The sequence below is a fragment of the Phragmites australis genome, chromosome 2, assembly GCF_958298935.1.
Source record: "Phragmites australis chromosome 2, lpPhrAust1.1, whole genome shotgun sequence".
Classification (NCBI taxonomy): domain Eukaryota; kingdom Viridiplantae; phylum Streptophyta; class Magnoliopsida; order Poales; family Poaceae; genus Phragmites; species Phragmites australis.
The window spans coordinates 26,662,193-26,733,440 of NC_084922.1; the positions used below are offsets into that span (position 1 = coordinate 26,662,193).

At 44.0% G+C, this 71,248-nt stretch overlaps 5 protein-coding genes and 1 pseudogene across 7 annotated transcripts; 4 read left to right on the plus strand and 2 right to left on the minus strand.

The window, feature by feature from the left end:
- The first annotated feature begins 2,425 nt into the window (after positions 1-2,425).
- LOC133905992 (flavonoid 3'-monooxygenase CYP75B3) lies at positions 2,426-4,414 on the plus strand. The gene is made up of 2 exons (XM_062347807.1): positions 2,426-3,399; positions 3,519-4,414. The coding sequence occupies exons 1-2, from the start codon at positions 2,503-2,505 to the stop codon at positions 4,161-4,163; spliced, it is 1,542 nt and encodes a 513-aa protein (XP_062203791.1). The 5' UTR covers positions 2,426-2,502; the 3' UTR covers positions 4,164-4,414.
- Positions 4,415-31,480: 27,066 nt separating this feature from the next.
- Positions 31,481-37,225, plus strand: LOC133906011 (aldehyde dehydrogenase family 2 member C4-like). The gene is made up of 7 exons (XM_062347820.1): positions 31,481-31,754; positions 35,056-35,198; positions 35,409-36,056; positions 36,146-36,283; positions 36,380-36,517; positions 36,632-36,693; positions 36,802-37,225. Exons 1-7 carry the CDS (start codon positions 31,649-31,651, stop codon positions 37,073-37,075), a joined length of 1,509 nt encoding a protein of 502 aa, XP_062203804.1. The 5' UTR covers positions 31,481-31,648; the 3' UTR covers positions 37,076-37,225.
- Positions 37,226-45,291: 8,066 nt separating this feature from the next.
- LOC133906021 (aldehyde dehydrogenase family 2 member C4-like) lies at positions 45,292-49,899 on the plus strand. Its single transcript, XM_062347824.1, has 8 exons — positions 45,292-45,463; positions 47,267-47,409; positions 47,788-48,171; positions 48,247-48,336; positions 48,419-48,592; positions 48,706-48,981; positions 49,083-49,144; positions 49,246-49,899. The coding sequence occupies exons 1-8, from the start codon at positions 45,349-45,351 to the stop codon at positions 49,517-49,519; spliced, it is 1,518 nt and encodes a 505-aa protein (XP_062203808.1). The 5' UTR covers positions 45,292-45,348; the 3' UTR covers positions 49,520-49,899.
- Positions 49,900-59,372: 9,473 nt separating this feature from the next.
- LOC133909966 (uncharacterized) lies at positions 59,373-60,741 on the minus strand. 3 transcript variants are annotated; one of them, XM_062352492.1, is made up of 3 exons: positions 60,171-60,741; positions 59,893-59,951; positions 59,373-59,818 (listed from the first exon to the last, which is right to left on the minus strand). In XM_062352492.1, the coding sequence occupies exons 1-3, from the start codon at positions 60,480-60,482 to the stop codon at positions 59,707-59,709; spliced, it is 483 nt and encodes a 160-aa protein (XP_062208476.1). In that variant the 5' UTR covers positions 60,483-60,741; the 3' UTR covers positions 59,373-59,706. The 3 variants fall into 3 exon arrangements, with proteins under 3 accessions (XP_062208476.1, XP_062208478.1, XP_062208477.1); XM_062352494.1 differs by lacking the exon at positions 59,893-59,951 and having other exon boundaries at positions 60,171-60,737; XM_062352493.1 differs by having other exon boundaries at positions 59,373-59,951; positions 60,171-60,737.
- Positions 60,742-64,154: 3,413 nt separating this feature from the next.
- On the plus strand, positions 64,155-64,868 carry LOC133904520 (transcription repressor OFP14-like). Its single transcript, XM_062346019.1, has one exon. It carries the CDS (start codon positions 64,155-64,157, stop codon positions 64,866-64,868), a length of 714 nt encoding a protein of 237 aa, XP_062202003.1.
- A 238-nt stretch (positions 64,869-65,106) lies between these two features.
- Positions 65,107-71,248, minus strand: part of LOC133906031 (regulator of telomere elongation helicase 1 homolog) — a 9,639-nt pseudogene continuing 3,497 nt past the window's right edge.

Sequence of the window (71,248 nt, forward strand, 5' to 3'; positions counted from 1 at the left end):
CACCTCCCGTACTTCGCCTATAACACTGGCTTTCTAGAGGGGGTGCGCCACCACCCATACATTGCCTCCATCACCGTCTACCATGGATGTAGCCTCCGTCGCGTTATCTTTACACAAATGTACTATGAGAGAACTGTTTTTATTCCCTCACAAATCGGTGACCATCTTGGTACTCCCCCATAGCATTGCTACGAACAGCCAATTTTAAACGATACGTTCCACTCCACCCTTTTGTCCAGGTACGCGTTATTCTCCCTCCTCTGAAATTATACATGAGCATTTTATGTATGTAAATCTCTTTCTTGCTATGCTATATTTTTTTTATTTATTCGGATTGTTATATTATGAATTGATTCCACATGTATGAAATACATATGCAGTTGTTAGTATTATATATATAGGAAAAGATCCAAATTAGTCTCCTAAATTATTCATAGTGTCCGGATAACTTCTGAACTTTAAAATCGTTTATTTAACCTCTCAAACTTTAAATACTGGATCACATAATCTCCTAGAGTGGTTTGTAACAACGGTTTTCATAACGCATCTACCACGTCACCTGCTTTTGCCATGTGGCTACCAAGTCATCTCTCGCGTTTTGGAACCGAGTTAGAGAGGATGATGGGAGGGAGAGAGAGGCCAGCAGGAGGGAGAAAAAGGCAGAGAGAGACCGACTGGAAGGAGAAGAGGCAGAAAGAGGCTGATTGGAGGGAGAGAGGCCGATAAAAGAGGGGTGAGTAAGAAAAATATAATATATGAGTCTGCTTACCATGTGTACACTATCATATCAATAAAAATGACATCGTGGGCAGCCATGTAAGTGAAATCACCACTATGTCAGCAAAACCACCTAACAAAATATTTTAGAAGATTATATGATTCGGTATTTAAAGTTTAGAGGGTTAAATAAATAATTTTAAAGTTCGTTGTTATCCAGATATTAAGAATAGTTTAGAGGAGTAATTTATATTTTTTTCCGTATATGTATATATAAATGGTTGGCTCACGGAGTGATGTGCCACGAAACACCGACCGAAGCCGCGCATCCCAGCAACCCACGCGCCAACACGAGTTTATATATCATGCTACCGTAACTGATCCGAGGACGACGATCATCGTTTCTTGGCACATCACTCCGTGAGCCAACAACGCTGCGGTGCAGGGAGTAGCTGGAACGTGCGGCCTGACGGCTTTCGGTGAGTAGCTGGAACGTGCGGCCTGACGGCTTTCGGTGCAGGGAGTAGCTGGAACGTGCGGCCTGATCTGGTGCCGTCGAGGTGGCGCCGCCACAACGAGCGGTGTATATTTTGGGCATTTAGCTATGCCGTAATAATACGTTTTTTTTTATAAAACAGCAACAATCCCTTATTTACAGGTATTCTTCATGATACCTATTGGTTCAGATTTTATTGATGGTTATAGAAACAAAAGAAAATATATGAATTTGAAGGTAATGGCTATATAGCTTTTTGTTAAGAATGGTTGAATGTTTAAAGTTATGTGTCAGATAATGTTACGTAACTTCTCTAGTTTTTTTTCTCTCTTTTTTACTTCCCTATCAACAGTAAGTTGTGATGATATAATAATACAGCAAGGATTGTACACATATTATGATACAAAAGGCTAGATCTTTATCTTTTTCTCAAAAAAAGCTAGAACGTGTGGCCAGCGGACTCTGCAAAATTTTATTCATATATGATCCCATCGTTGGATTTTTGTAGCCAAAAATTAAGTGTTTTTAGTTGGAGGGAGAATGGATAGAATATGGTCATCCATTTTTATGAGATGTTTGGGTGAACGATGGATGACTTAAGAAATATTCTGCACAGATGTTGCATAGAGTGGGTGGTTTTTTTAGCTGTAGGAGGCTATCCACCTTATCTGATCATGATCATTAGTAAAATAATTTGTGAAAATTAGCATAGTTTATTACTAATTCAATTTATTGCTGTGAGATTCTAAGTTGATAAGTGTTAGTGTGTGGATTAATGTACTATTGTATGCCGATTGGAGTATAATTAGTGATAATTAACATACTTTGTTGTTAATTAGTAATTACTACGGCAGTAGCAGCATTGATAAGTGTTAGTACATGTTGATTAATGTATGACTAACTACTATTATTTAAAATTAAGAGATATAATTTAGTTTATTGTTCTTATCCTATCTGTGCTCATCCCTCTAATTAAATACAAAATTAAATTATTCTATTCACCTAACCAGTCAAACTTGCCGCTTCTCCCATTCTGGTCTCTGCAACACAAAACAGGCCCAGAAAAGTAAAATAGCAGTGTCCTAAAAAAAACAGTATCCCAGCTGACTATATTTTTTTTAGATCGTCCCAGTTGATTCCCAATGTAAAGGGTAGTAGTAGGTAGGAACGGCAGCTTGTTTGGTGAAGCACGCCAAGAGTTTATATTAACCGCCCCCTCCCTAACTGCTCTTCAGTCCAGGCACACGCTTGCCAATGTGCCTCCCCGTGGTGCACCACACAAACGAACCATGGACGTGCCGCTCCCGGTGCTGCTCGGCTCCTTGGCCATGTCCGTAGCGGTGTGGTTCCTTCTATTCCGGCGCGGCGGGGGCGCTGCGGGGAAGCGGCCGCTGCCGCCCGGGCCGCGGGGCTGGCCGGTGCTGGGCAACCTGCCGCAGCTCGGCGCCAAGCCGCACCACACCACGTGCGCGCTGGCGCGGGAGTACGGCCCACTGTTCCGGCTCCGGTTCGGCAGCGCCGAGGTGGTGGTGGCCGCGTCGGCGGGCGTGGCGGCCCAGTTCCTGCGCGCCCACGACGCCAACTTCAGCAACCGCCCGCCCAACTCCGGCGCCGAGCATGTGGCATACAACTACCAGGACCTCGTGTTCGCGCCCTACGGTGCGCGGTGGCGCGCGCTGCGGAAGCTGTGCGCGCTCCACCTCTTCTCCGCCAAGGCGATCGACGACCTCCGCGCCGTCCGGGAGGGCGAGGTCGCACTCATGGTGAGGGAGCTCGCGCGGCGAGGCGCGCCGTCGGTGGCGCTGGGCCAGGTGGCCAACGTCTGCGCGACCAACACGCTGGCCCGGGCCACGGTCGGCCGGCGGGTGTTCGCGGTGGACGGTGGCGAGGGCGCACGGGAGTTCAAGGAGATGGTGGTCGAGCTGATGCAGCTTGCCGGCGTCTTCAACGTCGGGGACTTCGTGCCGGCGCTCGCGTGGCTCGACCCGCAGGGCGTGGTCGGCAAGATGAAGCGGCTGCACCGCCGGTACGACGACATGATGAACGGGATCATCAGGGAGAGGAAGGCCACCGAGGAAGGCAAGGACCTGCTCAGCGTGCTGCTCGCGAGGATGCGGGAGCAGCAGCCGCTGACGGAGGGCGAGGACAGCAGGATCACCGAGACTGACATCAAGGCTCTTCTCCTCGTGAGTTCCCGTCCACTCTCGAGTCTCGATTCCTTTTCTTTTTCTAGACCGTGGTCCACTGGCATCCAACTGGCCCGTTCTGTTTATCTTGTTTCATGTTCTGTTTTGGATTGTGGCAGAACCTGTTCACGGCCGGGACGGACACGACATCCAGCACGGTGGAGTGGGCGCTGGCCGAGCTGATCCGGCACCCGGACGTCCTCAAGAAGGCCCAGCAGGAGCTCGATGCCGTCGTTGGCCGTGACCGTCTGGTCTCCGAGACGGACCTCCCGCGCCTCACCTACCTGACGGCGGTCATCAAAGAAACGTTCCGGCTGCACCCGTCGACGCCCCTCTCCCTGCCCCGCGTCGCCGGGGAGGAGTGCGAGGTGAACGGCTTCCGCATCCCGCGTGGCACCACGCTGCTGGTGAACGTGTGGGCGATCGCCCGCGACCCGGCCGCGTGGCCCGAGCCGCTGGAGTTCAGGCCCGCCCGGTTCCTCCCCGGCGTGCCGCACGCGGCCGTGGACGTGAAGGGCAGCGACTTCGAGCTGATACCGTTCGGCGCGGGTCGGAGGATCTGCGCGGGCCTCAGCTGGGGCCTGCGGATGGTGACGCTGATGACGGCCACGCTGGTGCACGCGCTCGACTGGGACCTGGCCGACGGCGTCACCGCGGACAAGCTGGACATGGAAGAGGCCTACGGGCTGACGCTGCAGCGCGCCGTGCCGCTCATGGTTCGGCCGGTGCCCAGGCTGCTGCCGTCTGCATATGGAGTCGAGTAGAAATGGAATTTCGTCGCTGTCGGTATCGTCAAATCTGAGAGTACGCTTGGTGGATGTGCTCATGATCCAACTCTCTTTCGTGTAATAAAGCGTTGCCTTCTCTTCAAGGAATTAAAATGGCTTTGTCAACATAAGCAGCACAAGAAAACTGCAGAGTGGCATTTCTTCGTCTTGTTGTGCATACGCGTTTTATATGTTTGTTTTTGTAAAATGCATCTTAATTCAAACATGACAACTTTTGTGTCAAGACACTGGTCCTGTGGCCTGCAAGGAACACCAGAAGCCATACCGTATTGTTGTTGTTGTACAGTCTACAGGAAGTACTAAAGAAATAATACGTACTGTGTCGACTAGTTGAAAAACAGAAAGCTGATTATGCACTCCTGTACGAAGGAAATAATATTGTATTAATACTTTTTAACCCTGATAACACTTATCAATTGCAAGTATGCAAATTGATTGTGTTGGGATGATTTTGATCGCAACAAAGTGAATAATAGGCTTGTGATAGTAAGTGTAATAACTGTTTCTCTCCTGTTATTACATCAATGGGGTTTGGGTATTTATAGCCATACCTCAACCACTCTAATCATTGTTACATTTGTGCCTCTTATCTACAGAAACATTCCCTTTAATACCAAGGAATATCTTAGGATATTCCTAGGGTATTACTGTCATTGTATATTTCCATTGCGCTGTATATCTAAATTCGACACGTGTCCAAAAGGGATTGGGTCTCCCTTCGGGGCTACTAGCGGATTCCCTTTGGTTGTCTTCTCGCCGGACTCTTGCTAACCCATAGATTTCTCTTGAGGAAGGCCTTCGTTCTCTTGCCGAAGGCCCTTGCGTCGCACCCCTTCATCCTTAGGGCTTCGTTGCACCCTTCGTCCTTTGGGCTTCGCTGCATCCCTTCGTACTTCAGTCCTCACATCAAGGCTTCGCCTCTCGGGCTTCGATACCACTTTTGCTCTTCTGTATTCCTTGCTTCCTTATTCCCCTTCGGGATCACCACTTGCATCCTCAAATCTCTAGTCCTTTATTGTACGTCCTTCGGCATAATCCCTACAGATCGTAGGGAAAATATCTCTATCTTGACATTAGTCTCGTTACTTTGTCTTTGGGGTTGACTGATATGGCCAAAGTCAACGGGCGGGGGGGCCAACGTGATACCACTCCCCTAACAGTGGTCCTTTCGCGGTTTTGGTCTTGACTTTGGGGGACCGAAGCCGAGAATCTTTAGACAGTGGGGTGATACCCTTCTCCCAGTCCCCCCTTTGGCTAGTCGAAGTCAACCCCCGAAAGCAACAAAATTAACTCGTGATTCGAAAGAAAAAAGATATATTCATTAATCCAGAATATACCCCTTCGATTATCATATGGTGGTAACAAAATACATCCATCGCATGATAAGACTACCTTCGCGGTTATCACTAAGTGGCACAAAACATGGCCTATACAAAATAGCTATTCACGACTTCTATACTAAGCCACCGTCATGATGTGCGGGGTGAGCTACTCAAGGCTTGGCATGAACCAAGTGCCTTGTGCCCACTGAGATATTGCAGGAATACTCTTGACGATGGTTGGAGCATTCATTGTGATGTCCCATCGCCACATGTAGTACTCAAGACCACCATGGTGGTCGTGCCAGTTGAGGAAGTGGATGCAGTCCTTGTGAAGGTCTGTGAAGTCTTTATCTCCTAGGCGCACATAACATGTGTCGTCCCAACTCTGCATGATGATTTTTCCATGAAGGTCAAAGGCTTGGTGCCAGCCCACGTGCGCTGCAAAGTTGTAGTGCTTATTGAGAAGTATATAGTGATCCGCGAAGCTGGATGGTGCTCGCGGAGGCTGGACCCATCGGGTGTTCTCTGGAGGCGGAACCCACAACTTATCATCGTGAAGGAGTAGCACGTGGCCCAAAGCTTGGATGACGTGTGCGTCTTCTCTTGCTTTGGGCCATACCTTCGCCCAGAAATCTTTTGTTGGTTTGGAGACCCAGCCATCTGTATTGCCCACGCGTCACACGATGCCTCCATGAAGCATTCCCCTAACTTGAGGTAACAGTTGCGGTATGCGTAGATGGAAATGAAGGTGTTTGCATCAGTTCTTGCCTTCAGGTGCACGAAGAAACCCTTCGAGGGTTTGCTTTGAGCCCATTCTGGGAGAAGCGGTAGTGCGAGGGTCTCCCCGGCCAATGGTTTTGCAATCACAGCTGCAAAGTTATCACGACGGTCAAATCCTATGAGGTAGCTTGTCTCAAAGGTTGTGACCCTCGATCTACCTCCTGCAAACGCTGACACGTGCATGCTAAAAAGTTTTTCCTCTATCAGCAAATAGAAGAAGACTTCGCTGGCTTCGTGGACCTAGTCTCTCTTGAGGATCCACGGGGCAAACTAGAATGCTCTTCATGGCGGACATTGTTGCGCCACTATGTGCATGCCGCTCTAAAGGATGCAAAGTCCCTCAGCTGGTCAAATCAATCGATGATACTTCAGAGGGTAGGCCACAAATGTCCCGTCCAATCCATGGCTGGCTTCGTTGAGACTTGAGCTGGGTGAATGCCGTTAAATAAGGAGTGGAAAGGAGAACCGAGTGAGTTGTGATCTCTTGTAAGTGTTATGATGGAATTATGGCGGTAGTTTCGTATTTATAGTTGGCAAGTTAAGCCAGTTTTTAGAGGGTGAACAGTCTCATGTCCCTTGGAGTTAAGCAATGATGTTTGCAATTTCCGATGAAATGTTAGGAGTCATAGTACCTCTCTTGGCCACATATCACTCCCATGTCTCGCAATCTTTGTTGCCCAAATGTGTTGCGGACGTTACGGGTACTGTGTGTCAGGACACATGTCACCCTACTATTCACCCTACGTGCGACAATGTACTCCAGGTTGTTCGGTCGTGCAGTTTGGGTGCAGTGTAAATATAAATGGGTGACCCCCCTCTTGCAGTAATTTATTCCCCACTCTCTTTGTTAGTTTTTTACTCCTGTCACACCCCTTGCCTTTGCCAATTTCTTCAGGCTGCTCTCAACCCTTCAGGTAGCCAGCCCTTTGTTCTTTCTTGTTTTTTTTTTCCCTTTCTTCCCTTCGGCAAATGACAAAGTCCATCTTCAACGTGCAAGTGACTAGGCCCCTTTGACACTGTACTTCTGGGTTAGTCGGTGCACAGACGAACAGATCGGGTGTCTGGTGGATAAGTGCTAGATTCGCCAAACTAGTGATGCATGGGTGCCTTCTCCCGAGGAGTCAACCCTACAGCCACGCAAGGATGAAGTCATGGTCTTTTTCGAATGCTTTGTAGCCAGCCTTCGCTTCCCATGGATAGCTATGGTGGCTGGTGTCTTGGATCGATATAAACTGGAGATTCAGTAGCCAACGCCGAACACCATCATCTGTCTTTCTGCCTTTGCGTGGGCCTGACAGTCCCAAGGTCAACAACCTAGCTCTTTAGCATTCGCTTACCTCCACTACACGCATTGTCAGCCAAAGAAGGTGTAGGTGAACGAGGAGGAGTGTGTTGCCTCGTATGGCAGCGTATCCTTTGTTCCCCTTAGGGGGTTGAGGTGCCTGTTATGGTCAACGGAACCAATGTGGTAATGATTGGACCAAATTTTGGTTCTTCCATTCCTAAAGGATTGAAGATGTCCTCCAACTCCAAGGAAATTCTTTTTTCGAAGGAGGCCGGTGGTGGAGTTCACAACCATCGTCAAGGCAAGGGTCTAGGCCATCGCCACGATTTCAAAACATTTCGAATTCCGCAATCTCATGAGAAATACTGCATGGCTGGTGTTAGGCCACTCTCCTTTGGTTGAAAGTTTAACGAACCACCTATGGAGTCCTAGGATGAGCTTCCATTTTTCAAGAATCTTGAAGGAGTGGCGGGTAGGCACGGGTATCCCCTTTGATATAGCCATCGGTGAATTGTTTGGAGTGTGCATTTTCTTTGTTTCAGGGAGCACCAAGGAGGTTGAAGTGGACTTGGAGGTGCTGCTCGAACCATATACAGCTCAAGCATGACAAATTAGTCGCGAAGGTGAAGGGTCCATGGCTTAATCTCGTGTTATGGATGCTCGTAGCCTTATCTATGGGCCCCGTTTCCACCTCCAGAAACTATACGATGGCGGAAAAAGACGGAGTTGGTTGCCGATGACTCCTCAACTCTGTTGTTTCTTTGAGGGTTCCCTGTTGTGGCTCAGGGGTTTTGAACGAGCCAAGCCCTAAGAAGCGGCGAGCTACCCAACCACCGAAGGCCACGACAAAAGTCGTGGCACACTGATGAAACCTGGCAATGGTGGTGATGCAGCGGTCAGCTCATCCGTTCTGAAGGCCATGATGACCTCTCTAATTGCTGCAACTCCTCTCACCATTTTACCTCCTGCACATGGAGGCACCCAGCGACTCGAAATGCGCTTCAAGTGTTCGACTCAGACTCGAAGGGTGACAAGGCCGATGCTGGAGAAGGCTCACCTCTTGCTACACCCCCAGGGATTCTATAAGACCCCGATCTTGGGTTCCCCTGTACCTCCTATATTATTTTCTGGATCAAGTAGCTGATATACACAGAATTCAACAGAATGATATCAAATACATACTTTGAATAAAATAATTACCTAAAAAGAGAAAACGATGATCTCGTGGACTAGGATACATGGTAGACCAATCAGACAAAAGATCCTACAGCGGAACAACCAAATGCCACATACAACCTGGGTGTGTACGTGAAGGGATTGGTGACATTCTAAGAGGGGGGGTGAATTAGGACACTTAAAACTAATCAGTTTCAAAAACTTCACAAGATAAACCTATATCAATTTATATCTAAATGTGCTATAGGTTCATCTAATGTGTCTACTCTATTGTTCAAAAGTTTGCAACCTATAGCTAAACCTAGAAAATTACTCTATAAAGGTAAACATGCAAGGATAGATTGCAAGAAGTAAATGCGAAAATGTAAAGATGGTAGAGAGAGTAAACTCAGCACAAGACATTTTTATCCCATGGTGTCGATGGTATAAACACCACCCCGAGTCCATGTTTGAGTAGCCACCTAGACTATAGCTTCCGGACGACACCTGGTCACGACCCTTGAACCACCTAGCCTCAAGTAGGTTGAGCCACCAAGCCAATGAGGCAAGACCTCACCACAAGCCTCTTTTCTAGTCACTTATCGCAGTCTTCACTTCAGAGCTTGAGTCAACAAGGCAAGGGTCTCTGCGTCCCCATACAAGAGTTTTGCCGCTGCTCCACACCAAGTTAGAGGGTCAACAAGCTTGAGCCATTAAGGCCCAAGGTGCCGGTGAGTCACCAAGACTCTAAGGTGCCAGGGTACCACTTGCTACAAGCTAGGATCACTCTTTGGTCCCCTCTCTAAGTAGCAACACCTAGACACAGCTCTCTTTAGGCCTATTAGCACTAATCATCACTCTCTAATCATGTGCTTAATTGCCTTAGATGATCACTTTAAGTACTTTGGTGATTTGAATGTCTTCTCAAGTATATGTGAGCTTCTCTGGACTCCAACACCTTCAAATGATCGAGCGGAGGGCTATTTATAGCATCAACCCCGCGGACTAGCTGTTGGCCCAACGATCACATTTCGTTGTACTCACCAGATGGACCGACATGTGCAACATTACAATCGTCGAAATATCCAGTGTGTACTCTCTATGAACTAGCCATTAGAACTCCACTTTCTTTCTTGTGAACGCCAGAAGATCCCACATAATGTCCTCTTTGAACGCTGGAACATCCGGCGTGCATACGATGTGAACCGAGCCATTTGTAGCCTCTCTGGAAAAAAATGGTCCGACATGTTCATGAACGAAGGAACATCCGACGTGTATTAGACTTCGCTACAGACTTTTTGTGAACTCTGGAGTATTTTTTATTGTGAACGTTGGAGTATTTTTGTGAACCCCGGAGCTTTTTCTTTGTGAGCGCTGAAATATCCAGCGTGTAAATTTTGTATTTTGGGCATAACTTTTCGCTCTGGACTTTGATTTTGATGAACTTAGACTCTATGGAAAGCTTGTGAAGAGATCTACAAGATTTTATAGAAATCCATCCCATTTGATCACATAAAAATTCATGGGAAAAGTTCAATTCATTCGTCTCATTGTCCTGGCATCGGGTGACTTCTCTTTTGTTGCATCAATGATAACTTTTCGCTCCGAACTCGAATTTTGATAAACTTGGACTCTATGGGAAGCTTGTGAAGAGATCTACAAGATTGTACAGAAATATATCCCATTTGATCACATAAAAATTCATGGGACAAGTCTAATTCATTCCTCTCATTGTCCTGGCTTCGGGTGATTTCTCTTTTGTTGCATCCATGAGACCTACTAAAGCATATACTTGACAAATATGTTAGTCACATTGAATACGTTGTCATTAATCACCAAAATCACATATATGACCTAATAGGACCATGTTCGCTACAGTACGTGACCTTAGACTTCTTCTCTTAACTTCATATGGGTCAAGGTTGATCTCCATCTCAACAATTTGAAAGCAGCAAGACTGAGTACGGAAGGTACCTAACAAGTCCTAACACTACTTCAAGAGGTTAAGTAGATGCATAAGGTAGGTAACCAAGGATAAAACCATAGGGCTATAGTTTGGGCAGAAAGCCAGTTTAATGTGAATTAAGGTGTAACACTTAGTTTAAACCAATTGATCACATGATAGGTTTGATTGATAAGAGTTGTTGACCCTGGGGGAAAGCTATCTATTCCCCTGCAGTTCCCATCTTTTAGCTGGTTGATACCTAGTTCAACCAGTTTCAATGGCATACAACCAGTTTTCTCCAAAACACGGGCATATTACCCAATCACACATCAAGCGGTACACACACCACAAAACTAACCACTGCGAATTTGTAACTTTACATGTCCATGACTGCAGATATGGATATTTGAATATATTTATACTCTGCAGAGGTTGTACATCGTACCTACACAATATGCTCAGCCTCCAACCGTTGCAAGCGGAGGAGCGAATAATATCAAGATCCCGTACCCATCAACATGTTTCCACACGATCCACTTGGTCTAGAGCATTGGATTAATCACAGCTCAAGTCTGGCCATTGCAATGTCTTGCTCTTGTACTATGCACAATAACGAATCTTTTCCTGAGTTTCCATTGCACCCCTACCTCCAAGGTGGGTACTGAGCTCAACTAATGGGGTGTGAGATCAAGTCATGTCCATAAGATTACGCAAGGTTGCATGAGATAGCTTAGCACAACAGCTCAATGATTCAGTCCTTACACAATCGGGGCAAGCATCTTCATATCAACAATCCTCCCCTGAGGACTTGCATATCAGGAAGCATCCTTCCCAAAGGAATACCCACAAGAGATAGCCTCTAACCTTTCAAAGGACTACCCCACTCGCCCCCGCCAAAGCGGTTTTCAAGGTTTTCTTAACATTGCACCATTTTTCACCACACACACCATCAATCACCTCGACACATTTCACTCATTTGCAAAGTAAGTGATCATAATAATAAATGATTGAGTACTCTCCGAGGAGAGAGCAAGCGTCTCTGAAGAGAGCAAAGTAATTTGCCCTAAGCATACTATTTGACAAGGTTTCATCCAACATCATTATATAAGGTGTTGGGAGCATTCTAGTCTTACTATTTGAATATTGCGAGTAGTGATTGTAGTATGGCTCAGTAAATGGGTTATAACTAATACCAGTATTTAAAGAGAAACTATTGTATAGCATGCATGTGTAACTATCAGGTTTTAGTTTGTCATTTTATTATATTGCAAACATGGGATCAACATGATCAAGGAGTTAGGACTTTCCTTAACGAAGGTAAAATCTCACTTGGTCTTGTTGTTTGAGTCTCTTGGATTCTTCATCATCGGGTCTCGCCTTTACTTTCTTTCTCATATCTTTGCTTGGATTCTTGGCTTTGAACCTACGCAGATTAACGACGAAAAACACACAATAATTAAGCAAAGGAACACCAGAACAAAACCAAAGGAACACCAAAGCGAAAGAACGACTGAGGAAAACAATGAAAGCTAACCTAGTGGGAAGACGATCATCAACTCTTAGCTATTGGAAACTGACGTATGAAGTCTAGCGGGGTTATCTAGTGAATCCAGGTCAAGTTGTTAACCTATTATTGTATCAAATTTTATGTAACACCCTGATTTTTAGAATTTATAACTTTTTAAAATTTTCCAAGATTATTGAATAGTTTCACCAGTAGAATAGGTTTAAAACCTATTTTCTTAATTAATCAATCAATATAGGTTATTATTTTGTGTGTGTTGCATGCTGAGTTTTGTTAGGAGCTATGTAAATGCATTAGAGTTCTTATTCTCTTTCTTTATCTTTGGTGTTTCGAGTAAAAATGGTTTCAAAAAGGTTTTTGTAAAACTTAATAGTGAATAAGTTAAGGATCTTAGTGGTTGGAATTCAAAATTCTTGAATTCATCGTCTATTCAATCATTAATTATATCTAATCCTTCTCTAGTTCAATTCAAATTTCTCTGCAAAAGTTTCTTTTCTAAACCCTAGATATACCTAAAGTGTCTTTGAGCTCAATATTGCTCAAGTCCAAACTCTTAGCCCAGTCTTCTAGAAGGTCCAACAAAAAGGATCCACAAAATCTGTAAATATTATTGGAGTCCTAGATATCCTCTTTTTCCCACGCGGTTTCAGAGTTCAAGACGGTCTCAAATGCAAATCTTAACAATACCAAAGTTGTACATCTCGTCGAGAGATTCAATTTGAACCTATGGAAGTCCTCTTTTGAATAATGGAGCTAGGAGTTATGGCCCCCCGAAATCAGTGCTACGCAGATAAGTCTGAGTTCAAAAAGTTTATCTTCTGGTGCATTTTTGAAAATCAAAGATGTAGATCTTTTTAGTATTATAATTTAGAGTAAAAACGTCCAATTTGGAGTCTGGATGGTAAAGATATCATCCTCGGAATAGAGAGTTGCGAAAAAAGAAACCGTAACCGACTCAAACTTGAACCCGAGTCGTGTTCGTCTTGGACTCCACCTCAACCAGCCACCGCTAGCCCTATAAATAGGAGTTACATGCCCTTTACTACCCCTTATCCATGCCTCAAGCCCTAGACACCACTGCTTCCCTATCCGTGCGCCGCCGTTCACCGGAGCCGCTGCCGCCGCCCGTAATGCGCCACATCGTCGTCTCCACGAATCCTCCTTCCTTGACCATCGAAGCAAGGTGAGGACCCCTTCTTCTCCTCCCTTACTATTGTTTCACCATCATACTAAGTCCCTAGCCAAGCCCCAACCGATCGTAGGACAGCCACGCCATTGCCGATTGGCATCGATGTTCCTAGCCGACCATAGGTCTAATCACCATACCCTTTGTCCAGATCGGCTATTAGAGCACCGACTCCCCTGGGAACACGATCACCGTGCCCGCTACCCCAGTCTGAACATGTTCTGCATGCGTACCAGATTTGCATTTGTGTTCCCTATCAATCCAGAAGCTGTATGCATGTGCCATCAGTGTCACGACGTGTCCCATAGAGTCTTCTACTTGACCCAAGGATTCCTTCACCGTTTGAGGAGCGACACGACCGAAACATGGTTGCCCACCGTATCATGTCACAGCCATCACCCGTCTTATCTCTTTTGATCGTTCTTCCTCTCAGGGGATAATCTACCCAAACCCATGCTATAGCATTGTGTTTCCGGGAAATATGAACGTTTCTATTCAGACGGTTCCTCAAAACTCATACCCAATATATAGGAACGCGAGCGTCTTTGTTGCTACATATGTTCGCAGTTACCACTAAACCTAGTAGCAGTCATCTCTGTTTTGATGCTACCTTGAATGACCCCTTCCAAAACCGATCATGCCTTTGAGTTAGCCTTTCTACATTTTACACCAGTATCCCTCATTTCGTTGAAATGTCATCAAAACCCAATGTCAATGTTAGTGGCCACGCCCGATCGATGTCTTCAACAAAACCGGAGCCACTGCCGCTATGCAGACTTACTGGTAGTATCCATAACCTAGAAGCGTAACCCCGGTCATTTGATCATGGGTGGTCGATACTGTACCTCAGCGTACCTTTTCTTTAATCCAAGTCGATGCTCACATAACATGTCAAGTCAGCACCACATCATCCTCCTAAGTCTAGTCAGCCCTATACATCTAAAACCATGCATAATGACGTTATCAAGCTTGGCACAATGATTGCACAATAAACTCTTTTCCCATAGGAGGATAACTAGTATTTCCTTTTCAGCCTAATCCACCCATTCTCTTTCACCTTAACTCCGATTTAGATGATTCTTGCATCTAAATGTTTCTAAAATCATACCTATCCAATCATATTGTTTTTAAAGTGTTTCGATGATATTTGGTATGTTGTTCTTAGTGTTTGCTTTGTGTTGTTTGTCGGTAGTTTCTGTGATTAGTCGATAGCGTTCCGGAATAGTTCAAGGGACTTCAAGACCAAGGTTTCATCAACACTGAGCAACGTTAGGTAAAAGGCAAGTGTCCTTGATCATCTTGAACCTCTATTTTAAATGTTTTGTTTTACAAAATTACATGCAAAGTCTGTCAACTTGATAGATAGTCACATATGTTAGGGTTTACATAGTTCTTCCTTTACATTCCTTGAAGCCTAAGTGATAGTTGATATAAGTCTCTTGGGTAGATTTGCTTAGCCATGCTTTTGGGATGTTGGGAAGTATCATATACATGTTTAATGGACATATGCAATGGTGATGATGAACTTGTTTTAGTAATATGGAACCCTAGGACTTGGGAAAGGAGTTGGTTTGATAATGGTGGTTTATATGATGGTCTTGTGGATACGTTCCAAGAAAAGACGTTAGGTTTTGTTGGTTATTTTTCCGTTGGGTAGTCTTTGCCCGAGTGACACATATAAGGACCGGTTCGTGGAGAGACAACCTAAGAAATACTATACCAAACACGAGGCCGATATGAGTACAGCTTAGCATATCAATTAGACACATGGCTCATATTCGTTGGAGTACCAGGACCTAATTGATGGACCATGCTTCGTAGTGATTCTCCTGGCGGCACACCACTGGAGTGTGTTAAGTGTGTTGCAAACACGGCAACATGGATATCACAACTCATGGCTAAAAGTTGGATAACCTCTGTAGAGTGTAAAGCTGTTATAACAGCCGCGCCCACGACTATGGGAGACTTGGATCCTCACATAATTAGTTGATCATGGTAAAGGTTTGGCTATAGGTTTATGATATGGGTGATGTTTAGATGGTTATGGTATAATACAGGTGGTACTAGTTGGTTATGGTTTGTGGGATGGTTAGTTATCGGGCTGTTGGGTTATATTCACTTAACAACTGCTTAATATTTTTGAATTACATTACTATTTTCTTTACTCGCACTTACGCAAATATAACATGTGTTATTCTATTCTTGTTGTAAGTCTACATATCATTATCTTTCCCACACTTGCTGAGTACTCCATGTGCTCACCTTTGGTATCTTCCACAATATATATGTTGCTCAGCGGAAGACTTTGAAGACTTTCAAGATGACGACCTGGTGTACTAGGAGCGTACCTTCTAGTCGGTGCCTGTGGAGTCATGTGGTCGCCAATATTTCTGTTTCGCTGTCGTTGTTTAGTTGCTGTCGTTTAGCTAATAGGTTGTTTAGGTGATGTCTTTAATGTAAGTGTTAAATGGTTGTAAGTTAAAGTATTACTTTTGTTACTTTACCTATGATATCCTTATATGTTTTGAATTTTCTGGGCACATATAAGCCGCACTTGGTTTTGTCCGTTAAAACTAGATGTGACATTTTAAGAGAAAGCCTAATTGAATTATGACCAACTAGGTGAGCATCTATTAGCTTAACTGCCGGAAAGTGACACTTATGGTTTCTATGTTTAGGTGAGTGCACGTATACCGATATAAATGTACGTGTGATACTTATGTCTATATGCATGTGAGCATGTATACATATATACATAAGTATAACTCTAGGTGGTTAAAACTATATGTGCTTAAGTGTTGAATAAATTATTCTAATCTATAGCACTAAAACAAGGTTATCTAGTAATTAATCTTAATTACCTAGTGTTACTTAATCGCCACTCTAATTACGCTACAAACTATTGCTATTGTAAGACATACATGTAATTAATTATCTGGGTTAAACTACTACATTAATCTAATTAATTAATTATTGATGCTAAATTATTCTATTATATTGTAATGACTAGTATTTATTATCTAGCAGCTATACTGGTTTAACTTATTATATTAATTATAATAAGATTAATCTATAGCCAATATCATGAATTAACAAGCTATTATAAACAATAAATAAAAGCAAACATTTAGTGTCTAAGATGATGGTAAATGATCGGATCGTCACTTGTCAAGATGAGAAACAAACTACTGTTTTTGAATTTTATTCTAACTTGTTTGGTGCAGCCGCGCATAGAGGTATGACAGTGAACTTCTCCGAGTTCCATGCATAGTACCATGGCTTGGAATCTTTAGATGATCTGTTCTTTGAAGGTGAGGGTTGAGCCACGATCAAAGATCTTCCTCATGTCACACTCGGTTTTATAAAGGGACAAAACCAGATGCAAACCACATGTATGCCAGGATCAAGTTTCATACATGCAGCGACTTCATCAGTGTATCACACATAGTGCCATTATTATAACATTTAACTTAAACAAAATCGATAGACCTCAAAGTCTTTAACTAAAGCACACAAACTAAACACAGCGAAGCTCCCATCTTTCACAGGCAATTGACCGAAGGATCCACCAGCCTAGCAATCTTCGTCTTCATCAATGTAGAAGTCTGGCTCTCCTTCAATGTCGCCATTGTCTAAGCAGCGGTTTGATGCACATTTGGATGAAAATAGCAAGTGTGAGTACATATCATACTCCGCAAGTGTGGAAAATATATGACATACAAGGTTGATTAAAGAAATAGTCTATAACAGGTAAATTTGCATAAATGCTAAGTATGCTATCGTAAAAGAGTTAATAAAAGCATCATATTTAACTATGTGATGTATCACTAGACTTTCAAGAATATCTACACCTGTTTTCCAACTACCTGAATTCCACATCAGGTTTCCAAACCAACCAACTTGATACCCATCACAGGTAACCAAGAACCATCCACTGACATTTACCCATCACAAGTAACCAACCAAAACAACTAAACCAAACCAACTAATCATGTGAGGATCCAAGTCTCTCATGACCGTGAGCATAGCTAATATATCAGATTGTACACTCTGCAGAGGTTGTCCAGATTTCCCCACTAGTCGTGATTTCCATGTTGCCGTGCCGGCCAAGCACTTAACACATGCCAATGGTGTGTCACCCGGAGATCGCTACAAGGCTATTACAAAGTATCCTCCCAACAAGAATAAGCCTGCTAAGGTTTCACTGCCGTCAAAGTGGAGTCACACCACACAGAAGCCCCTCAAGCGCCTTGTAGCTCCAGAAAGAATCACTCTTCCTTTCTATGCTGAAGATCTGCTAATTACTAAGCCAGGCTGTACCCATATAAGCCTCGTGGATGGACGATAATTCTTGAGTTATCACTCCATGAACTGGTTATTAGGACACCAAGCAAATACTACCACCAACCATAGTGCATCACACAGCATCATCGACCCAACCTTCTGCTCGATATCCCTAAGTTCCATGTTGTCACACAAGCTACCATAATTCCGAACCCTTAGTTGCATAGTTCATTAACCATGGTTAACTGAAAACCCATCCATACCCTTGTGCAAAGCTAAGCATAAACTACCCATAAACCATTACTAACAGCTAGGTGACAAGGAATATATGGAACATGGTACTATAAGTAAGTGGGATTCAAAATTAGTAGCATCCATGTTTGAAATAAAGAACACAATCGAAAACTGGGATCAAAATGTTCAAGGACACTTGCCTCTTCTAACTTGCTGCTTAGACTCTTCAAAGGCTTAGTCCTAGAGATTCTCGAACTGCTCTTCGATTGCTCTCGAAACAAACTGGAAAAGCACACAATAAAACTAACTAAGAATAGTACACCAAATGATAGCTAACATCTGAAAAAAAAAAGGTACTAAGCAAAAGTACACGCTGCTACGAACGCGGGAGCGCGAAAATCATCTAAATCGGAGCTAGAACGAGAAAGTTATGCCAAAAACAAGTTTTAGGGTTAATCTGAAAAAGAAAAATGACTTATTTTGAATTAAACAGAGAGTTTAGGGCCTTTTGTAAAAATAGAGGGACCTAAATATAATTTTAGAAAAGTTTAGGGGCTAAATTGTAAAAAGACAATGGCTTTTAATTAATTTTAGGAGAGTTCAGGGGCTTATTTGCAAAATTACCAATTTCTAGAATTTTTGGAATTATTTTTGTATTAGAAAATATTGATTTGTTGGCTGGGCTACTGACTGGGCTAGGTTAGGCCACGTGGCATGACACATCAGCTTAGATGCTGAGGTGGCCGACTGACTCGACGGCTGAGGTGGCACTGAGTGCTGACTGGGTTCAAAGGGGACACATGTTGACTCGGGATTGGATGGCCGAAGGGGTATTTTAGATCTAATCTCATCCGTTGGATTTGGATCGGACGGCTGGGCAAGGGGGCGGCGCTGGTCGACCGCCGACAGAGAGGGAAAACGGTGGCGAGAGGGGATTGACGGTGGCGCTCTCGCTGGAGGGAACGGAGATCTCATCACCGGGCACGAGGGGCAACAGCGAGCAGCGAAAAGTGAAGAGGGGCTCACGGCAAACTCGATTGACGACTCACCTTCAACAGCGCGGCTCTGGAAGGAGGTCGGCGACGGAAGGGAGGTGGAGCTCCTCGGTTCCTCATCAGGGATGGGGCTTCGACGACGGAGGGGCGACATCGAGCGGTGGAAAAGATTCCACGCGAGCACGTTGTGCCGGATATGCGCTCAGCCACGGTAGGGAGGCAGCAGAAGCGATGGGCGACGAGCTCCGAGCGACGGCAGCAATGGCGGGTGACAGCGTGGTGCTTTTGGATCTGGGCGTCGACAAATCAAGAGGGGGGGTTGGACTTATATAGGCGGGCAGTCACGTGGGGGAAAATGGATTCAGTCTGGTTGTTGGGATTTGGGCTCGCACGGGCGATGGTGTCGACGGCACGGAGTCAGACTCGGGTGGCACGATCGAAGACGAAGACAGCGCGGGGTCCACGTGTCAGGGATAGGCAAAGAGGAGGCGACGGCGGGCACGGGAGCGGCAAACTAGGCCAGAGCGAGCGCGGGAGTGGGCCGGGAGGCGGCCCAGGCGGGAGGGCGAGGCCGGCGTGAAGGAGAGAGGAAGCGTGGGCCGGGCCGAAAGCAATGGGCCGAGAAAATTAGGAGGAAAACAAAAAACGGTCCGAGAAGGAATTTCTGGATTTTCTTTTATGACTTTGAATTGATTTCTTCCACAATTTTTAAATGGAATTTCGCGGGATTTGTCAAAAGGGAATTTTCCACACAATAAAACCCTAATGCATCTACTCCAACATGGATGTGACAAATAATTCCTAAATCAATTATTTGCTCCATAAATTAATATTCTTCTCTAGGGTTTCAAGAACTAACATAAACACCTCTAACCAAATTCATTACTATTTCAAAAATGTGAAAATTAGGGTGTTACACCTCAAATAAGGCACTGAGCCTGGATGGCTTTATCGGGAGCTTCTATAAATCTTGTTGGCCAATTATCAAAGGTGATGTCATGAGTGCTTTTTTGGCTATCTAGCCAGGGTGTGTCTCCAAGCTCAGGTTATTAAACATTGCCTTTCTCACACTCATACCTAAGAAATTGGATGCTATTTACGTGAAGGACTTTCGAAAGAAGACATGGTTTTCTTTGGAAGGGCCAAAAACAAGCTAATGGCGGCAATTGTTTGGTCTCTTGGCAAGGGGTGTGCCGCCCGATTTATTTTGGAGGACTCGGCATCCATGACCTACCTACTCTTGGTTGGGCCCTTTGTATACATTGGTTATGGTTGCAGAAGACAGAGCCAACTCGACCTTGGGCTGCCTTGCCGGTGCAGGTTCATCCTAATGCGAGGGTGCTATTCGCAATGGCCATTGTTACCACTGTCGGGGATGGCACGAACGCAAAGTTCTGGACTGATAGGTGGCAGCATGGACAAGCCATCATAGAAGTGACTCCCAACCTTGTTGCTCTTGTTCCTCGACAAACAACTAACTTGAGGACGGTGGATGAGGTGCTAAATCAGCGTAAGTGGGTATCGGATATCAGAAGGGGTGTTTTGGTTTAGGCCCTTGATGAATATCTTCAACTATGGGATTTGTTGGAAGAGATCAATTTGCAGCACAGGGTGCAAGATCAACATATTTGGAGATTGAGTAAATCAGGTGTCTACCCAAGAAAATCAGCCTATGGTGCATTTTTTATCGGGTTGATCAGATTTGTGCCTTGGAAACGTGTTTGGAAATCACGGGCTCCATGCCAGTGTAAGTTTTTTATTTGGCTTGCAATTCTTAACTTGTGCTGGACTGCGGATTGCATGCCAAGCGAGGGATGCTACATCCGGTGTCCTACCCATCTGTGACCAGGTTGACGAGTCCATGCAACACATCTTGGTTTCCTATGTTTTCTCAAGGTAAGTGTGGTTCTCCATCCTTCAGAGGCCCAAGCTGCAGGTTGTGGCACCATAACTAGACACAAACGCTTTCTATAGCTGGTGTTAGGATGAAGCAATGACAACAAAAACTCTCAAGTGTAAAACCTTTGGCTTCCTCCCAAAGTGCAACTCTTAAGAGGTCACATTCAAAATTGAGCGCAAGAAAATCTAATTTCAGATATAAGAAGCTGTGCTAATTACCTATGCCCAGAACTATCTAGGAGTCTTATGCTCATGAAGCATAGTCCTAGCCATCCCAACCAAAATTCTATTTTTTTCTTTCAATACCACGCTATTCTGCTAAGGAACACAATATGCAGAAAATTGATGCTCAATGCCATGCTCAAGATAGAAAGCATAAAAAAGAAAGTTCTTAAACTCGGTGCCGTTATCACTATGGATAGCTCTTAATGGATCAGAAAGTTCCTTGAACAATCAAAGCTAAGCTCCAAAAATGTAAAACAGCTCATCCTTGCTTGTAAGAAAGAACACCCAAGAATAACGAGAGTAGTCATCAACAATGACAAGTACATACCACTTTTCACCTGTCGAACAAACTCGGGATGGACCAACAGTATTCATATGAAGAAGTTCTCTCAGTCGTTCAGTCATCACCAGATTAACATATGGGTGAGAGGCGGTAACCATTTTACCATGTCGACAAAGAGCACAAACAAGATTCTTCTCAAACTTGAGCTTGGGTGATCCTCGGATCAAGCCTAGGGCACTCAATCATGCGAGCAAGTCAAAACTCATGTGCCCTAGAATTTTATGCCACATCCAAACCTCAGAAGAATGTTGTGCAATCAAACATCAAGAAGAACCAAAGAACTCAGAAAAAATTAGCTCAAAAACTCTCCCAACTCAAGAAATCCGACAAACTAAAGCGTCCGAGGAATCAAGAACTCGAGAAGCATTGCGCTTGCAGTGCACTTCCAGGTCCTCATCCAACAATTGAGATACAAAAAGCAAATTGTATTTCAGATGCTCCACTAAAACCACATATTTGAGAGTAAAACTCTCACTTACCTTTACCATATCTTTGACCTTCACTCTTCCCTTTCGATCATCCTAGAATGTGATTTACTCATGCTGCTTTGTCAGGGTAAGGCTGGAGAACTATGATGCATCCCTGGTCATATGACGCGAACAACCGGAGTCAATAAGACACTTATTCTCTAGGCCTCCACCTGCCACTTACATAAAGTAAGAAGAGCTTGAGTACTCAGTACTAGGGTAAGTAAGAAATTTCTTGGAAATCTAGCACCAAGTCACTCGAGGAGAAAGAGTAAAAGCACGTGTGTGTAAATCAGACCTAGCACACTAGGGGAGAGCACCACGATGAGGAAAATGTGAGTTGCCAAAGCACTGTGACTCAAAACCTCTAACACGCAGACCAAAATCATATGAATCATGGTACGATCTATACCAGTCACCACCTCTAGACGAGAACTGGAAAGTGTCGGAAACCCATGACTGAGGGCAAAGAAAAGGCTCATGTACATCATAAAAAGAATGGTACATGTCTTGAGTGCTCTACTCCCACTCAGGTCACTCATCTCTCCTACGACGAAACCATAACTCAATTAGGTGACCCTTTCTCTGGTAGTAAGTGCAAACATAGCGTCTCTTAGGAATTGGCCAGCCAATCACTCTAGGGTCTATCATGGGGGCTTTCTCAAGCTAAGGAGCTTTGCTAGGTTATGGAAGCTTTTTATTCAAAGGTTGTGGCATGAATTTTTCTTTTATGGCACAAGCTGTGTGACATTGATCTTTGATTTTTCACTCTCAAGGGTACTGAATGTGGTGAAAACAGTGTTACCAATCACATTGTAAGTCACTCTCTTAAAACCCAAACCTATAGTTAATCATGCCTTATCCGCACAAATCTTGGTCTTGGCCAAGATCAAATCCATTTTTGATTTAGAGATATGGTAGCCACCCGTGTATAAATATGAGACCCCAGAGCTTTCTTAGATCATTGCGCAACTTCTACCCATTGAGCCGAGGTGAAGTCGTCGACTAGAGATCATCGCCGTCAAGCTCTGAAGCTTCAAGCCACCCTCCGTCGTCACCCGCCTCTCTGGAGCTTCTCCGACGCCGATACGTATCCTAGGTGAGTTCCCCGTGCTCTCCCGAACCTTTTCGACCGCTTGCTGGAGTAGATAGGTCACCGAAGCACCGTTCAGGCGGGTTTTCGATGACGCCCCACCGCAGGAAGTCACTCCCGCCTTATGTAACGCTGGAGCTGAGAGCCAAATCATCCGAGCCGTCGGATCTAGATTAAACAGTGTAGATTAGAAGCCTCTTATACCCCTTCGGTAGCTAATTCGAGTGCGACATGTGTTCAACATAATCCCAGTCGATTGATGCCACATCACCCGGCCACATCAGTGTTTTTGGTTACATGTCAAGCTACCTCGGCCTGTAGTGCCCGGTCAGCTTTTCTTTTCTTTTTAATTGTTTTGTTGATGTCATAAATAGTAAATATTACGTAATAAATAGTTTTTAATAAAAAAATAATTCTAATAATAATAATTAGGAAATTAATTTCTGATAAATTTTAATAATGTTTTATAGTTCTATTTAATAGTTTTATAATGCAAATAAATGCAAGAAAATTTCAAAAAAATAGAAAATAGTAGATGTTTTTGGAAAAATTCTAGAAAATTCCTAGCAACATAATTTCATCTGTAGATAATCTTTTTAGTCATGTTTTGATCTTTAGAAAATCATAACTTGCCAACTGTAGCTCCATTCTAACCCGTTTATTTGTCGGATTGTCCAGAATAGTGTAATCTTGTGAGTGATGATGTTTGTTGTGTGTTTTTGGTTCTTTTTGGATCTTTGTGTTTATGTATTTTTGTTTTTCTACATATGTTGCAAGTAGACGCCAACATTCAGGAGGAGTTAGAAGGTCTGCAAGATCATGATTTTGAAGACACAACTGAGTTTACTGAAGGCAAGTTGTGTTCTTGATTATTTTTATCTCAATTTTATAAATATTTTGTTTTATAAATATGCATGCTAATAATTTTATTGGGAATCCCAAGAGTTAGGTTTTACCCTAGTTTTTTCCTTATCATCCTTATCGCCATAGTATGGTTTGGGTTATGGATGGGTAGATGATGCTTAGCTTTGCTTTGGGATGATAATCATGATAATTGTTCCACGAACTTAATAATGGTCCTATGTAAAAATGATAAAATATGATGAAATAATTTTTGTAGCAACATGGTATATAATTTGAGCATGTGGTATGATGATATGTATAGATGGAAAGTGGTAGTCTTGCTCAAATCTAAGGACCGGCTCATGTGGTGATCTTTCTGTATTTATAGTACAACCACAAGCCTAGTATTGGACGAGTCTAATCAAGTAATTTACTTACTCTTAGCATAGGTAGACCAGGTAGAAGAGCGGTGAATGGACGATGTCTTGGGATCCAAAAGGCGCAAGAGGGGGCTTCCGTTATTGAGGTGGAATCACGCAACAGTGAAACCTTAGCGGGTAGACATATGCTGAGAGGGGGCATTGTAAAGGCTTTATGGTGGATTCCTATCGTACACCTCGGTAGTGTATAAGAGTTCTCCGTCAACAAATGGATGCTCGGCTAAACGAGATAAAGCATCTTATGGATAAAGTACAACTTTTACAGAGTTAAAACTGAATATTCAGCCGTATTCACAGTCATGAGCGCCACTGAAAACCTACCATGATTATAACTTGATGTTTTGGTTAGCCGGGTCAACTGTAATGGTAGGAATCATAGTTGAGGATGGTCAATCATTAGTGGTGGGAACTATGATTGAGAGCTCAACATTAGTGGATAAACTTTGAGTTAAGGTGTTGGTTAAGTCAAGATGGAAGGAATCTTGAGGTGGTTTGTTATTCACTTAATTATTATTACTTTTCAAATATTTTTACTTAAATGATGTTTTATGCAAGAGAGACATATTAGCTTTATTCTTGTCAAGCCTTCATATGCATACTATTTCCTATACAACTTGCTGAGTATGACAAGTGCTCACTCTTTCTATCATCAAACACTCAGTTAGAGAAAGTATCGAGGAGTACGCTGAAGGTGGATCGTTCTAAGATGCTTTCTACGTCGATGATGCATGTGGAAGAGTCATAAAGGATTAGAGTCTTCATAGTTCGTTTAGTTCTACTACATAGTTTAATTGATTCATTGACCCTTGAAGATCACTTTTGTAATACGGTTTATTCAATTAAGTTTGAATATTATAATAATTATCATCAATAAAGTCGCCATGTGTTAGTATTGATTCCTGGGCTCAGCACATAAAAGAGATTTATTTGTTTCTTTAATTGGTCTCGACAGCTCTGCATGCGGTATGACGCGCGATGGGTTGTCAACGGCAACAAGACGTGGTGATGCAGCGGCTTTGGACGCGCGCGGCGTGGGCGGAAAAGTTAGCATGACAGCCGAGACGGTGATGGCTTTTCCACACGTGCGTGCTTGAGTCGGTGAGATTTTTGGATGCTATCATCACGCGGCACCAGAGGAAGTGGAGCGGCGAGACGACGGCGTAGATGGTGACTTTGTCCTCGACGGGGGGTAGAAGTTAGGCGGGTCGTAGAGTTAGGCAGGTGGCATTGTCGCAGCTTGGTGATGGGGCCAGCGTCTGGCAGGCCAGAGGGGAAAGAAAGAAAGAAAGGAGAGAGAAAAAGGTTTTGAAATTTTGTTTGGATTTGTTTTCCTTGAAATGATTTGTTGATTTCAAATTCACTGAAATTTTAGGATGTTACACTAGCTCAGCTCGGCTCATTGTATTTTATAGCGAGTCAAGGTACATATTAGCTCGTTTAGTTAACGAGCCAGCTCAAGTTGGCTTGTGAGCCGCTCGCGAGCCTGACGACCCAAGGCCCCACAATATCAGCCGGGCCACTTGAGCAGTGCACGATCTATGTTCTTATTGGCCTCTTCTCAGTGTCAACCTGTGTTTCTAGTCTCCTAGGTCACAAATCATGCGCACACCTGAGGTCCTATGCTCTAGCCGCCATTAGCCATCAGTGACATTGACACGATGCCACTTAATGACTCACTAGACCCACCTACGCCAACAAGGCTCACCGCCTCGGCTATAAGACCAAGCATGTAGATCTCCCCCCAAATGATAGACAAGTCTTGTTGATGCGTGTGTAGTTTCTTATGTCAAAAGTGTAATTTACTCTGGCAAGTAGATGATAATTGAGTGAGGTTTGAAGCTCCAGATCTAGACAGAGCTAACAACCCTAAAAAAATGGGCAAGACCTATTTTTATAATAACATGTAAATTATAAAGAAACAATGAATTTATTATGCATTTTCTTTTGTAAAGAAAGACGAGCTCTCAAACCGATAATTTCTTTGGGCAAACAGAATTAACTGAGTGGTGTTGAACAGTTTTAAGTCGTATTTGGATATAAGTTTTTTTCTATTCATGCTGAAAATTGTGCAACAAACTTTTTAAACTCTTAAAATTTCTCGCAATTCAATGAGACTCGTGGCTTCCCTGTCAGTATCATAGTAAAAATAAAAATATATTTTTATTCAAAAAATATATTTGGCTCGTAAGCCTAACGAGCTGGCTCTTAACAAACCAAGACAAACTAACTTTTTAATCTATTAACATAACAAGCTGAGCTGAGCAGCTTATTATGACAACGAGTTCGAACAAACCGAGCCAAGCCGGACCGTCTCGGTATCCAGGCCTAGCTGCCGCTACTCTTTCGGCCTTTGCAGGAGACCCATCAATCTCGCCCCCGTCACGCTCTGTGACCATACCGCTGCTTTGACTAGTATCGTTGCTGGTGTCATGTCCTCTTCTCTGGTCATGAGGCCGACACATCAGGAAACACCGGGCTCATGTCCCCACTCTTTCCGCAAGTTACACGCGCGCTGTCACGGCGTCGTGACCATGCGCCCCTTCCCTGTTCGCGACGCGACGCACACCGTCCGGCGACCGGCAGCTGTCGTGGAAGCTTCGATGCTTGCCATGGCTGGTGCGCTCGGGTGTCAGCGGCGGGCCGTCGTGGCCTCGCCGGGCGCCGTGCGTTCGTTGGGGTGTTGATTAATTTGCTTTCGCTGCCGCGGCGCATGGATAGATGTGCTATCGCCGGTGGCGTACGATGACGCCGCTCATACCGTCACGCTCCATGGTATGCCTGTTAGTGGGCTGAGAACCGGCTCTAAACTGCACCAAACCATTCTTATCAAAAGAAATATCAACTTAGACCAACCCACCCCACCATTCCCACTCCCAAACCAATCCAACCTAGCTGCAAGTTGAACCAAAACCAAACTAGTCTACATTCCTCAAAGCGGTTACAAATTGTTTGAAACTGTTTCCTCAGTACGGTTCCTATTCCACTAGGTGTTTGCCTCCTTTATTAGCTGTTTGCACCAATCTTCTTAAGTCTTAACACATGAATATAGTCGGATACCATTCTAATTACATCAATCAAATTATATTCACGAAAATATAAAAATTAAGAAAACCTACAAAATTAACTGAAAGTACGAGGCATGTACTACTGACGTAGCAATTTTCTACTAATATAGCAGTTACATCTCATCACCATAGGAAATAAATACCATAAACATCAAGGAAATGCCAAATGTCAGTACCACTGTAAAAATAGCACACGATGAACACCATAGGAAAAAATAGCACACGATATAAAAACCTAACATAAAGTTTGAACTCTACCAAATGTCAGGCAAAGGAACAAGTTCATATCGATGCTGGGAGAATGTCTTCGAAGCTAATAGAGAAAACGATCCAGCAGCATAAACAACATTCAAGGAAATTCTATAGGAACATCAAAAGCTCCTCTACTTAAGAACTCTCCATTTGAGTTTTAGCACAAGAAAATGCTATTAATCTTTCATTAGATGATCACATTTACTGCAATAGCAATCCTAGATCACAGATTAGCGTACTCCTTTCCGATAGATCCAATGATGACAGAACCTGCAACATCGAAGTAAACATTATTCAAATTGTTCATCCAGATATGAAACATATGAATACTTAAAGATCAATGCTAGCTTGAGACTACTTGAATTAGCACAACTTAAACATAAACATCTTGCTAATATCCTAGGATGATTTTCATCTTTCCAACTACAAATTAGCTGCACTGTGTATAAAACCATAAAAACTTCCAGGAATACCTTTCATTTCTCCCTTGTGACATAAACAAAACATCAGAACATGAACCACAACTAAAGTAGTAATTGTGATATTACAAACAAATGATCTACACAGTACCAGGTAAATACAAAAAATTGCACACAACCAAGAAAAGATAATTCAAAGCAGCTGCACATTATACCAAATTATATTATAACGTCATAACTAGAATACAGACCAACCCATATGCAACATCTAGCTTGCACTAATTATATAATGTCTACAATGAACTACCTGTGCAAAAAAGAAACCTTCAGAAACATGGGACGTTCTCTCTTAAACATTTATGCGTACTACCAGGTATTCTGTCACAAATACAAATTATTTAGTTCAGTTAGAAGATCTTTCTTCATTTCCTCGTACTTCTTCAAGCAGTCATTGCAGATCACCTGATGCCCCTTGACTTTGAAAGCTGGTTGCATTGAATCTATCCATGGCTGCAAGTAAGGGTCTTCAAACGTTAGAAACAGGATCTCAGCATGGATGCAAAACTTAATCATCTGGTCCCAAAAAATTTGGGGGTCAAATACAAATAACCCTTCTGAAGGTTGTTTATTCATGGTCAATATAAACCTCTTTCTGATAGTGTCCTCAATTGCTGGGCAAGACTCGGCGATATGAGCTCTAAGACTACTAGTTTAAGATTTAGTGTGTAATTTTAGTTGATAGTACTTGCACACTGCATTTAGATCACCATCCACATCTACCAAATTCTGTTCAAAGTGTTCCCATATCTTTGACCTTCTACCATGTGGTACTTGAGATGTATGATCATTCATGTATGGTGATCTAAATGTAGTGCTATTTATCCTGACATGTTTGCGAACCTATTCACACCCAACATTAGACAATCTACAACCAAAGATGATATGAATATCTATGGTAAAGGATCATGATTTCTAGATAGGCAAAGATATATCCTAGTTCTATTCAAGGATATGTGGCTCTAGATGGTTTTTATGCTCTTGTACAATTTTAGAGAAAATTTTGGCAGCATATCCCCACTGTTCTCCAAATACATGTCTCGATAATAAGCTAAGAGTGTGTGTATCTGGAGAACAATAAGGAAATACCACCAAATTTTTTCTCTAGAATAGTACAAGAGCATAGAAACCATCCCAGCCACATATCCTTGATCTGTCCAAAAGTCGTGGACAATTCGGGAGTATTTTCTTATAAAATATGACATGTTATTAAGTCATATTTATAATCAAACACTATCGAATGGGAAACGTAAGTGACGCAAACTAAACTCTAAACATGATACAAACAGAGTGTGCAACTAGATATTATATAATTGTACATTTAGAGAAAGAGCAATTAATTAATCTCATATATGTGAGTAATTTTCTAACAGATTGAAGTAATTAAACTAGAGAAATAAGTTGATAATGTGAAACATATGAACAATTGTTCATCTATTTGATTGGTAGAATTAAATGCCGCTAGCATGTTTAAAAAAAATGGCGGGGCAGAAATATCTCAACTGTCAGCTTGTAGTGTCACACATGCAATGATGCAATTTTCAAATATTATTAACAATAGTTGATTCATGTTAACATGATACATTATGTTATTCCACACATCACATATGCTATGTTTCAACAATTATTACGGTTCATTGATTATTGATATGGTAAAATGCATGTAATTAAGAACTTGACAAGGTTACTAAGAGCTTCGGTGGTTACCTGTGGCACTCCAGCAACGTGATATCACCCGGGACTGCCAATAGCCAATTTTCCTCTGCAACAGAAAGTATCACCAACTGACAGATGGCCTCTAGTATCATTGTATCACTAACAGAAAGTATCACCAACCCAGTTTCAGTTTTCATTATATTTCTGGCTTGGTTGTGCTAATCGGATGCATTAATTCTGACAAAAACAACTCTACCCGCCGATTAGGATTTTTAACCCCGCGATTGGACTACCAGAGAGTAGAAAATGGCACATGCGGCTACCATGGCCGTCTCCTAGCAAGGGCATCAACGTCACACAGCAAGCTGCAGTGCAAAATCCAAGCAAAAATGAAAGACCAGCCATCACCCGAGGGGCCTTGCAGCTATCTATTCTCACCGCAGCTAGATCCACCAGCAAGAAGGCAAGAACCTAGAGCGTAGTACCGAAAGGGACAAGACAAATCGAGCAGGCAATCCACCACACGGGCCAGTCGAAAGGGATAAGAGGCGAGATCCGAAAGACCAGACGTTGAGGGCTCACCTACTAGTTCTTAACGAGCTCATCGGCGGCCTGCTCTTCCTTGGCACGCAGATGCTCAATCCGCACGAGCTGGTTGTGGTGCGTGTCGTAGAGGCAGTGTAGCCCGCGCCAGTGACAACCAGGACCTTCCGTGGATGACGGCGATCCGCAACCACCAACTAGGGAGGAGGGTGCGGCGACGAACCAACGAGGGTGGAGCGATGGGAGGAGAGGGTGTCGAGACCTCGAGGTCGAGCGTCGAGGACTAGAAGGTTTCGACGATGGAATCACCAAATCGGTCTTATGTGGGCTTCTTGACTGAGTTTCAACCACGGTTTGAAGCGATCTCAACCCAAAAAGTCGAATCCAATCCAATCCAAACGAGTCCGTTTTAATTGTTAACTCAAACTGAACCAGATCACTGGCTATCTTAGCCCAGTCCTCACTAAACTAAATCAGCCCAACTCAAAAACCTGCTAAAACCAGTTTTAGCCCAAACCATTTGTAGGCTTACTCGATGGTCTCTCAATCTCCCTTCAGTCCTGAGATGTCCGTCAGCGTGGAGACTTTGACGTCCACGTACGGACCTTTCTAGATCGCGACCGATGGCAGGATAGCAGAATTTATTTACGCGGAGCGAGCTCACGCGAGGTTTCAGAGCTCCAACTTTTTTGTGTGAAAACCTGGGACGATTCAGTTGGTTATTTGGTTTTCAACACAAAAAGCAAGTGGCCAGCATTCCAAGGGTCAAAACGACGAACAATTCACATGGCGTGGCGTGACCTTCGAACCTTATTTTTCCAGACTAGTGGCTCCATTGTTCTACACTTTATCTCATCGTGACGTGCGCAGCGGATGCCCTTTTCTGACAAGACCGCCGCATCGATCCTTATGATCCAACGGGCCATCCTGACGTTCAGATGGCACTGCTGAAAATCAAAGCAAGAACAGTACAGGAGGATATTGAAGAACCACTGCAGCATGGTGGTCGACTAACCGTGAGATCTAGGAGATCCGTTAGAGAACTGATTTGCCAGAAACACAACATGTACGAGAGACTAATTTGCCACGATACCATAAGCATTAGGACTGGAACGATGCTCATCGCTTGATTGGTGGACTTTGTTTAGTCAAAAGTCTACGCATGTGGGAGACCGCTACGACGTGAGCTAGCTAGCGTTAATCAGACTGCCAGAGGTTATTAAGCAAAGAAAAGAGAGAGAGAAAAGAAAGCAGAGGCACGCCCGTAGACCGAGGAACCTGCCTGGCGCCGCTGCCCGTCCGTCCGTCCTGCCGCTCTGGGCTTGGCCGTGGACTCGCCTCCTTTAAAAACCCTCCCTACACTTGTGCATCCTATCTCGCGGCCACACGCACACAAAACACAACACATCTCTCTCTCTCTCTCTCTCTCTCTCTCTGTCCGCGGCGCCATGGCGTGGGAGAACGGGAGCAGCGGGAATGGGTTCGAGGTGCCCGACGTTGAGATCAAGTTCACCAAGCTCTTCATCAACGGCGAGTTCGTCGACGCTGTCTCCGGTACGTACGCCGCCCATCCTTTCCTCCATCCCAGCCATGCATTTCACTTGCTTGCCGTCTTGTCGCCGGCCTCTATCTGCGTGCTCTCCACACCATGCTTGTACCGAATCAATGGCGGTCGATCTCCTACTCTCGCGCGTCGGTGCACGCGTTCCCGTCTGGGTTCATTGCGCAGTTCGTGGTCGCAGCACGAGAAATTCATGTGTTCCAATCGAGTTTACACATGCCTAACAGTACCAAGGTCACATGTTTCTCTAACCAATTAGAAATCTTTTCAAAATACACAATCTGGAAGGATCGGTGGAATAGCTTAGAATTAGCTTTTCGTGATGCCACAAAAAAAAAAGGAAATAAAGATAGAAGCTAGCTTTTATGTGGGGATTTCCACTTCAATTTGATTTTTGTCGTACAGATTCCCTCCAAACAATCGAGAGGAGGTAGAAGACAAGTTGCCTCGCTACCTGGCTTTGGTTTATTCGTGGGTGAGATGTTATACTACGAAGAAGTTGGGGCCGTACATGTCTTGGCCAAACACAAATTACGTACTGCTAAACAAGTTGCTAGGAGAGCATATCTTTAGTTTGGGCTGTCACAGTAAATTTGTTTCTCTGTGCTCGTGGGAAACGAGGCCAAGGACCAAGTGAGCCAACATACAGGAAACTGTACTATACTATACTATACACTAGCAGTGGCGAAAAGGCACATTGAGCCAAGTGGTGCACACGCACCAGGCTAAAAAGGTTTTTTACACTAGGCATGCAATGTGTATACCACCATCAATTTTTTTCTAGCCACGTCTCTATACAGTGGTACAATATTATATAGTAACGGTATGTAGATATTTTCGTTTAAGACGATGGTAGGACTGCTAGCTTTTGTGGGGGTTAACAACGTGCCCAAAGAGGTCGCGTGACGAGGAAGCTCGAGATTGGCGCAGGAGAAAAGGTAATTAAAGAGACAAGGAGAGAGAGATGGAGCTAGTTCGCAAAAGCGTAGGTGAGACGGTGGTGTCTTGATTCTTGGCCCGCGCAATTTCTTGTTTGCTTCTCGTCCATGCTACTACAGGATTAGATTAGGTTGACATGGGGAGGTACAAGTGATCGTCCTTTACTATCTACTGTACAACTTTTGGGAGCCATTTGCGGGGGAGTTTCCACAAGCAGGGTTTACGTTACCGTTCGGAGCGTTCGGAGCTTGGTTATCGAGCTTCGACGGTAATTGAAAATACGTGATAATTATAATTATCGGTTAAAAATTAAAAAAAATTAGAGAAAATTTATTTGGCAAAATTTAAATTTTGAAAAAAAAATGTGATTTTAGTTGTTCGGTAACCGCTCGGTTTTGGTCGGTTACCGAGCGGTTTGGGTCGGTTACCGAGCGATTTTCTCGCATTTTTGAATTGGTCGGTTACCGAGCGGTTTGGGTCGGTAACCGCTCGGTTTTCTCGATTTATCGAGCGGTTTTATCGAATTTCAGCGTAGTTCAACAAAAAAAACCCCCAAAAAAGGGCTCAACCTTGTAAAATCAATAACTAATTCATATAAGCTTCAAATCAAGTGAAACAAATTTTGTTGGCTTCCTTGTAACATGATCTACATGATAAAAGTATTTATACTCATAAAAAAGTTCAAAATTTTCTGTGAGAAATTGTATTTGTTAAACAAAGTTAAATGCATAGTTTATTCTTTGCTAATCCAAAAATCATGAAACTAATTTTGTTAGTCTTCTTACATGATCCTATGTCTTTTAAAAATACATAAACTCATGAATTAGTTATTGTAACATGCATAATTGTGTAAATGTGTTGCGACTAGATTAATTCATAACTGACCCATCACATCTCAAAAGTTAGTGAAACCACTTTCATTAGTTTATTTATACTATTATTTACGTAGAAAAAATAATAATAGACATGAAAAAAATTAATTACAGTGTTGTTTCTTAACATATTCACTTTATGCTTGTGAACTTTGTAAAAATCATAGAGAATTTAATAAAACTCTAAATAAAGTGAAATCAATTTTAAAGATTCTCTTAAAATACGTTTTATACAAGAAAAATATGTGTTTGCATGTTACACTTTTTCTTAACGTGAGTTAATAACTGAGCCGCACGCTTCAATTTTTTTCATTTTTTCAAACTTTCTCCCTATTGAATATGATGCAAATGACATTATTTTTGAAATATTTTTTCACAGAAGGTCTTAGAATTGTGTCTAGTTTTTTTTAAGATTTTTTTTGAATTTTTTTTTGATTTGTTTTTATTTTTTCGAATTTTTTGAATTCAAATTTCGGTTACCGTTCGGCTTCTGAAACCGGACCGGACTGAGAAGGTCGATAACCGCGATTTTTTGGCAGTTACCGACGGTTTTTTAACCCTGTCCACAAGTATACCTATACATGAATTGTGATCCACACCCACAAATCTGGTCGATCCAACACCACAAATGCAAAGTTCACGTGTTAGCACTAAGAACAGGTCGCTGAGAAGCTGATATTTGAAAAACTGAAAAACTGGTTTACGAGAAAATAAACTAAAAGCTGAGAAGTTGGTTCAAATAAATTTTTCTAATTTTTAGTGTGCTGAAAAACTAAAAATTTATTAAAAAAATTCAATAGTAAAAAATCATCAGCCATCAAACAGAAACCAACTTTTCAGCTAAAAACCAAAAATGAAAGCCCAATCAGACACAATCTAAATATGCTTGCGACAAGAGTCATGGAGTCGGACAGGTCCACTCCAGCGTGCCTTGTGTTCCTCTATGGATTATTCTGTCGTAGCATGTGGAGGTTAGCAACCAGTCCACTCTATGGATTGTGATGTTACTGTCATGTGACGCTCGGCAAATCGCCCGCTGCCGCCGATGATCTGCTTTTCTAATTGCAACTAGCAGAATATATACTCTATACTTCCATCTCGGTCTCGGATGAATCTCATTTCAGACATCGACGTTGAACCACTGATTTCGATTGCGATATACTTATTTACTTACAATCACAATGAGATTGTGGCATTATGAAAACATTATTCAAGACGCATCCTAACATACCGTCAGCATGTCGGAGCCAAAGTTCAAAGTGTTCGATTTCCCGTGTGCGGACAAGTTGTGACTTGAGGGTTAAACTAAGTAGGGGCTACTAAGTTCACTTGTGTACGTTATTTTAACTGCTTGTAGATTTTCAGTTTACATAAGATGCATGTGTAGTAGTCATGGCCACTTTACTCACTCTAGACCTGCACAGGCTTGGCAGGGACAAGGAACACTAACGGGTCTCTGAACCCTAGCTTTTGTATCCTGCAGGTAAGACGTTTGAGACCCGGGACCCCCGCACCGGCGACGTCACCGCCAGGATCGCCGAGGGACGCAAGGCCGACATCGACCTCGCCGTGAAGGCCGCCCGGGAGGCCTTTGACAATGGTCCCTGGCCAAGGATGTCCGGCTATGTAAGAATCTCTCTAGCTCAGATGTTAAATCAACCCGATAATCATACGGTTCGGATCAGGAAAAATCTGAACCCGATAGTACATGGCCCTCACTATTCTGGGCTAGGCTTAACTCGATACAAATAACAAGGCCCATCAATTACTCGTAATTTTTCAAATTGAGTGAGCTGTTTCTTTGGCGCCAACGTGCCTTGGCGGGAAAACGAGCAGGAGAGGGGCCGGATCCTGCACCGGTTCGCGGACCTGGTGGAACGGCACGTGGAGGAGCTGGCGGTGCTCGACACGATTGACGCCGGCAAGCTCTTCCTGATGGGCAAGATCATGGACATCCCCGGCGGCGTGCACCTGCTGCGCTACTACGCCGGCGCGGCCGACAAGATCCACGGCGCGACGCTCAAGATGTCCCAGCAGATGCAGGGGTACACGCTCAAGGAGCCCGTCGGCGTCGTCGGCCACATCGTGCCGTGGAACTACCCCACCACCATGTTCTTCTTCAAGGTCAGCCCGGCCCTCGCCGCCGGTTGCACCATGGTCGTCAAGCCCGCCGAGCAGACTCCGCTCTCGGCGCTCTTCTACGCGCACCTAGCCAAGGAGGCCGGGATCCCCGACGGCGTCCTCAACGTCGTGCCGGGGTTCGGCCCCACCGCGGGCGCCGCCCTCGCGTCGCATATGGACGTCGACAAGGTGAGCTTCACCGGGTCGACGGAGGTCGGGCGGCTGGTCATGAAGGCAGCGGCCGACAGCAACCTCAAGCCCGTCTCGCTCGAGCTGGGCGGCAAGTGTCCGGTCATCGTGTTCGACGATGCCGACGTCGACATGGCCGTGAACCTGGTCAACATGGCCGTGTACGCCAACAAGGTATGCGTGCTCACACTGTGATCAGTATCAGATCATCTAGTGCGAACAGAGTTTCTCATCACCTCTGCAACAATCTTGCTGTGTCACAGGGCGAGATATGTGCCGCTGGCACGCGCATCTATGTGCAGGAAGGGATCTACGACGCGTTCGTGAAGAAGGCCGTCGAGGCCGCCAAGAAATCGGTGGTCGGAGACCCGTTCTACCCGCATGTCAACCAAGGCCCTCAGGTATGCACACGAGTGTGACGGCGTCTGTATATACATACTCTGCCGAGAAGAATGCTGCACAAGCTGCAACGATCACCTGTGAAATTGCAATGATAGGTTGACAAGGACCAGTACGAGAAAGTTCTCAAGTACATTGATATCGGTAAGCGCGAAGGCGCCACGCTGGTCGCCGGAGGGAAGCCCTGCGGCGACAAGGGGTACTACATTGAGCCCACCATCTTCACGGACGTCAAGGCAAAATCCCATCCTGTTCCTTTATGCCTTTCAGCTCCATAGCCTGCAAGCATGCCCATGAACAAAAAAGTACAGGAAAAGCCTGAAATTTCTGAACAAATAATTTTCGTGCAGGATGACATGTCGATCGCGCAAGATGAAATCTTTGGGCCGGTGATGGCTCTAATGAAATTCAAGTAGGCATCTTCCTTGAACATTTTGTTTTCAATCTGACAGCTGAAACTGAGAGTCTGAACTCTGAAACAACTGGACCGGGCACACTGCTGAATGTGTTAACATTGCAGGACGGTTGAGGAGGCGATTCAGAAGGCGAACAACACCCGGTATGGCCTGGCTGCCGGCATAGTGACCAAGAACATCGACATCGCCAACACGGTGTCACGGTCCATCCGTGCAGGGACCATCTGGATGAACTGCTACTTCGCATTCGACCCCGACACACCGTTTGGCGGGTACAAGAATAGTGGGTTCGGCAAGGACATGGGCATGGACGGCCTTGAGAAGTATCTTCAGACCAAGACCGTCGTCACCCCCATCTACAACTCACCCTGGTTCTGATCTCATTCTATGAACAGCACAGTGAACAAAAATTGAAGAAGAAATATGTCTTATACAGATAAAAGGATGAATAATTTGTACCTTCTTGGATTTGATGTAGCAACGTAGCATGGACTTGTCCAGGAACAATAAAGGCACATGTCTCACTTACGTCTGCTGTTGCTGATCTGTTCAAGAACATGTCTCAATCTTTAGCTCATAACCATTGACATTGTGTGGATTTTTCTTGGGAAAAATGCAACCCCCCCCCCCCAAAAAAAGTCACTTGGATTTTGACTTTCCCCCCAAAAGTTGTTTTGTTGCAACCCCCCAGGTTTGATTTTGTTGAAAAACACCCCCAAAAATTCAAAAAAAATTAAAAAATCACAAAAAATTCTAAAAAAACTAGAGACAATTATAAGACCTTTTGTGAAATTTGTTTTCAAAAATAATATCATTTGCATCATATTTCATGGAGAGTAAGTTTAAAAAAGAAGAAAAACATGCAACTCATTTATTAATTCGAGTTAAATGCATAGTTAATTATTTACTAATCCAAAAATCATGAAACAAAATTTTTTAGTCTTCTTACATGATCCTCTATCTTGTAAAAATACATGAAATCTTGAAATAGTTATTGTAATGTGCAGGATTGAGTAAATGTGTTGCAGATAGATTAATTCATAACTAATCCATAACACTCCCAAAATTAGTGAAACCACTTTTATTAGTTTACTTAAACAATTATTTGTGTAGAAAAAATAATGGTAGACATGACAAAGTTAAAATAACATAAGTTAATAAATGAGCTGCACATTTTTCTTTTTTTTCCAAACTTCCTCTCCATGAAATATGATGCAAAGGATATTATTTTTGAAAATAAATTTCATAGAAGGTCTTAGAATTGTCTCTAGTTTGTTTTAGAATTTGTTTATAATTTTTTATTTTTTTTATTTTTAGAGGGTTTTTTTTGCAACAAAACAACTTTTCGGGAGAAAGTCAAAATCCAAGTGATTTTGGGGGTTGCAGTTAATCTTACTACAGGGATATATAGAAACGTTTGACGAATCAATTCTGATACGATAAAGACGCATGGGCGTCACTGAAAATAAATAAGCAATGAACGTCTTCTCATGGGCAATTTGCCTGAAACAAAGCAAGTCACAATTGTACTACAAGTACTACAAAAATGTTGCAAATTGGAAACTTTTTGCTAAATTAGTTGGGATGAAGCATCAGAAAGGATTCCTTTTGATAATTGTTGCTTGACAGCGATGAGCTCTTGGATTGTTTACAACTTAAACTATTGGCGTGTCATTAGTCAGAATTCGTCATTGGCAAAGATATGAAGTTAGAACAACAAGAGGCAAATTAACTAAGTCTCTGAACTCTGATTTCTCGAACAATCGCAGAGATTTGACCATGCACTTATCATATAATGCAGGGCTCTTTCTCCTGCTCAGTTGTATACAATTGCTGGTACGGTGTCGTGGCTAGGCTTGTAGCAGCCACCGCAGCTCTAGTTGCACCCAAGTCAACCTCTGGCTACGCGTTAGAGGAGACGAAACCGAAGCAATGAAGCAATCGTGGCTCACATGATCTCCATAATGCAGTGTCTGATCTGCATTACTTTAGAGAAACTACCCAAGAATTTGGAATATTCTAAGACGATCCACCATACAGGTGCTACTTGGGTTTTCAATTTAAATGTGAAAGTCTTGACTGTAACAATCCATAATTTAATCGAATTCCGTAGAAATTTTGCATCCGAAAAGCAGGCGACAGTTCCATTGACATGCGGAGATAAAGAAATTTGTGACTGTCTTATTCAGTGATGCCAGCTGATCGATCGACGACAAGGAATTTTATTTATCTTTTGTGTGAGAGGCCAATAAGACAGAGTTTCAAATGCTGTCACCAACTTGCAGCGATTGGTGAAGTATGTTAAGCACATTGGGGGTGTGGATGTCAGGGTTCCAAGAAAAAATGGCTGGCATGCTCCTGTAGCGTTGTAGTGTTGACTTCTGAATTTTAACTGGATTTTACAGGGTGGAATTAATGTAATCTCTTGTCTGTCTCTGAGCATGTTCAGACTCCATTAGCTATGTTTTTGTGGCAGTAGTGCATGTTTTGAAATCTGTTATTAATAGTAACTTGTATTCAATGGTAGTCTATGAAGACAATATATAGAGTATATGAGGGGAAACTTTAGACTAGTAGATTACTATAATACTCTTGACTATTATACCCTTAACACCCCCACCAAATGTAAGGCATGTGCAATAGTGCTGCATTTAAAAGAGATGACACTAAGTAATAAATTTAGACTAATACATCTAAAATATGTCTGTTTAAAGCCATTGTAGAGTGGAGTCATGCAATCCTGTCGAATCAAGCCGAAGAAGTGCATAGCAGAGCACAATAGTAGAGTTATGATGATGATAACAAATGAATGCCTTTGGTCGAGAATCGCAACAAAGCAACAACGAGTAGCAAGACAACAAACAAATCACTAGAGCTACGGAAATACCAAGATGACAAAAAGAGACCCTAGATCAAGAATTACAAAAACAACAATGACAAGTAGCGAGACAACAAATGAAGTTGTCACTTAAGCTAAAAAAAATCTAGATGGCTAAGTTGCATCAATAACGACTAGAAAGAAATTGACTAATGGACGAAGGAATATGTGGACTCGCACGGCATAGATGAACTCAAAGAGAGACCAAGACTTGGATGGACACGGCGGAAAACAAAAACTAAAGCTAGACAAAAAAAAAAAGCTAGCAGCATAGTACCAAAATCCAATGAACCGACAACTAACACACCACGCTTCTAAAGAACAACCCATATCACAGCAGCCCAAAAGCTAGCTGGAGGTATACCAGATGATGGGCGCATTGATCTACGTTTCTTGTGAGTGTATATCGAACTAGACTCAAGAACACAAGGATTTATTCAGGTCCAGGCCTCCCGTGGGATAACAGCCCTATGTCCTGTATATTATCTTATGAATTTGGTGAACTTGTTACAGAGTGCCCTCTCTTTCAAGCCAGGTCTTCACCCCTTTATATACCAGGGGAAAAGATGTTCCTACAAATGGACCGTGCTAAAATAGGAGACAGACCTACACCTAACGAAGCCTAGCTATTCCTAACTCATCATAACGGTGGGTAAGCATGCCCACCCCGCTTTGGACATCCTGCATGCCTTATACCATCACTGAACGCTGTCACGCTTACCCGTCAGGTCCTCCCACGACCATGCTCCGCCGAAAGAGAGCGCGTGGGGAAGGAAAATACTCTTGATAATACCTACTGCCAGCTGACATTTGACGGTGTGGGGCCTGCCTCGTGGGACACCCCCTTATCTATTACATCGAAACTAGCCCATCAAAGAAAGCATCCTAGATGAGTGCAGACATCATCGAGAGCCCAGTCAACAAACAAGAGCAACAGAGAGAACGGTGGAGTAGATTGGGACAGTCCTAAGATAGGGCCGAACCCATCCAAGTGAGCGACGGATGAGGACGACTGACGCGGGCGGAGGCAACCAACGCATAGGGAGGCAACCAGCGCGGGCGGGACGGAGCCAAGTCAGGGCGGAGTCACGGGCAGAAGCTGAGTCAACTGGCAGCACAGGAGGGAGCTGGGGCAGGGCGAGGCGGGGCGGGTCGAGGGAGGCCCAGCGCGAGAAGCGGAAGCCACACGAAAGAAGCGGGTGTGGGAGGCTGGCAACGACGGCGGAGCAGGTGGCAGCAATGGAGGCGAAGAAGCTGAGCTGGGGCGAGGTGGCACAGGAGGGAGCCGAGCCGGAGCTGGGGTGGCCCGTAACAGGAGGTCAGCAGGCGTAGAGAACTGAGCCGAGGAGGCGGGAGGCGACATCATGTTCCAGAAGCGGGCAATGTCATCTTCTCCCCAGGCACACAGATCGAATCGAGGACAAGACAGATCCAATGGGGAAAGAGGTGGATCCTACAGGGAGAGCTGGATCCGACCGAGGAAGAGGCGGATCCGGCCAGAGAGGAGCCGGCTGGCAAGAGAGAGCCGATGGTGGGTGGCTGGATCAGGACGAGTTGCGGTGTCCAAAAAAAACCCTAACTCTAATATCATGTTAGAAATAGCAACTTGTATTCAATGGTAGCTCATGGGGACAATATATAGAGTACATGAGGGGAAACGCTAGACTAGAGATTACCATAATACCCTTAACAAAATCTAAATGTTGTTTAGGCGACAATGAACCACGACGAGTTTAGGGGAGAGGGTTAGGGTTCAGGGTTCCAGGGGTTCACCGACAACCTAGGGTTAGAGGGAGGCTGGGATAGCGGCCAGACCAACAGTGGGTGCGGTTGGCAGCAGGGGCGAGGAAAATGAAGTGGTTAACACAGCTAGGGGGTTGTGGGTGCAAATCCGGCGATGGGGCGCCGTCGGAGATGGCGGGAGGAGGGGCAGGGCAGGGAAGCGAGTCGTACGAAGCAAATGGTCGTGCAGAGTAGGGAAACATGGCATCCGATGCAGGAGGAAGAATAAGATTGAACATCCATCGGATGCAAATCGGATGACTGACAACATCGACTGAGAAAAAAGCAGGTGACTGAAGAATGACATCTCCCTTTCTTTGGAGAGTTCTGTTTCGAATTAGCTGGTGTGGCACGCATTCTATACTTGAAAAGAGAGGTATAAGGTAATGCATCATGCACATAAGAATGTCTTTGTATCTCTGCAAAAATGTGATATTTGTCGACCCTACAGAAATGATCGACACAAGTCAGCAGTGAAAATTTCAGTACCAACATCTAATTTTCTATCCGGCAAGGAAGTACTTTCTCTCTTAAAAAAAGGAGGGAGGAGAGATAAACGGGGCTTTGTGAGAACGAGGCGACAACCATTGCGTAGATCATGCAGCCAAATAACACGCAATGGGCTAGCAACGACTAGTTTATGCGTCGAGCAGACGAATGATCAACCGACGGCTTCGACAGTTCAGTTTGGTTCGTGTTCTAGTTATATTTGCAGTTGACCTGCTCATTTACCACACCAATTGCCAGCCAATAAGTGATGCTGAACATGGCATTTGGTCAATCAAAAGAATGCCTACTAACCTTCCATCTGACTAGGAGTACTCCTATGTTTACAGACTTTTTACAGTCACTGAAAACTGGTTCTGCCGGAGATCCAGTTCAGTAAGACTGATATATATAGTAGACGATGATCGTTGTAGAACTTGTAAGAAAAAATCATTTGTAGACTACCTGTAGCTGTTCATGGCCCGTTCTGAATGAATAAAACTGCAGGAAACATACCAGCATTTTGAGTGGCGCGCGTAAGCAGCAAAAAGGAGCTCAGGGATGGCCTGATTCGTCATCCTCACCCCGCCCCACTCTCTGGCTGCTCTGCTCTGGAGAGAGTTGAGAGCGCGCGCAACCGTCGAGTATTCCATTCCAAGTAGAAAAGCAAGGCATTCCAGGCAGCCCAGCTCGACCTGCGCTGCTGCATGTGTCCCTTTGGTTTCTGCTGCTGTGCTTTGCACTGCGCTAGTCGGTGCAACCCGCGGTGCCAGCAAGGGAGCCGGCAACTCGCCGCCAGGCCCACGAAGCGACGAGAGCGGCCGGCGACTTGTGCCTCACGAGCAGAGCACCCCCGCGAAAAGGTCGTCGCGGCGGTGGCGTGCCCACCGCCCCACCCTGCACCGCTGTAGCTTACTGGTCCTCATTCTTTGATCTCTACTGCTAAACACGTGCACATTACAATACGGCTACGGTAGATTAAATTATGGTTACGGCACAGTACCATTAGCCGTACAAATTGGCTGCTCGCAGTGGCAAATCTAGAATAAAAATGATCGGCTCTCCGGGCTGACCTGTTAGGGCTTCGGTGTCTCGTTTGTTAAGTTAGAAAGTGTCACATGTGTATTATGTGAACACAAGGTAAATCCACTCTTGGCTACTCGAGAACACGTCGTCTTTTAGGTCAATAACTCTGGTGTTCTAATAATATTGGGGAAATTTTACGGTGGTCTCGGAGTAAATTAGGTCATCTATTTTTTGGATCGGATAATACAGATCAGTTAAAATACTAACCATTGTCTAGAGGTAGTATGGATAGTATATGAAAGGAGTATAGGTAGTATATGATATTTTTGAGAAAAAAAAAAAGAAATGGTATGAAAGTAATAACGTGCAAGCTCATGGGTTCAATGTATAGTACTGAAGATGTGCCACCCATCGGTCGAGGGTTTCTTCACCCATTGTGGCATGAACTCGACGCTCAAGGCGGTGTATGCCCATGGTCGATGCTGATGCTGCCCATTGCGTTCGACCAGCCGACCAACAGCTGGCTTATCGTCGAGGTATGGAAGACTGGGCTTGGCCTCAAGGAGAAGGCTCGGGCCGACGGTGTCATCGGGAGAGAGGAGATCACCGGGGTCGTGGAGAGGCTAATGCACCGAGATGCGGAGAAGGCCGAGGACATGAGGAGGAGAGCTGCGCTGCGTCTGAAGAGGGTGGATCCTCGTGGAAAAATATCACGTCTTTCATCAACTTCATTTCACAGTGAGATCTCTGAATGCTAACACTTCGGCAGTAGAAAGAAGCAATCAATTGGTGCAATAGAAGTGTTGTGATTGATTCCCAGAGAGTCAGTGTGATCTCTGAATGTTAACAGAATCTTCTTAGGCAAGAATAAAAAAGTTGCTTCATCCAGTTAGTAGCAGCTATTTTCAATTGTTCAAATCAACCTTTTGAGTCAAGCAGATTTGAAACCCTTCAGTAGCATTGTAAAATTCACAAGCATTTTCTGAAATCAATCCAAAAAAAATGTGAAACTTTCATCGATCACTAAAGTGTGAAATATCAGAAGAGTGGCATTGTAAAATTCAGAAGCATTTTCTGATATCAATCCAAAAAACTATGAAACATTCAGTCAATCATAGAAAGTGTGAAAATTCAGAAGAGTGGCATTGTAAAACTCACAAGCATTTTGTGAAATCAATCACAAAATTGTAGTAGTTACACCGAGGTTTATCAAGGTAGTAGCAAACATAACCGACATACCCCCGTTTGGATAGGCTTTTTTTCAGCTTTTCCCTAAAAAAACCAGAAGCTATCCAAATGACTAGCTTCTGGCCCCGGTTTCTGGTGGTTTTTGGCTAGCTGAGGAAACAGTTGTGGTTGAAATGAACTAAAAGCTGAGAAGCAGGTTCTGTCTGGTTTTTGTCTTTTGGGTGTGCTGAAAAGCTAAAAGTTTATTATAAAAGTCAACAACCACATCCGCTTCCTCAGCTAGTCAGAAGCTCCGAAGCCACAACCTATCCAAACGGGCCTATAGTATAATACTCCTGAGAACATAGTATCAAAAATGGGGAAAAAACGCTATCAAACTTTCTTGATTTCAAGTAGCCAACGCAAACCAGTCGTCTTCTAATCATAGCAGTAGCAACACAGTAGAAGTCCTACATAAGGTCCGGGATAGGTGTCGGTGGGTGCAGAGCAACACCCCCAAACTGATCAGTCGCGTGCGTGCATGTGGAGCGGAAGGGTCCACGGTCGGCGGGCTGGCGCGCTGGTGGTGCCCACCATGGTGGCAAGGGAGCGGCGTGTGGAGGGGCGATGGGAACGGGAGCGGTGTGGGCGGGGAGGCCGCATCTTCGATGAGGAGGCAGTTCTTCTTAGGGATGCCAGGGTGGTGCTCCCAGGAGAAGGGCACAGAGCTGGTGCCGTGGCCCCGAGGGGACAGCGACGGTGAGGAGGCCTCGGAGGAGACCGTCATGCGCGTTTTAGGGATATTTGGGTCAGCTTGTTTTCGATCGACATCGAGTTGGACAAATTACTACCATAATCTTGAATAATCTTGAATAGCATAGTGGGTAATTTTAACGAAATTATGATAATTACTAAAATGTCTAATTATGTGGATCGTCAAATTAAATTTATACTACCTCTCACCTCTAACTAGTATGGATCACCATAAAAAAAACTCTAAGATTGGCCCGACAATATTTCTTCATGGATCCGGCCCTGACTTGTGCCATCGATCTTTCAAAGTAGCATGTCAGAAAAGAGTATAAAGAAAGTTTTATGTACTAATAGCACTTCTTTAATGAATCAAATAGTTCGTTAAAAGTTTTAAAATTGCCTCACTAACTGTCAAGAAAAGGAGGGTTCGAGTCTCCTCCTTGAGCAGGCGGCCTCTATATAAGAAGCCCAGGGTCTGCAGGACTCTTCTCCCTCAGAGGCAGTCACAGGCACGAGCAGAAGGTTCCTGAGGGACACACAGGCACGAACGCAGGCATCAATGGCGGCCGACGGTTGCAACGGCAACAGCAAGGCGGCGCCGGCGGGCGTGGTGGTGCCGGATATCAAGTTCACCAAGCTCTTCATCAACGGCGAGTTCGTCGACGCCGTCTCCGGTACATTTATATACGCCTCATCTTTCTAATTTCTTTGTTGCTTGCTCTAGCTAGAAACATGTATCTCATCGTAATTTGCTTTCGTTTTCGCCCTAAAGCTCTGCGCCTCGTTTTCTCTATCTCAAACAACACATGAACTTTATTTATGGCCATATGCACATATATGAACGTCTATGATTTTGTCCCAAAAAAAAAAATTCCCCGTTCGAAAAAAATGAACGTCTATGATTAATTTACACATAGAAGCGAAAATACAGCTGAAAATTAAACTCCAGTAAAGAGTTGCAGAGCTAAAATTAATCAAGCATGGAACTTACAAACGATGCTGCTCCTGCTGCTGCATGTGTTGGGTTTGCATTTTGCATGTAATAATCTACCATCTTTGCTGAAATCTACTATTAGTAGATGCTCTTCTCTTGGTTGGGTTCGTCAACGTTAGTCCGGATGCTGCGCTAGATGTGTCCAGATACATGCCATGTTGTCACATGCTGATTCCCGTGCAACTTGGTGGTGGTGCATCGCCCAATCGATCTCAGCAGCAACAACAACAGTAACAAAAAAGAAAAGAAAAAAAAAGAAATGAAATGAAAAAGAAAAAGGAAAAAAAAACTTTGGTGGTCGATCGATGGTTCGCGCCGATAGGATGAATGGCCATAGCATAGCTAAGTCGTCACAGCTAAAATTCGACGGCTAAGAGCCTAAGATACATGCGTGTGCGTGCGACGAAGTTAAACCACATGAATTTTGACCAAACTTATAATTTCTCCGCGCGTATAAAACGCCTATACGTTCTCGAGAACAGTACGTTTATTAGCTTGTTGAACGATGCACGTACATATATACGCAAGTCGCATATCTATCATCATATCGATGGATGGTATGAATAGTCTCTTCCTCTTTGAACAGTCTAGTTTCTTTAGATTTCTCTGTTGTGGCACGACTAGGCAGGAAGGAACGAACATGTATCTGCATGCCTCCATCCATTGACACGCAAGGAGCAACGAAACAGACACGTTCCAACCGTCTTATTGTTCCGGTTGCATGCATGTTGCTCTCACGACGTCTGCACGCGAGAGAGACGTTACACAGTCAAAGTCAAATCAAGCTTGCCGCCTCACCGGCTTGCTACATGCCTACATGTGCCCCTCCCTCGCCTGAGGTGGCAACCCAAAAAAAAACTTTTTCTCCCTGAAAAAATGAAGAAAAGAAAGTCAAGGCATCTCATGGCTAAGATAAGTTTGCACGTTGCACAAAGCCTTGTACAACCGACCTAAGGATGCTCCGTCAAGGAAATAAATAATAAGCCATTTGTCTCAGGTATCAACCAGCACATACTCTATCACTTGATCACCGCTCATTCTTTGCGAGAAATTCATGACGATCACGTTCAATGCTTGCCATGCCATGTGTGCCTTCTTTCCGGCTTTCACTTTCTACAATAAAGCCAATGTCTTAAAAAGTTTCCCTAAAAATAGCATGCATAAAATATATCTTTCTTTTTATCAAAAACATTATCATTTCAACACAATCATATAACCTAGAAAAGGCAGCAACCCCGGTCACAAGTTTTCTCTTTTGCTTAGATTCAACGTCTAACAATTTTGGTTTATGGGACACATTAACATTTTTTCCCTTTCGAATAGTGACGGGATACGTGTTCTTCTTTCCTTCCCTTCTACAAATGTCAACTAAGTTTTGGCTAGCTAACAGCCACTGACGCTGACTGCTACATAAGTTGACTTTGATGTACATAAATAAGAGACATGACTTGTGACTTATTTCGGTGTGAATTTCATTTTGCAGCCAAGACCTTTGAGACGAGGGACCCACGGACAGGCGACGTGCTGGCCCATGTCGCAGAGGCAGACAAAGCCGACGTGGATCTGGCCGTCCAGGCCGCTAGGGAGGCCTTCGAGCACGGCAAGTGGCCCCGCATGTCAGGCTACGTAAGTAAACCACCATTTCTGAACACACAAAATTTTACTAGATTGGAACTTTGAATTCGAAAGAGAAGCGGAAATTTGTAGGGTAATAACCAAGGATTTTAATTTCGTTTTACAAAATTTTTCGTTCACCACTGAAAAGACTAAAATTCGTGAAATTTTACCAAAATCTCGATCATTTTTCATCCTCTATTCTGTAGGTCCCATGTGTCAGTGAAAGAAAATCTTAAAATTAGATATAACAATTTCCTTTGAAATTCACGAAATTTTACCAAAATTTCTGTGAAATTTTAATCCCTAGTAATAACAAAAGCATTAAGTGGTACAGCAATGCGCTGTAGCCTATCCGGCAAAATTGGTAATTGTAATTTGTGTCCGCAGGAGAGGGGCCGGATCATGAGCAAGTTTGCGGACTTGGTGGAGCAGCACACGGAGGAGCTGGCGGCGCTGGACGGTGCCGACGCCGGGAAGCTGCTGCTGCTGGGCAAGATCATCGACATCCCCGCGGCGGCGCAGATGCTGCGCTACTACGCGGGCGCGGCCGACAAGATCCACGGCGAGGTGCTTCGCGTTACCGGCAAGTACCAGGGGTACACGCTCAAGGAGCCCGTCGGCGTCGTCGGCGTCATCATCCCCTGGAACTTCCCCACCATGATGTTCTTCCTCAAGGTCAGCCCGGCCCTCGCCGCCGGGTGCACAGTCGTCGTCAAGCCCGCCGAGCAGACGCCGCTCTCCGCGCTCTACTACGCGCACCTCGCCAAGCTGGTACAATGCTCTTGCAAATGCAATCTGTTCTTGTGTTTAGATTAATCTGATATCCATGTGAATGTCGTCACGCAGGCTGGCATTCCCAATGGAGTGATCAACGTCGTCCCGGGGTTCGGTCCCACCGCCGGCGCTGCCCTCTCCTCCCACATGGACGTTGACACCGTGAGCACACCGATCACTAGTCAGAATCCTTGACACCAGCACATGCTTGCTCCGGTTCCTCACCAAAACACCATGACACCAGGTGGCCTTCACCGGCTCCACGGAGGTTGGTCGCGTCATCATGGAGTCAGCCGCGAGGAGCAACCTGAAGACGGTCTCGCTGGAGCTCGGCGGCAAGTCGCCGATGATCATCTTCGACGACGCGGACGTCGACATGGCCGTCAACCTGTCACGGCTCGCCATCTTCTTCAACAAGGCACGTGCCGCATGCAACAAGTGATCGATGTTCGGAAATCGAGCTCGGAAAGCTGTCCAGAGCAAACACAGGCAGCTGACTGACCGTGATATCGGTTGCCTGAACATTTTCAGGGGGAGATCTGCGTGGCCGGGTCGCGCGTTTACGTGCAGGAAGGTATCTACGACGAGTTCGTCAAGAAGGCCGTGGAGGCCGCGCAGAACTGGAAGGTCGGAGACCCTTTCGATGTCACCACCAACATGGGTCCCCAGGTCGATAAGGAGCAATTCGAGAGGGTGCTCAGGTACATCGAGCACGGCAAGGGCGAGGGTGCGACGCTGCTCACCGGCGGCAAGCCCACCGGCGACGGAGGGTACTACATTGAGCCTACCATCTTCGCAGATGTCAAGGTATTACATCCAATTGCTCAACAAATCAAATTACTTCCCTACAGTTAGAAAGGCTGACTGGCACGAACACGTGCTCACATGGATGGATTCACATTCACCAGGAGGACATGAAGATCGCGCAGGACGAGATCTTCGGCCCGGTGATGTGCCTCATGAAGTTCAAGTACGCACGCACGCGAAAAAACCTCACAGCCTCACATCAGAAGGGTTGTCACCGATGATGCATCCTGACCACTGACTGATCGCCATGCATCTTCTTTCCAGGACGGTTGACGAGGTCATAGAGAAGGCCAACAGCACCAGGTACGGGCTCGCCGCCGGGATCGTGACCAAGAGCCTGGACGTGGCCAACCGGGTGTCGCGGTCGGTGCGGGCCGGCACGGTGTGGGTGAACTGCTACTTCGCCTTCGACCCGGACGCGCCGTTCGGCGGGTACAAGATGAGCGGGTTTGGGCGGGACCAGGGGATGGCCGCCATTGACAAGTACCTGCAGGTCAAGAGCGTCATCACCGCGCTCCCGGACTCGCCATGGTACTGAGCGATCCAGCGCTGGGCAGTTCTTGTCTTGGTGTACGTGCAGTGTAGAGTCGCCGCTGGGGGCTCTGGTTTGTGTCCGCCTCAAGGTCTGTTGGGGGTGTGACCGTGTTGCTGGGCACGGTGTCGGAGATGTGCTCTGCGCACGGGAAGACGCCGAGAATGGCTGTGATCGACATCTTGGGGAAGTGTAGCGATGTGCATGGTTCATTCCACACAGCTGCAGAACATGAACGGGTGTTCCATACTTGCTCATTTATGCAGGCAGGAGTCACCGGTTTTTGTTTTGTGACATATGTAGTTATGTACTATATAAACTTTCCAATGTTTCACAAGTTTAGCTTGGAGTATGTCTTAATGCCAAGCTCTTTTTTTTGGGGGTTATTCGTCATGTACGAATATGTAATCCTACAGTAGTGGCCACGTATGTATGACTTACTAGTTGAACTACGAACGTGAAAATCTCACAATCTCACATCATTAAAATGTCAGAATCTTATTATTATTAATTGGAGGCTCCTTTTACACGTTAATACTCAAATGATGCGCGTTAGAAAAAAAAAGGAGAAATTCTCACAAAAATAGCAAAACATCTGACCATCGATTGGTGGACTCTAATCATTATTATCAACAATAGCCATTGGATCTAACATTTTCTAAATTATCCACATTTTACCATTATGAAAAAATATGCTAAAGTATCACAATACATGCTTCTAAATTACCCACATCTGCCATTATTGAAAAATTAATACAAACTACCCCTAATACATATTTCTACCACCTCTACCATTATGAAAAAGACTAACAAAAAGAACTCAAATACCTGCTTCTAAATTAACCACATCTACCGTTATAACAAAATTAACCCAAAGTGCCGCTGTCTTACAACGTTCCATATGTTTTTCACCTAAATATTAGCTATGTCTCTCTCGATTATGGCGTGGAGTCCAGAGACAAAACTAAAAAAAATAAAGGAAATATTATACTATCAATGGCCGTACACATATTAACTAATATTGTGAACATGAGGGAAAAAAATTTGCGCAAGAGTCTAATTCAGTAGAGGAATATAGTAAAGAAACGTTCTATTATCTATAGGTATTTCATCAAGTTCTATTATTCATGTATGTTCTAAAAATATTTCTAAGGGCTAGTCAGCTCTAACGAAACATTTTGCTTCATGAAAGTCCTTTAAAAAAAGAGTATCTGGACGCTTGACATACTGCTTCCGTACAAGTTGCATACCATGTGCCTTAAGCCCTGCGATTCATGTGCGAGCCATCATCCAAGTGCTTTGTTTGAACCTTTCAATCCTTGTGTGGTAAGGCACTAGTACGTGAAAAGGTTCGTGAAAGGTTGTACATACGACATTCTTCAAGCTGGATGGATCGCATTTTTTTGCACACTTTCAAGGCTGGGGTTGATACTGGACTACTAGTGTGGCAAGGATTACGGTGTTACACTAGCTACTATTTTTAGCCTTCATCCAAAAGACCTATTTGTCACACTAGGACAAGGATTGCTGCAGATATATTTGTCACAGGACAGTGTTTGCCTGTATTGTTGGTAGTCGGAAATCCATACGAAAAGATCTTTTTTTTTAAAAAAAACATACTTGGAACTAATATGATGAGCCAGGATAGCACAAGCACCACTATCCCACTCAGCACTGCACTGACAGCAGTTTAGTACTAGTTTACAACAAAAATAATGATCAGAACTTGAGACCAATTGGCCCAAGAACAGAGCCAGAACCATGATCACTTTGGAAACCTTCAGCAAACCACAGGCTCAGACCATCCACCATGAGACCAAAGCATCGATCAGTTCGAGAAATAGGTGACGAACAGCGTCGCGAACATGAGCAGGTAAGCGATCGCCTATCGCCTTGGCGTCGACTGTTAGAATATTTGCCTTGGTTGCTTCGGTTGCTCCCAGGATCGAGGCATGCATGTCGTGCATGGCACTGTGCAGATGCATGACGTCCTTGTGCGGAAAGCCAGCGCTCTTGCCGCGGTTACGCGATTCCTTTGATTGATTTCTGCTCCCCTTCCATATCTTCGGGATAGCTGTTTCTATAAATCGGTTGCTAAGATATGATAAGATTTGAACTATATATATGTAACCTGTATTCAACAAATCAATCTATCGCGTGAATTATTTCCGTCTTCATGATATCAGTTTGGTTCCCTCCCGTGACCTATCACCGCTTACGCTAATCAATGGCCACGGAAGACAACACCATCGACGCTGCCCACGCCGCTACAGCCGCACGCCAGGCTGAGATCGCACCCTATGCAGAGGCCACGCAACTCACCGAGGAAGCGCGCCTGGCCGCTGAAGCCTCACGCCGAGCTGAGGAGGCTGCAGCCACACGCCAGGCCGAGGAGGCTGAGGTCACGTGCAGCATCGCTCTTGCCGATGCGATCGCCGTCAGTGCCCTCCACGCACAAGCTATTTCCGTCCTCAACATCAAGGCACTCATCCCGTTTGTCCTCGACCCGTCTTCCCGAACTACTCCCGATGGTGTGGCCTCCACCTCGTCACCCTCGGCAAGTATACTCTCACCGATCACATGCTCTCCGATGACACCTTCCCCAACATCGCGCACAGGGTATAGATGGATAGCGTCGTCCGCTCTTGGTTGTACGACACCATCTCTGCCGATCTCTTGGACCTCGTGATGACCTCTGCCTCGTCTCCATCCTCCACCACACGCTTCGACGAGATGTCTAGCACACTGCTTCGTCCAGGGTAGCCTCACGCACTGTACCTGGATGCAGAGTTCCACAACTTCGTCCAGAGCAGCCTCTTTATCTCAGATTACTGTTGTAAGTTGAAGAGCATGGACGACGCCGTCAGCGACTTGGGTGAGCTAGTCCTAGATTGCACCCTCATCCTATCCGTCCTGCGTGGCCTCAATAAAAAAATTTCGTACATGTTGGTGTTGCTCAAACAGCAAAGGTCGTTCCCCACCTTCGTCGATGTTTGCTCCGACCATGATGACCAACAAGTTGGCCTCCTCTTCGACTGTTTTGGTTGCCGCCGCCGCTGTCAGTGGGCCACACCCTCCTAGTGCACCCGCTGGCACATGCGCACCTCCTGGTACACGTACCTCCAGCCAGGGCGCTCCTTCTACGACAGTCAGTGGCAATCGCCCCAATAATCGCTGTCATTGCGGCAACCGTGGTGGCCACAGCGGCAACAACAGCAGTGCAGCCAGCACAGGCGAACATGGTGTGTGGCCGTCCTTCTTCAACCCATGGATGGGGACATTTCAAATCTGGCCACACTCTGCACCCCATCCACCGAATGGTGCCCCCGGCCAGCAACTGCCCGCGTCCTCGTCTCAGCAGTCGCATGCTTCTTAGGCCTTCACTACGGTGCACCCTAGCGTGTTTGGTGCTCCCCTGCCTATCCTAGTGTGCACGTGGGGTTCCCAAGCATGTATGGCATGCCTCCTCACAGAGGTGCATCCCTGCAGCCGGCGCAACTATAGGCACATTGGCTGCCAATGCATGGCCCGGCTACTAGGATCAGGCCACCGTCGTCGATGCTTTCAACACGATGACACTCACATCGCCACCCATGTGCGACTGGTACATGGACTCTAGTGCCTCTTCACACCTAACATCAGACGCCGGTAACCTCTCTGTTTCCCATCCCACCTCACCTTGTACACCTTCCAATATCATCGTTGGTAACAGATCTATGCTACCTATCACTTCCACCGGTACCACTTTTATCCCAAACCCTCATGGTCCCTTTCACCTTCAGAATGTTCTTGTTACACCACAAATAATCAAAAACTTAATTTCGGTTCGTCAATTTACCATTGATAATAATTGTTCCGTTGAATTTGATTCGTATGGCCTTTCTGTGAAGGACCTGCGCACCCAAAGCGTGACCACCAAGTGCAATAACATCGTACCTCTCTATCATTCATTGTCGAGTTCCTCCGATCTGCATTCTTTCATCACTGCCGACTCCACCACACTTTGGCATCGCCGCCTTGGCCATCTTGGCTCCGAGGCACTCTCCAAACTAACTAGCAGTTCAACCATTTTATGTAATAATAGCACATCCGAGTCTCTCTGCCATGCATGTCAACTAGGCCATCATATTTGTATGCCTTTTACTACCTCTAGCTCTCAGGCTGTCAAGAATTTTGATTTAATACATTATGATCTTTGGACCTCCCCCATTGTTAGTGTGTCTGGTTACAAATATTAACTTGTTATTCTTGATGATTGCTCCCACTTCCCCTAGACATTTCCTTTGCGCTTCAAGACACTTTTTTGACTCTTTCGCATTTTTTCGCCTATGTCAAAACCCAGTTTGGTTCACCCATTAAGAGCGTGCATTGTGACAATGGTCGCGAGTTTGATAACTCCACCACCCGCACGTTCTTCCTTACTCACGGTGTTGCACCCCGCATGTCGTGTCCACACACCTCCCAGTAGAACGGCAAAGCCGAACACATTATCTGCTCCACCAACAATATCATGCATTCCTCATGTTCCAAGCCAGTCTACCCACCTCTTATTAGGTCGAGGCCCTTCATGCATCCACTTATCTCCTAAACCACCATCCCACCAAAACCTTACATTTTTTCACCCCATGCTTCGCCCTTTATGGCATTAATCCCTCGTATTCCCACCTACGTGTCTTTGGGTGCCGGTGCTACCCCAATCTTTCCTCCACGGCTGCTAACAAACTTTCACCGCACTCCATCATGTGTGTCTTTCTTGGCTATCCCTCAGAACACAAGGGTTACCGGTGTCTTGATTTATCCTCGAATCGGATTCTTATATCCCGGCATGTAACATTTGATGAGTAATCTTTTCCGTTTGCTAACCTGACAGATCCACCGTCACCTGTTGTGTTTGTTTTTTGTTGGACATGGACTCGTTGTCGCTACCCATTGGGTTGCCATCTCCTGTAGGTTCTATGGCCGGTGCTGCTACCCTCGTCGTCATCTTGTCATGGTCTACTACCAGCAGCGTTGGCCGTCCCGACGCTTCTCCAGCACCTAGCCTGCCTGCTAGCATTGCTACCCCCATCGGCATCTTGCCACGGGCTACTGCCAATAGCACTAGTCATCTCGACGTTTCTCTGGTGTCCGGCCCACCTGCTCGCACTGTTGCCCCCGTTGGCTCTGTCCAACGGGCTGTTGCCAGCCGCGCCGAGCGCCATGCCGCGTCCCCAGACATGCCTCATGGCCACTTTGTGTACCCTAGTGTACCTACCTAGGCTGCTAGTTCGGTTGCCCCTGTTGACTTCTCTCAGTCGCGGGTTGTTGCCAACCAAGCTAATTGCCTTCCGCCATCGGCCGTTCCAATTATGCTAGTGCAGAATGAGCACTGCATGGTCACTCTAGGGAAGTCTGGTTTTTTTCTTCCTATGGATCGCCTGACACTTCATGCCTTAGTGGGCTCTCCTATCCCAAAGACGTATCGTGACCCCCTATCTGATCCAAACTAGCATCTTGCGATGACAGAGGAATTTGATGCTCTCCAGACCAACCATACTTGGGATCTCATTTCGCGCCCTGATGGCGCAGATATTGTCACCGGCAAGTGGGTTTTTCGTCACAAGTTTCTCCCATATGGTTCTCTTTATGGGTACAAGGCTCACTAGGTTCTACACGGTTTTACGCAGCAGCCTGTGGTGATTTTGATGAGACTTTCAGTCCAGTTGTTAAACCTGTCACCATCCATACTGTTCTTACATTGGCCCTTTCTCGAGACTGGCTGATTCATCAGCTTGACATTAAGAATGCTTTTCTCCATGGGGCTCTTTCCGAAACAATCTATTGTGAGCAGCCCTCCAGATTTGTTGATCCAGCCCGATCAGATCATATTTTTCACCTCAACAAGTCGCTTTATGGTCTGAAGCAGACGCCCCGTGTTTGGTACAGTCGCTTTGCCTCCTATATCTTCTCACTTGGTTTTATGGAAGCAAAGTCCGATACATCTCTGTTTGTGCTTCGTTGTAGCCCTAATATGGCATATTTGGTACTCTATGTGGATGACATCATTCTGACTGCTTCTTCGGCTGAACTCCTTCATCGGATCATCGCAGCTCTTCAACAGGAATTTTCCATGAAGGATCTTGGCAACCTACATCATTTTTTGGGTATCTCAGTCAGTCGTCAGGATTGCTCGTTGTTTCTCTCCAAGCGGCACTACATCCTTGATATCTTGGAACAGGCTGGGATGTCTGAATACAAACCCTGCAGCACACCTGTCGACACTCATTCCAAGCTCTCTGCAGTCTTGCTGGTGCTCTGCAGTACTTGACTTTCACTCGTCCAAACATTACATATGCAGCTCAACATATGTGTCTCTACATGCACGATACCCGTGAGACTCATCTTGCGCTGGTAAAGCGCATCCAACGCTATCTCCAGGGCACTCTCGATTACGACCTCTTTCTTCACTGGACCTCCCCTACCGAGTTGGTTGTCTATTTTGATGCTGACTGGGCTGGTTGTCCTAAAACACGCAAGTCCACCTCGGGCTATGGCATCTTTCTTGGTGACAATTTGGTCTCTTGGTCCTTGAAGCGCCAACAGATAGTCTCACGATCCAGTGCCGAAGCAGAGTATCGTGTTATGGCTAACGCTGTTGCTGAAGCTACCTGGTTGCGCCAGCTACTCATGGAGCTCCACAGTCCACTATAGCATGCTACCCTAGTATATTGTGATAACATCGGTGCTGTCTACCTCTCCAGCAAACCTGTTCAACATCAATGAACAAAACATGTGGAGATCGATCTATACTTCGTTCGCGAGCGCGTTGCTATTGGAGACGTCCATGTTCTTCATGTCCCGACTACATCGCAATACGCCGACATATTCACAAAAGGATTGCCTTCTTCCTTTTTTTTTTAGAATTTTGGTCCAGCCTCAATTTCGAGTGTCAGCCGTTTTGACTGTGGGGGCGTGTTAGAATATTTTCCTTTGGTTGCTACGGCTGCTCCTAGGATCAAGGCATGCATGTCATGCGTGGCACTGTGCGGACGCATGATGTCCTTGTGCGGAAGGCCAGCGCTCTTGCCGCGGTTACGTGATTCCTTTGATTGATTTCTGCTCCCCTTCCATATCTTCGGATAGCTGTTTCTATGGTTACTAAGATATGGTAAGGTTTGAGGTATATATGTAACATGTATTCAACAAATCACTCTATCGCGTGAATTATTTCCGTCTTCATCGACCACCCACGCTGCCACCGCCATTGCTACCTGTTTCGACTTGTCCTGCGTCATGGATACCTACATGAGCCCAGAGAAGAAGAAGATGGTGAATCATGTACGCCTTGATAGGCGCCATCTTTGCTAGCCAATGCAAAGTCGCTCAACAGAACCAATCTATCTATTGTATTACTATTTGAGCGTTAAAAAGAGCCACCATGTTTGCTCTCAATATCACGAAATTAACACGTTAATCGACAAAAAATCTAGATCACTTATTGTTATGATAATCTAATAGTCTAGATTAAATAAAGAGTCAATATCAAATATAATTAATAAATAGCTAAATTCAAATTTTAAAATTATGGAAATTAGTAGTTCGATTTCCATACGGTTTGGAAAGCGAAATATCTAAATAAAGAGTCTAAATAAATAATAATAATAATAATAATAATAATAATAATAATAATAATAATAATAATTGAAATTGGGGCTAGAATAAAAAAAAGAATAATCCATATCAAATATAGTCTTAGAAAAAATCAAATTATTATAAAAATTAAATACATAAATATCTCATAAAAAGAGCTAAAGAGACTAATTTTTAATCAAAGATTATCATGATAAAATATTATAGCGAGATTAGTCACGTTATTAAGTACGTATCACCTTACTAATTTTTCTTATATTAATATATAATCAACAGGGAACATCTTACTATCCACTCAACAGGTCTTCTAGTTAGATGTTTCCGGCAACGCAATTCAAACTTTGAGGAATTGCTGGGGTATGTGTATGTAGGCGTCAGCCTGGAAGAACAGAGCAAGCAAACAGTGAAGAGTTGTCGGTGTGCTCAGTTTGATCAGGACTGGAGGAAAAAGAAGTTTGAAGGCAAGGGTGAATCGGTCAATCTGTTGATCCGTCCGGCTCGGCTGGATTGACTGGACATTCTGATGTTGAACTTTTGGTAGTACTATTGTCGTCTAGGGCCTGAAGTGTACATCATTTTGCACGAGTTCGGAACGTGTGGGATGACATTTTTTGGGCTTGGACGTAGCGATAGGGCCATTGGCGTGTAGAAATCATCAAGGATGAAGGGCGTTAGTCACAAGCAGAACAATGCTGACCGAGCACATGAGTTGCAGTTCCCGTGGAGACACGGTCGGCACACCAAGATAATGTGCAGTGCAATTTTCAGGCCCCACGGATCATAGGTTTTTTAAAAGATAGTTCCAATCCTTAGGGTTTTTTTCTCGATTAAACTCGTATGGAAAACAGGGATAAAGTTGTCAAATTCATATGGAATGCATTTTTATGGTCTTAATTTTGCAGGAACACAAACAGGAGCTCAAGTTTCATTTAATTTTTTCCGTTGAAAAGCCCAACACAATTTGCAAACACGGCCACAAGGTTTGGGTTTACACTCTATTACTACCGCTATTTCAATTTACTTCATTGTTTTTTACTGTAGTAAATTTGATCCTACGTTTTTTCTAAAAAGAATTTATAGATACTTAAAAATATACAATATTAGTAAAGTCTAGTAATATAAAATTTTTAAGTATCTATAAATTCTTTTTAGAAAGAAAAAATGCTTAGTCAAATTTGTTACAGTAAAATGCAGTGACAAGTAAATTAAAACGGAGGTAGTATTTTCTCAAAAATATATTTGTATCTGTGTTTTCCGTGTGAACCATCCAAAGGCAATACTTTAAAATTTTAATGTCCTGGTTTCCATAGTATGTGGGTTTTGTTCCTACATTTTTTATATTCATATATTTCTAATTTCAAACGCAGCACCAATCTGTTCTGTTGTTCAAGAAAGAATTGGTGCTATTGCGAAAAGAGCAAATGGAAATCTCGTTTGTGCCATCAAGACTTTGCCTATTTGATTGCCATAGTTCAGGTTTCGGATTTGCCTTTGAGATTTTACCATTTTTATTAGTTGTCTAAAAGTGGACTTTGCTTTTCTGCAACTTTTGACCTGCTGAGTAGGTAAATAAGTAAATTGGCACAAAACAGAGAAGAGGAAGCGTCGCCATGTTCTCAGCAAAAAGGAAGAACGGTGGTGGTAGCACGGTACCAAGGACTGAAATTTTACTAAATATAAACCTTACACCTGCTGAGATTTCAGGTAAGCGGAATTTCCGAAGAATCTCATTCGAATCCAAATTTAAACGAAAGAGTTTTTCTTTTCTCGAGGTGAAGATGAGCGTCCTTTTTGTGGTTCAGCTAAAAACCCTATTTTCGGTTAGGATTTTGGGTCCTTTCTACTGTTGTTAGACATCTTCTGTAGAAACATTTATTTTAATTCTTTCGCTTATTACCACTCAGATCGTCAAACATGATTGAGAGTTGAGATATTGCTGTAATGGTAAACTTATCAGGGTACATCATATGCATGCACATCATCAAACAAATTTTGACAACGAAGTGATCAGAAAGAACATATACATGAATGGAGTCGGGACTCAGAAGTTACGCGTCCGGAACAACTTACTGATATGATTCGTATTTGAATGGCATGGATTGCCTTGTGTAATTGTGAGGGCGCTACTTGTGTTTACGGAGTAGCATGGCTCAGGAACAATGATCGATATGAAAAATTCTTCAAAAATACATGTTGATAGATATACTTGTCAGATTACTTCATCTACGTGCACAATTGAAAGCTCAAATTCAAAGCCGAAGAAGTACCACATTTTTACATTATGCCAGAATGCCATACAGACATACAGTACTAGACAAACATAAATCATCCAAAGTATTTTCCATTGAAAACCCAAGAAGGGCCAAAGCTCTCTACATTATTCCTTATTCTGTTTGGACTGGCTACCTACAGATGATATAAAACAGGTGCATAATTTGCAGCATGGAGATGAAAATAGTAGCTGGCCGATCACCTCCTCTCAGGCAGTCAGGTGACACAGCTCCACCAATCTCCATGACTCCACATCCGCAGGTTCCGTAGTGTAAAGCGCAAGCTCAGAGAACTCAAATTGCAGTCCCGGTATGTCCGTGTCCAGCTCCTCGACCTTCTTCATTGCTGCTTCGTCTTCCTCCTCTGCTCGGTTTCCGTACATGAGGCTGAGATGCGGCACGTATGCTGCAATGACCCAAGTTAACTCATCAAGTTGGGATTTTTCCCGGCTGGGAACAAGATTCAGCTACTACACTAACGAGTTGGTCTCTGATAACCGAAGTGGCTGCAGCAGCGGTCGCTCGCTCGCTGTCATTACCTGACAAAAATCCAGAGAATTTGATGTAACAAAACCATGTGTGCAAATGGCTCTAAATCATACTGTACATGGTGGCATTTTGTCTGGAGTTGCACATCCAATTGGAAGCCCCAAACACTGGGCAAAGCAAACCTTTGGAACCATCGACCAGTCGCTGTGTCGCACTCGCGAATCCGGAGAATCGATCGCTACGAGGAGATGAGATGTGAAGCGAATTACCTCAGGGGTGGGTTCCAGTAGGAGGCAGCCACAGCGGTAGAAGCCCCGGGGGTTGCCATTGACCTGGGGGGCGGAGCCGGGGCGCGGTGAGGACGAGCGAGATGGCTTGGATTGTCTTCCCCATCTCCATCTCGTCGGCGAGGATGCCGCCGCCGCGCGAGACGGAGGCCCCTCCTGCGCCAGCGCCCACGCGAGCCACCCCTGGAAGCGCAGCAGCGGGAGCACCACTTCTGGGGCTGGATCCGCCGTTGGCACGGACCCGGCCACCGTCGCTGCAGCCTCCGAGGCCTCTCCGTCCTCATCCGCCGGCATGCACTCATCGAGCTACTTACCGTTGGCCACCTCCCACTCCTCCCACAGTAGCTGCGGCGCGTCCTCGTCCCTCGCCTTCTTACTCCTCGTCCCTCTCCCCTTCTGCGGTCGATACGACGGCGGCGGCGGCGCCACCACGATCACCGCGCGCACTGGCACGGGCGGGGTTGCGCGGGACTGCGTTGCTCTTGACTTTAACATCACCGTGACTTTATCACTGAGGCGATAATAATCAGAGGATCCTGACGCGGTTGCGCGGGGCGGACTCGAGCGGGGAGGGGCATTACCTCAGTGGTGTGACGGGTAATTTTACCTTAACTTCGTGAGAATTGGAAAAAGATTTACTGCTCTACTAAAATAAACTTAAACCATAATTTACTTTATAGAGTTAGGTATTTTGAAAATTAATGGAGCTAAGATGATGTGACATTATTTGGGCTTGAACGTAGGGAAGAGGCCACTGGTGTGAAGAAATCCATCGAGAACGAAGGGCGTTGAGCCGGCAGAACAATGCTGACCGAGCACATGAGATGCAGTTTCCGTGGACGCGCGCAGCACACGGCAGACATACCAAGATAATGCGCACTTTTAAGGTCCCTTCAATTCGGATTATATGATTTCTATAGGAATTTTGTTTAGTTCCAGTCATTAGTATTTTTTTGGATAAAGTTGTTCGGGAAAGAGGGATGAAAGTTGTCAAATTCATATGGAATGCATTCCAATGGACCCAATTCCGTAGGAAAATAAACCTGAGCTCAAAACTTCATTTTCTTTCTACCGGTTGAAAAGTCCAACGCGTTCTCTTTACACTATCTCCTATTTTCTCCAAATTTATGTGTTCTTTTCATGTGAACCATCAAAGGCTATACTGATTGTGTGTTCTAAAATCCAGGATACTTCATTATACATGCTCTAAATGTGTGATGCGATAAAGAAATTTTATAAGGCAGACTCAACCCATGATGTATCACTGTAGCATGTGAATTGCTGCCTCTTCTGCCGGCATCACACTCCAGCAAAGGCAGTTTTATCTGCTACAGGGATTTGGCAACTGCAAATTTGCCGGCCACTCTTTCCTCTTGTATCACTGTTCATAGAGGATAACTGTGGACTCGAAAGGAGGGTGGGAGTAATGTAAAGTAAAAAATAGGATATCTATTGGAGATGAAAAAATAAAAAATACTATAATAGTATTAGAAATACTGTAATAGTATTATAGAGGATAAATTTTTAAAGTATCTGCTGGAGATGGTCTAAGAATACATTAGTGGTGGGTGCTCTGGTTAGCTCTTGCAGTTAATATGTTGAGGTAGGTTTGATTGTTGGGAGAACCGCTTTGGTTCTTTGAGAGAAATTGGGAATTGAACTATCAATTTAGACGGCGCCCTCTCATGTACCCAGTTTGACAGCGCAACAGATTTTGTGAGAATACGCCAAATGGAAGTAGGGTCGTCAGGTGGATTTGTTTAGTTTAACAAACTAGGTTTATAATCGCTGTTTCTTCAGGTTTGAGATGTAAGGCCAGTGCATCCTTGGACACGGGGTAGAAATTAGGAAAGTAAGGTGATCGTTTCAGTTGTAATTCTTTACACTGCGCAGCACTCGAGCTGCATACATAATCGGGAACTTTCTCTAAACAAATTAGAAAATTGGAAGTTGTCAGGAATTCAGGATACATCATCATGTGCACGTACATTTTTTGAGACAAATTGACAACAAACTGATCAGAAAGAACTGAGCTGACGCATGAATGGAATCAGGACCCAGAATGGCCGGCATTGTAGAACCAAGGAGCTTGTCTGTCCTCAAGACTAGACCACTTACGATACTATACTAGCGCCGAAATAGGTGACGAACAGCGCCGCGAGCATGAGCAAGTACGCCACCGCCTGATCGATTGCCTTTGCGTCGACCATCCGTGCCGTTGCCGCCGCCGCGGCGGGCTTGTCCTGCGCCATGGATAGCTGCATGAGCCCCGAGAAGAAGAAGGCGGTGAACAGCAGCAGGTACACCTTCAAGGCCGCCATCTTCGCTGTACTAGCTCGAGTTATCGTGGCCGGACAAGAACGGAAGAATCTGAATAATGTGGTGCTATCTAGGCTCTTTGATGTCTTTAATTTGGTGATACAAAAGGAAGTGGTGCGTATATATAGTGGCAGAACAGCCAAGGGCCAAGGAGTGATGGAACTGCCAGTGTGCTTCTTTTGATCAGGACTTGAGGAAAATTTGAAGTTTGAAGAGGTGATCATGAATCGGTCAATCTGTCCGTCTGGCTCGGCAGGATTGACTGACAGTTGAAACATTTTTCTCGTCATGTGTGAGCAGCTTTTGATATGCATGCTACCATCGGATTAACTACCCAGGCCGGTTTCTTGGCAGCACGATGGCTGCCGAATTTCTGTCTCAGCCATCTTGTCCCTACTTTTGCACGATCTGCATGAGTTCAGTTCAGAGCGCGTGAGATGACATTGTGGAAGCAGGTCGTGAATGGGATAGTTTGCAGAAACGTTCAGGAAACAGCAGCGCTATAAAACTGCTGAGCAATGTTGACCGGGCCCCGAATGCCGTATTGCCATTCATGCACACGGCAATCGCAGTACGTTGTGTACTTATTTGAGGGCCCAGAAGAATATGTGTTACATAGACAACAGTAGTGCCCCTTGTTACAAAAGGAGCCCGACACCAAAATACGATTGTGGAAGCTTTTCTATGTGGAAAGCACTTTTCAAGTACAATTTTTATATTTCCTGACAAGATACTATGGAAATTGATGATAATGCAAGATAAATTATCGATTGGAGTCTTGTCATGTACAAAGTGCGGTATATTTTTACCAGAGGGGGAGCACCGAACAATTTGCTTCTATGCTCTTGCGAACCTGAGAAATGCAAATTTTAGATCACATTGAAGGTTTGGTTTTTACTTATTAATAGTACTTAGACTAACGTGAGGTGCAGAAGTGGCAAGGAGGGGATAAAAAAATCAAACCAGTGTCATGAAAAAAAAAAGTCATTTTTTTATGGCACATTAAGGAAAACATTATCCTTCAGCAGCGTATGTAGGAGTTTTCTCATAAATTAGTGGCCTGCCGCCGCCGAATTGACTAAAGCTGCACCAAGAGACCAGCGGCTTTGGTCGTGGTCCGCTTTGGAAGTCGGAGCTACTGTGTTCTTTGCGATGAGCTGAGCAGTTGATTGGCACCAGAAGCTGCTATTGTAGATCTGTGCTGAGTGATTGAACCGGTGTCAGTTGTAGTTGATTCGGTGTCGATCTGTAATTGATCAGTTGTATGATTTTTTACCCCGGTTTCACTCAATCAATTCTTTTCTAATATAAATCGACAATATTCGTGCTGTCCTTTCAAAAAAAAACAGTGGCCTGCGAGCTCTAACTTTTTTATCAACCAAACGAGTCGACCTGCCATTTCTATGTACTCGCATAACAATCCATGCTCATAAATAGGGAGAAAAACGTTTCAGACAAAGTAAAAAAACGGCCATTAAGCATCCCCAGATGAACTCCCTTTCCATTTAATCCGCCATTAATCTCCTTCTGGTAACTCCCATTAACACAATAAAACAAAGAAATGGCACCACCATTCACGAGTCTTGTTTAGTGGCATTTCACGTTCCTCATTCATTTGCCGGCACCCCTTCACAGGGGATAGATGAAATGGAAGATGGCAGGAAGAGAACCAAGCTGCGCAAATCCTTGCAGCACTACCTCTCCAAGAAGCTCAAGAAGATCCCTCCAATACACATCCCCAGCTCACATATTCCGGCAGGCATCACCAGCTCGCGACTCCTCAACACCTGCAGGTTCCCGAGAACCCCGTCGCTGGACTTGGACGGCGATCACGCTGCCGCCACCGCCGACCAGAACGGCAAGGACCAGGCGGCGACACTCTCCGACGTCGACCGCTTCCTCTTCGACAACTTCCGGTCCCTCTACATCCATGACGACAACAACGTTCCATGCTTCCCATCATCGCCAGGCACATCCACGTCACTCGTCGAGGTGACACAACCAACAGCAGAGACATCATCTTCATCTGACTCAGTTGCAGAAGACATCAAGGAAGCCAGACCAGGTGAGCAAAGCGGCGACAATGCGGCCATAGTGGTGTTCTCCATGGACCCTTACACAGACTTCCGGAGGTCCATGCAGAACATGATAAAGATGCACCATGGTCGCATATCTCAGCCGTTGGACTGGGACTTCCTGGAGGAGCTACTTTTCTACTACCTGCAGCTCAATGATCAAGCTGTGCACAAGCACATTCTCAAGGCCTTTGTTGACCTGACTGCTGGAACTCACATGGGCAGTCCTGCCCGTGGAAAAGCCCAGTGGGCTGACAAGAGCGTTAGGAGTAGGAAATATCATTAGGACGGTAATTATCACTTCAGGAATGGTACAATCCAAAGTGACAAATATTTCCATAGCACAAATATTGACGTTGCCAGGCTATGTAACATGATTACCTGATAAATGCAGCATCATGCAAAAAGAGCTGCCCATAAAAACGCTGCAAGGCTAACATTGTAGAAATGCTGGTGACAAATCTATCAGAAAAGCTTGAAACACATCACTAATGCTGGAATCAACAGGTTTTGTAGGTCGGCAGTTGAGAATGTTTATTAAATTAACTTGGACCAGAACCAATTAGTAGAATTTAGGATTGTTACTATTTACATTCTATTAATTTACAGTTGACGGTCCATACACTGATACACACCTCCATTACCCATAACTTACAGAATACAGACTATTTGCGTCAAACCTGTAAATTCAGATGATACTGATTAGTAAACAAGACTACCAGGTCAATCAGTCACTTACAACTATGCCATCACGACTTTAAAACCTTACATTCATCTTTGATGAGTCCCATGGTTCCTCTTAATGCCATACATTCAGAGCGTTTTGGGCTTGCTGTTCAAGGGTACAGATATGAAACAGGAAGCAAACAAGAAGCGCATGCTGCTTTTCACCCCTCAAGTTTCCGAACTTCATCTGCAGATGCAAAAGGTAATCAGACACTCAAATAATCATATCAAACTGTAGAAGATAATTGATAAAGGGGAAAATGGGCAATACAGATTTTAGACTATGTATATTTGAGCAACATGGAGATAAAAAGAGGAAGGTAGCTAGTTAATCCTTCAAACAGTTTTACAGCATATCCAAACGATACTGTAATGATTAATGAATGATATATAATTATAGCAAGAGAGGCTCATGACATTCTGCATTTTAACAAGAAAGTGTCAAAAGATATATCATCCTGTTGTTTCTTGATTGACATATCAAACAGCGTACTTCTGTTACCTAGAAGGCATAATTCCAATTGTTAAGAGAACAAAATGCCACACAGCCACAAATATGTAACGGCTGAATGAAATACGGCACTGGTTCTGAAAATTTATTGTCTATATTCAATAAGCAAAAACCAGCCACTCTGAAGTTTGATCGTATGAATAAATAAGTAGAAAGCCTGCAATTCATTGTGACAAAAAAACAGAACGGCTTTGAATCAGTCAAAGGAACTCAATAGACTTTTTATTTTTCAGGAGAATAAAAATTATTCATGTTGGCATGAACATTAAGGATGCAGGATTGTGGAATGTTGGCCCAATGGGAACTAGAGCTTAGATTGTAACCAAAAAAAAGTATAGGAGGCCTGCAATTATTGCCAGATACGAAAAAAATTGATCACTGTATTTGGAAAGGGCACTGGATATTCTGCTTATGTGCTTACCAAGCTTAAACTGAGTTTGTTGTCCATTTCTTATCCTCACATGCCATAAGTGCCATATCACATTCTAAAAATAATTGCATGCACCTCAAGAATGTGAGCATATTCTGTTGACAAATAGTTATGTATTGATCATAATCAGCATTGCAATTATCACTTAATAAAATACGAAACAACAATAACAGAGTAGATATGCCTTTAAACATGAGCATCGGATCGTCATCATGTACTAGAAACAGAATATCTTCGGACAAGCTGCTCGTATAATGGAAGATGATTCTTAGGAACAAAAACCCTGAACCTGTATGCAAAAGAGAATGGCATCAGGTATAAACAAAGGTGCAATAACGTAAGAGAACAAACAGCAAAATGAAGGGCCAATATTCGTGGTAGTGCCAATAAATGTGAAGTTACCCCTCAAGAAGTTGAAGTCTCCCTGGAGGAAAAAAGCTTTGCTATTCCTTCAAGTGAGCCTTTGATGTGCATAGTTTTCAATTTTAAGGCCTCCATAAAGTCAACAAACTCTCTGTACTCTGCTCCACTGAGCTTTTCTCAAACCTAGTAAAAATATCAAAATTGAAGGAATACTATTATCTCATGCACATAGCGCAAAGATTAACATATTAACAACATAGCACTTATTCTGCAAAACACTAGACGGAATCAAATGTCAGTGAAGAGCAGCATACCAACTTCAAGAAGGCTGGCCCAGAATTAGATTCCTGGCCTTCAGATTTTTCCCGGATAGTCTCATTCTTTTCACATGCTTGTTCGGTGGTACTTTTCTTTGATTGAAGCATAGATCGTTCACCTTGGTATCTGGCCAAAGCTATTGACTCAACATTTTGTGGCAATTTTGAGGAAACATCACCAGAGCAAATAGCATCTTTGGATCTGTCCATTATTTTAGCTTTCTTTAGACCTAAAGACTTGAAGGTATGTTCCTTCAGATGTCCATGAGTATCAGCAGTCAAATCAACAACCAGAGTATCATGCGGCAGTTGGTCTTCAGAGAAGAGCTGTGACATGGATGTAAAGTTGTGCTTCATAGAAAAGGTGGAACGATTGGCAGGAGTGGTCTGAGCCAACTTCATAAAGTTACTTCTTCTCGTGGTCAGATTTACTGATAGTGTAGTTTGTGGGTGTTCATTTTGTGCACTGGCAGCCTAGCAGAAGAAACAAAAGCATCTGTAAGTGCCAGAGAATTAAATAAAATATTGACCATCTACGTTGATGCAAGGGATTTACCAAATCTGATAGAGATTCTTGAGGCATGCATTTGTTTGTAAGCTGTGTTATACTATCTGCATGTAACAACATTTTCGCAATAAGATTGAAATAAAAATTAATTAATATATTCAGTGTACACGTGAACCTGCATACAAAAAAAAAAAGATCAAAACATATAAAGAAGTTCATCACAAGATTAAAAACTAGATCCTTACCGTTGCAATCTGTTTGTTTTAGCTTTACAGGATCTAAAGAAGCTTTATCTCCAAAAAAATCGGGTCAATCCTTGGACTACTTCCCCATACTTTGAGTAGCACTGCAGGAAGAGTATAAGCATAGTAAAGATACCAGCAAAGAGCATTGCAGGAAGACAATCAACAAATGCACCTTTATATGAGGTTGAAGCCAATACGACATCTGAGATTGATAACTTGGCCATGCAAACCTATAACCAACATGCAATGTCAAGAAGCTCTGTTATTTCAAAGTTCTAGTTTTTCCGAAGAAGTTTGATGGAAACAAGTAATCTGATCACATATGGTTCAAGATGGAAAAGCTATTGGAGATAACCACATGATCCTTAAAATTTCATAGGTTACTTTGACCTTAGGTCACAAAATGCAACAACTATTTTTAGATTTTCAGAGTGTTGATCCTTTTTCCGTGTCACTCTAGTGATTGCAACATGGAGCCTAAACTATTAATGTGCTGATACAGCATACATGAATAACAGAAGAAATACGTAAAGTACTAAAGTGAACACAGAATGTAGACATAATTATTCTGCTGTTATTCCAGTGGGAAGTCTTGCAGAAAACCAACAATATTTAGATTCCTTTCTTAGAGGTTTATGATTAGGCTTAGACCTTTCGTCACAATAAATAATAGCTCCATAATCCTGGCAATGTCTGATAACACGTCCAACGGCCTGATTGACAGCCCTTGCTGTTTGTTGCACATACCATTCCTCTCCTGTCAACGTCTACAAAACAATCACAAGATTATTTTTGTAAATGATCAACAAAGGAATGCTCAACAATTCACTACAGAATTCTTTCTAACCTTTGTGTTCTTATTAGATGGTGTGCCCTGCTTATCCAAATACTCATGCTTGAGCCAAACCTGGAACAGACAAAAAGGACAAATGCACAATTTACTAAAGGAAAATAGCAATTACTCTAGCTGGAAGCCAGTAAAAAAACTCATAAAAATTAAAAGGGAAGGAAGGAAAAAAATAGTTTGTCTGAATAAAAAATTAAAAAGTGATGGCAAAAAATACATCAGACTTAATAGCTATAGCATGAATTCAACGTATCCATAAATCCAGTGAAGTATGTACGTGAATACTATGCATGAACCCAGCCCAACATACAAAGCCACCTAAACTGAATATTCTGGTACAAAATTACCAGTGCAAAATGCTAAGACAGGAAGATAGCAAAAGGGGACATTATTCCCTTTTAATAAAATTATAGGTGGACAATAACACACCATGCAGCTAGAATCTTTTTCCTGTTTCACTAATAGCTCCCTGTTACTAAACTTGGAAACAAACCTTCGGATCAATTGGGGTAGCGAAAGGCACTCCAGTAACTATTACTGCCCTCCCAACACGGTCAGCAAAATCAAGACTCTCACTAACCTGCACAAGTGCAAAATACATAAATGAGGGAGCGCACCTTTAAGGTTAGCCAAAAAGCAACAATTTAAAAGTGATAGTCCCAACTTATTAATACATATGTCCTTTGGTCCTTCTAATAACCCTTCGATTTATTTACTTAGTTGTTTAATTACATCCAGTGGCAGGGAGAGGGAGCTGGCAAGGCCCCCCTGGTACTCCATAAATTGGCACTAGAACCCTCTAGTTTATAGACTTTTTTTGTTCAAGAAGTACAGTATTGGCACCTGCCATCAAATTAAACTGTGTGCATAAATTTACATTGTCTATTAGCATTACAGCAGTTCATAGACTTACTATATGCTGTTGAACATTTTCTTTCAACACACACAATATGACTGAATATAAGAATTATAATAAGCAAATAGCTTGATCAAGACTCGCAAAAGAATCATTTAACTCGAGAACATAGAAAGTGGAAAACTAAAATCTACTAAAGTTATAATTATAAACTTATAATAGAAAGCAAAGGAAGCTGTTGGAATGCAAAGAACAAACTTTGCCATGGCAAACTGCAAAAAATATTGCCCCAGAAGTGGAAGAATCTCGTAATTTGGCTGCATAACCCTGCAAATCAAATGGCTGACGATTACACGAGCATATGAAGAGTTAAAGAATTCAAGCGGCAACTAGTAAAACATTTCATAACCTCGATTGCACTTGGAAAGTTTGATGACTGCCTAGGCTCTATAATTGGCTGCTTGTGCTTACAGATTCGCTGCCAAATTGTATTCTCATCCACTGAATTTGAATGGTTCTGTAAGAGATTAAAATTATAAGTGCCCAAAGATAAGTACTTCAAACGATTAGAATAACTAGTTGGAAATTGAGAATACCCTATTTTTCCAGAACTCAACACACTTGTCCATCATAGAATATGAAGGTAAGAAAACAAGGAGTCCATCTGGCACAATGCGTGCAAAGTTAACTGCAAAATGAGCACATCTGTCAGCAGAGCTCTTTTGGAATACAAGCAGCTGCATACTGTTATTAATGGCCTACCTATAGCAGTACCCAATTCTTGTTTATATTGTATAGTCTCACGAGTCTGATAAGAAGAATTAAGTGCATGTCCAGATGGGCCCACAGGCACAACTCCAACCCAGATTTGGTCTGGAGAAATGACATGAGGATTCTCTAGTCTAACTGGAAATTCACTGGATTCATGGAAAAAATATTATCTCGACAGTCAACATCAAATAGAAAAGTCAGAATAAATAATTAACCAGCACAGCTTCAAGTCAATGATTAAGTGAATAGAACAAAAATAGTTTTACTTACAGGTTTAGTTCCATGGCTAGTGAGTCCAAGGGAGATAAAGTTCCAGAGGTTAATAATCGAGCACACACACAACTTAAGAAATTCTTCCATAGCCAACCCTGGGTTAAAACTTAAAACACCACCAACTAAGGGTCCTTGAAGACTTACCTGGGAATACAAGAGAATTGTAGATAGTTAAATATATGGTTGTTCAGTTGCTGAAGAGACTAACTAAAGTGAACTTTGGGATGACAAAAATGTAACTTTTCCATATTTTTATGATTTTAAGGAACTGTATCTGAAGGGAGTCAGTGAAGTTATTCTATGCATGCAGTTTAGAATTGAGCAATGAACTGTCTCAAGTGTAACACACTTTCCCTTTAAATAATCAGCTAAATCCGAACGAAATCAGTGAGGTAATACTATGCATGCAGTTAATACTGATCAATGAACTCTATCAGGGATTACATATGTTTTCCTTAAAATAATGAACACACATGTTAGACCATCTCCAACCATATTCCCTTCACTTCGTTCCCTTCCTGATTCCCCTCTCCGTTCTCATGTCCTTTATTTTCCCTCATCTCCAACAGCTTCCTTTGGAAGGGATTCCTGAAGAGAAAAGAAAGAGAATCCTAGGGTGGAGGGAAGACCATCCCCAAGGGAGTCCCTTCGCGGACAAGAATCCCTTTGCGAAGGGATTTTCATTCCCTTCAGCGTTCCAATGGTTTCCTTTCACAGTTCCCGTCATGAAGGGATTCTCAACGCTATTTCCTCCAGGACGGGATTCTCTCTCCTTTCCTTTTACGAATCTCTTCGAAGGGAAGCTATTGGAGATGAGAG

Excerpts from the sequence above, each read along its gene's own strand:
- LOC133904520 (XM_062346019.1), top strand. The coding sequence starts at position 64,155 with ATGGAAGATGGCAGGAAGAGAACCAAGCTGCGCAAATCCTTGCAGCAC.
- LOC133906021 (XM_062347824.1), top strand. The coding sequence starts at position 45,349 with ATGGCGGCCGACGGTTGCAACGGCAACAGCAAGGCGGCGCCGGCGGGC. Across the intron at positions 48,172-48,246 it reads ACGCGCACCTCGCCAAGCTG|GCTGGCATTCCCAATGGAGT; the intron begins GTACAATGCTCT and ends GTCGTCACGCAG. Across the intron at positions 48,337-48,418 it reads CCCACATGGACGTTGACACC|GTGGCCTTCACCGGCTCCAC; the intron begins GTGAGCACACCG and ends CCATGACACCAG.
- LOC133905992 (XM_062347807.1), top strand. The coding sequence starts at position 2,503 with ATGGACGTGCCGCTCCCGGTGCTGCTCGGCTCCTTGGCCATGTCCGTA. Across the intron at positions 3,400-3,518 it reads ACATCAAGGCTCTTCTCCTC|AACCTGTTCACGGCCGGGAC; the intron begins GTGAGTTCCCGT and ends GGATTGTGGCAG.
- LOC133909966 (XM_062352492.1), bottom strand. The coding sequence starts at position 60,482 with ATGCCGGCGGATGAGGACGGAGAGGCCTCGGAGGCTGCAGCGACGGTG. Across the intron at positions 59,952-60,170 it reads TACTGGAACCCACCCCTGAG|GTAATGACAGCGAGCGAGCG; the intron begins GTAATTCGCTTC and ends GATTTTTGTCAG. Across the intron at positions 59,819-59,892 it reads CGGTTATCAGAGACCAACTC|CATACGTGCCGCATCTCAGC; the intron begins GTTAGTGTAGTA and ends GGGTCATTGCAG.
- LOC133906011 (XM_062347820.1), top strand. The coding sequence starts at position 31,649 with ATGGCGTGGGAGAACGGGAGCAGCGGGAATGGGTTCGAGGTGCCCGAC. Across the intron at positions 35,199-35,408 it reads GGCCAAGGATGTCCGGCTAT|GAGAGGGGCCGGATCCTGCA; the intron begins GTAAGAATCTCT and ends GAAAACGAGCAG. Across the intron at positions 36,518-36,631 it reads CCATCTTCACGGACGTCAAG|GATGACATGTCGATCGCGCA; the intron begins GCAAAATCCCAT and ends ATTTTCGTGCAG.